The 68,925-nt window shown below is 49.1% G+C and overlaps 5 protein-coding genes and 3 non-coding genes across 12 annotated transcripts in view; 5 read left to right on the top strand and 3 right to left on the bottom strand.

Annotated features, from left to right (window-relative positions):
* Nucleotides 1-3,881, bottom strand: part of Hid1 (HID1 domain containing) — a 20,231-nt gene extending 16,350 nt beyond the window's left edge. Inside the window, exon 1 of one of the 2 annotated variants that reach the window (XM_028752837.1) lies at nt 3,676-3,881. In XM_028752837.1, coding sequence (XP_028608670.1) covers nt 3,676-3,741 — 66 coding nt within the window. In that variant the 5' untranslated portion in view covers nt 3,742-3,881. The remainder of the gene's footprint in view (nt 1-3,675) is intronic. The other variant, XM_028752836.1, reaches the window with a different exon arrangement.
* A 15,303-nt stretch (nt 3,882-19,184) lies between these two features.
* Nucleotides 19,185-32,319, top strand: Cdr2l (cerebellar degeneration related protein 2 like). The gene is made up of 5 exons (XM_028752874.1): nt 19,185-19,276; nt 26,872-26,984; nt 27,235-27,383; nt 28,865-29,029; nt 29,577-32,319. Exons 1-5 carry the CDS (start codon nt 19,198-19,200, stop codon nt 30,466-30,468), a joined length of 1,398 nt encoding a protein of 465 aa, XP_028608707.1. The 5' UTR covers nt 19,185-19,197; the 3' UTR covers nt 30,469-32,319.
* A 7,032-nt stretch (nt 32,320-39,351) lies between these two features.
* Mrpl58 (mitochondrial ribosomal protein L58) lies at nt 39,352-45,979 on the top strand. 4 transcript variants are annotated; one of them, XM_028752951.1, is made up of 6 exons: nt 39,352-39,467; nt 42,194-42,230; nt 44,537-44,596; nt 45,120-45,202; nt 45,291-45,460; nt 45,696-45,979. In XM_028752951.1, exons 1-6 carry the CDS (start codon nt 39,363-39,365, stop codon nt 45,778-45,780), a joined length of 540 nt encoding a protein of 179 aa, XP_028608784.1. In that variant the 5' UTR covers nt 39,352-39,362; the 3' UTR covers nt 45,781-45,979. The 4 variants fall into 4 exon arrangements, with proteins under 4 accessions (XP_028608784.1, XP_028608786.1, XP_028608783.1 ...); XM_028752953.1 differs by having other exon boundaries at nt 39,360-39,554; nt 45,291-45,459; nt 45,700-45,979; XM_028752950.1 differs by having other exon boundaries at nt 39,360-39,554.
* A 2,229-nt stretch (nt 45,980-48,208) lies between these two features.
* Trnar-ccu lies at nt 48,209-48,281 on the top strand. Its single transcript has one exon. It is a non-coding gene; the product is annotated as a tRNA-Arg (tRNA).
* Nucleotides 48,282-48,516: 235 nt separating this feature from the next.
* Trnar-ccu lies at nt 48,517-48,589 on the bottom strand. Its single transcript has one exon. It is a non-coding gene; the product is annotated as a tRNA-Arg (tRNA).
* Nucleotides 48,590-48,992: 403 nt separating this feature from the next.
* On the top strand, nt 48,993-49,065 carry Trnar-ucg. Its single transcript has one exon. It is a non-coding gene; the product is annotated as a tRNA-Arg (tRNA).
* A 1,579-nt stretch (nt 49,066-50,644) lies between these two features.
* Nucleotides 50,645-54,974, bottom strand: Atp5pd (ATP synthase peripheral stalk subunit d). Its single transcript, XM_028752890.1, has 6 exons — nt 54,904-54,974; nt 53,567-53,697; nt 53,019-53,115; nt 51,973-52,044; nt 50,965-51,027; nt 50,645-50,831 (listed from the first exon to the last, which is right to left on the bottom strand). The coding sequence occupies exons 2-6, from the start codon at nt 53,686-53,688 to the stop codon at nt 50,700-50,702; spliced, it is 486 nt and encodes a 161-aa protein (XP_028608723.1). The 5' UTR covers nt 53,689-53,697; nt 54,904-54,974; the 3' UTR covers nt 50,645-50,699.
* A 203-nt stretch (nt 54,975-55,177) lies between these two features.
* On the top strand, nt 55,178-66,401 carry Kctd2 (potassium channel tetramerization domain containing 2). The gene is made up of 6 exons (XM_028752814.1): nt 55,178-55,552; nt 57,237-57,345; nt 59,592-59,683; nt 62,447-62,542; nt 64,409-64,534; nt 65,431-66,401. Exons 1-6 carry the CDS (start codon nt 55,214-55,216, stop codon nt 65,458-65,460), a joined length of 792 nt encoding a protein of 263 aa, XP_028608647.1. The 5' UTR covers nt 55,178-55,213; the 3' UTR covers nt 65,461-66,401.
* The last annotated feature ends 2,524 nt before the right edge of the window (nt 66,402-68,925 follow it).

Raw genomic sequence — 68,925 nt, 5'->3', positions numbered from 1 at the left:
CCTGCTTGAGTCCCTGACCCCCAAGTTGCTTTGGTCATGGTGTTTCATTAGCTGCACAGACATGCTCCCATGCTCCCGCCTGGGAACCTCCAGCCTCAACTTCTACACCCCACATTCTTGACTGAGGTCTAGAGCCACTCTCCTCAGCCCAGCAGCCCAGCAGCCCAGCAGCCCAGCAGCCCAGCATTGCCCCTGCACTCAAAGTTGAGGCAGATGAAGCTGAGGTGCTGAAGCTGACTCCTGACAAGGCAGAGTGCCAGGGGGCTACCCAAACTCAAGGCTGGGGCTGCAGGCTTCACTAAAGTGCCCACCCTCCACTCCATTCTGGGGAGCCCCAGGGTAACTTTTGGCTGCACCCTCACTCCCAGAACTGGTAGAGCAAGTTAGCCGAAGGTAAACAAAGGCCAAAGGAGAGGCCCTGGAGCTGGGGTTTGCTGGACCTCAGCTTCACCGGCCATCTGATACACACTGGAGTGGAGGAAGGGATCAAGAGACCCCAGTTCTGGTGGCCTGGAGCCAGAGTGCAGTGGGAAAGGACATCTCAGAGGAAAGGCCTGTGGAGCTCCCCTCATTGGGAGCACCTCTGGAAATCTGCTACCTGTAATACTCAGCTCACCTCCCAGGTACTCAGCATCCCTTAAAGGGGCAGAAGCAAAGGGGCTGAATACAAATGGAGCTGACCACTGACCCAGTTTGTTAGACAAGTATCACCTCAGGACTGAAATCCAAGTGAGACTTAAGAGGGACCTTCACCTAGGTCTAACCTAGAAGCAGAGGAGGAAAATCCCTTCATAAACAAGCATTTATCTTTCTACCTACCCCCACCTTTTTCATGTAGCCAGGGCTAGTCTGCACTCTCTCTCATTATGGAGACTGAATATAGGACCTCAAGATTGCTAGCCTCAGCTCGCACTTCCTCTCCTGATCCCACTGGGCCTTAGGCATTTGCGTTGACTGAGGGAGCAGCTGTAGCTTTAATTTTTTTTTATTTTATTTTTTATTTATGTGTATGTTTCTCTCTCTGTGTGTACACATATATGAGGGTGCCCCTAGAGGCTAGAAGGTGTTAGATCCCCCAGAGCTGGTGTCACAGGTAGTTGTGAGCCACCCAATGTGGGTGCCGTGAACCAAACTCTTCAGCCAAAAGAGTAGCGGGACCTCTTAACCACTGACACATCCCTCCAGCCCCAAGCCTGGCTTTAACAGTCTCCTTGTAGGGTGGGAGTGGTAAGGGGTAAAACCAGCATTCAGCTAGCCCAACAAGAATGATATGTCCTGACAGGTGATCCAAGTATTATTCTAGGCACACATGTGCATGCATGGGAACACACACCTCTCAGCTCTCACCCTAGCCTGCAGCAGAGCATCCTCAAATAAGCAGGATCTGGGGGAGAGTCTCTGGGGCCCCAGCCAAGTGAGGAAAGCGTCGAGAGTGGCCTCAGAGTTAGGGTTAAGCCCTGCCCAGAGCTGGTCAATAGGGCAGGAAGAAAACAGGATGCAGGGCAGGAAGGCAGGGAAGGCTGACCCGTAAGAGCTCAGGCCCAGGCTACGAGAAGGTGGTCCGCTTGTAACTACTGCCCAGGGAACAGCCTCTGAGGGCTTAGACATGAGGTCATCCTGTGGTCATCACATCTGCAGCCCCTTGGGGACACGGAGTTCTAAGGTCCAGGAAGACCTTTTCAGACCAGGTTCTTGAACCTTAGCTGCTCCAAGCTGATCACTACAGAATCCAAGGCTGTAGCCCCACCTACCTGTGAGAGTCCCATGCTTATAAGAAAGCCCACAGGCTAGTGAGATGGCTCAGCAGTAAAGGCACCTGGTAAAAATGCTTGGCAAACATAATTGCTGCTTGCTGCCAAGCCTACTGAACCTAAGTTCCATCCCTAGGGTCCACATGGTAGAAAAGGAAAACTGACTTCCACAGTTGTCCTCTGACCGCCACACATGTACCGTGGTACACATGTGAACACACACATACACACACATCAAAAATAATAATAATATAAATTGAAAAGAAGGAGGAGGCAGATGGGAAAGGAGGAAGAGGAGGGATAGGAGAAGGGGGAGGAGGGAGAGGAAGATGGGGAGAGGAGGAAGGGGAGTAGCCCACACTAGATCTCCAGTCTACTCTAGGCCCTAACCCGAGCAACTGCTTTTCTTCAGCTGAGAACAGACTATCTCAACCAGGTACAAACTTACTTACGTATTCAGGGGGGAAGGTCCCTAAGCAGGTCACTGCCCACCTTTCTAGATCTGGTTGGGTTCATTCTGCTCCCAAAGAATCTGCTGAGCCCACTGAACCATCTTTCAACAAGCCAGCCCCTTCCCAGGCAGGCAAACATGGGAGACTCCCCACTCCCTCCACCAGCCTACACTGTGCAAAATACCACACACACCACCCTTTTCTACTACCCATAGACTGAGAGTCCCACTTCTGAGGTTCTGGAACAAGCCATGGAAAGCAAAGAGAAGCAGTTCTGGTTTTCACCAAGTGCCTCTCAGATAGAAATGGGCTCTCTAGAAGTCCTGGCATTCCTTTCCTCAGCCTCTGACCTTTCCGAGGTGGGTAACAGGGTGTGGGAGTAGTGGTCTGCCTTTGAGGCTGTGACTGGCTGGTTGTGGGAAGACAGCTCTCCTGATCCCACTCACACTGGCCAAGAACAATATAGAGCTCTGAGAACAGCAGGATGGGGGTGGGGTTCCAGATGGCAGTAGGTCCAGAACCCTTTGACAGGGCCTCGGAGAGGCATGGCTGGGCATCTCCTTAACCATAGTAGCTTGGATCCAGCAATAAGGATTGAAAGGAGGACAGGGAAGGAACCTTGCTGGATCAAGAGGTGTGTGTTGGAGATAGGAGGTGGCTTCTGTGACACTTGTAGACTCGGGAGGAAATGTGAGAGTGTGGACTGGACTGTAGTCACCCATGGCTTCCTCTCCAACAGACCAATGATAATCTCCTCATCCCCGAGCCCCTGAATCCCCATTCCGGGTGCCAAAAAACACAGCCAATCAGCTCCACCGGACCTGGAGAAGCCCCTGGATCATCACAAGCTGGAAAGTGGCTTCCCTAGGCCTGTGGACAGCTCCTCTTACCCAGCTGCCGCTGCCTGCCACTCTGTGAGCTCCCAGGAAGACCTGGGCCTTCCCTGCCCTCAGGCATCAACTAGGGCCCAGAGACGCCACCGTTGCCACCGCGCACCAGCTGTTTTCCCCGACCCAGGCAGGCGCCGGCCCGGCTTTGTTTGCATTGAGTCAGCCGGGGCTGTGTGTCCGGGACCGTGGGCATTGAGGGGCCGGGAGAAGAGCGGGGCGATGGATGGGTAGGTGGGAGCGGGAAGAGGCTGGCTAAGCGAGGCTGCAGGCACTGGGGGGCGGGACAGGGGGCGGATAACGTTGTCGCCGCCGGCTCCAGGAGTAGGCACACGTCAGCCTAAGGTGGCAGCAGCAGTGCCCGGGAGAGTGTTCCCAGGGGAGAGTAGGCATAGGGTGGGCTCCCAGGGGCAAGGATGGAGCCCTAGTTACAAAGGAAAGGTCCCGTTCCGGTGCTGGTCTCAGCATCCCCCTCTGGACTAGCCGGTCACCCCACCCTCGGGCGAGCAATGTTCACCCAGCCCCCGGCCCTGCCCTGCCCCCCAGGCAGGCAGGTGGATGAAGACGCTGGGTCCCCAGGCGCACCTGAGTCTTGGTGGTCAGCTGGATCACCGCCTTCCGGAAGTTTAGCTTGGAGTCTGCGGACCCCATGTCGATGGAGCCCGCTCCGGCCCGACCCCGGATTCCGACTCTGCCGCGGGCTCCGGCTGTGGCTCCAGCTCCAGCTCGGCAGCCCCGGCTGCTCTCAGGGGAGAGGAGCTGCGAACCCCGCCCGCCGCCGGCGTCGGCCCCACCCCCTGTGTGGCCCCGCCTTTAGATCCGCCCCTACGAGGCCCCGCCTCTGCACCTGCCGATCAGGCCTCCAAGAAGAGGTCCTTAGTGGAACACAATTCCTGGTCTTCTTTCTGCAACCGAGTGTTGCCCCCGCTCCATCTCCCGCTCCTGCCACCCAGTCCGCAAGACTGAAACCCTCCTGGTATCTCACCTTGTGCGTCCACCTTCATTCTTCATTCCTGCTCCGACCCGCAGTTTCTCCTCCAGTCCTCTCTATCTGATGTTCATGCTTTCCTATTATTGCTGCTATCTGAGCTTGTTTGTTTGCTTGCTTGCTTGCTTTTTCTTTCCTTTTTCCCCTCCCTCCTTCCTTCCTTCCTTCATTCCTTCCTTCCTTCCTTCCTTCCTGTTTGTTTGCATCTCTTTCTGACCTATCACATCCATGTGTCTACCCTTGCAGTTATTCTAACCCTTAAAAGGTTTGGCCCTTGTGTGTGTGGAAGGATGGGTTGACCCAGTGTCCCTGTTCCAGGAAGGCAGCTCAACAGTGAAAAAATCCCTCGGGTCTTGACCTCTACCTAGCTCGCTGCCTTCCCTGAGAACTCTGAAGTACAGAGGACCTGGTATACACATCACAGAGCCTGGTTTCAGAAGAAAGGAGTTACCCACGGTATAGCCTAGTACAGTGTGTTTGCTTTATGAGGGGTTTATCGTAGGCTGGCCTCGAACTCACTGTTACTGGTTATGAAATTTTTTAATCCATTTCCAAAGTGCTGAGGTCACAGGTTGTGTGATCACCCTTGATATTATGAGGTGCTGCCGATCAAACCAAGGGCTTCTTCTGTGTTCGGGAAGCACTCTAATTATTAAATTGAGAATACTAGCTAGCTGGCTACATAATAAAATAGCTGGCATACACCTGAGATCTCAGCACTCAGAAGGTGAAGGCAGGAGGGACAGCCCACTGTCATCCTTGGTGAATAGTGAGTTTGAGGACAGCATTGGCAAAATCCAATATGATCTGGTATCTATTTATGAATATATATACATATATATATATATATATATCTTACATAACTATATATATTATATAACTATATATATATAACAAGCCAGGATGTGTATATATATATATATATATATATATATATATGTATATGTATATGTATATGTATGTATATATATTACATAGCAAGACAGGACACACACACAGACATATATATGTGTGTGTGTGTGTATATATATGTATATATATATACATATATATACATATATATACATATATATATATATATATATATATATTACATAGCACTGCCAGGGCTATGTCCCGCACCACACACACAATCATGTTACTGTGTCTAGAAGTTTCTGAGAATCCTGGATAGTTCAAAACAAGGGAATCCTGGAGTTGTAAAATAAGGAGTATACTCCATCAAGGCAGCTGGAACAGGTGCAGAGGTAGAGAGAGAGGGCATGGAGTCACCACCGCACAGAACAAGCCACAGCATTGGGTAGTTCTAGCTTTTCTCCAAGAGTATGGTGTCCCTACAAAATTCTGGGTGTGCCCCAGGGCTTTTCTTATCACTCTGAGATAATGAATGGTTTCTTTATTCAGTTAAAAAAAAAAACATACCACCTAGCCAGGTATGCTAACACAGGCCTTTAGACCCAGCACACAAGAGGGAGAGGAAGGTGGGTCTCAAAGCCAGCCTGTTCTACATAGCTGGTTCCAGGTCATCAGAGCTACACAGCGAGATCCTGTCTCAAGCAAACTAATAACACCTGAGACTCTTCCACAAGATGTTCTGTGGACCAGCACTTGGCACCAATGCCACTGACCTGTGGGCTTCTCAAGAGACTCCCAATCATGCTATCAAATTCCAATCTTCAGCTTGTCCTGAGATAATAGAAATTAATCTGCCTCTAGCTTAGTTGGTTAGTGGGATCAGGTACCAACTGAATGTAAAGTATTCTTGTTTCTTTGCTTATTTGGAGGCAGGATCTTGTGTAGCTCAGGCTGGCCTGGAACTCTTTATGTACCTGAGACCAGCCTTGAATTTCTGACCTTCCCGCTTCCACCTCCTGAGTGTTTAGATTACACTTGTGGGCTGCCCTTCCTGGCTATAATATACTGTATTATCATTTATGGACATTCTGGAAACAGTGGAGCCGTGGGAACAGAAAACAAGCCAGCAGTTGCTCTGAGCTAGAAGTGGGAAGGGTAGACTAAGAAAGATAAGGAGGAAACTTAGTGGGGCAATGAAAACCTTCTGTTTGCTTGTTCTCATAACTGCGTGCCTCAAGAGAGTGAGCTTTATGTATGTAAACTGCACCTCAATAAACTGGACTTTTAAAATGAAGGAGGAGGAACATGGAATGCAGCAGGCTGCCTGCTTAGCACACAGGAGATCCTGTGTTCCATTCCCAGTCCTACAAAAATAACAAAAAATAAAGGCTGTAGCGGCAAAGAAACTAATCCAACACTCCAGTCTCTTGAAGACTGTATACATATAAACATTTTCATAGTTAACATTTTAAGAAAACATTCTGTGAGAATATCATCAGTAAATACAATAGAACCTTTGAACACGTAGAGGAAATTACACTTTTCTTAACAATGTGACAATTGTCTTGAAGGTTCTTGGCTATGAGAAAGCATGTCATGTCCTTGTCTTGTGGCCAGAATAAAAGACTCACTGGTCTATAGCTCCTGTGGCCCTCTCTGGAGTCCTTTCTCTATGGTCAACCATCATAAATCCAACAGACATTGACTCAGACCTAGTAAGTGCTGGGCATCATTGAAGGGGCCTCAGGCCTCCTCGATACATGTTTCCACTGCCGATAAAACAAGACATTGAGAGCTATGACACTGGAAGTCAACATCTGCTCAGGGTCCTAGTAGAACTAGTTAAGAAAGAAGGAGACAGAGGAGGAGAGTCTAGGCTGAAGCCTGGAAGGTGACTGAGAATGTTAGTACGGGCTGGAAACAGATGGAGGGAGGGTTATTGGAGAGAGACTACTCACAGGAAAATGGGATCAGAATGGGTTACTGAGACCCCCTAAGGGGCAAAAGCAGGAATGGCTGCCCATGCCCAGGGAAAGGGCGCCCATCATAGGAGAATTCCCACAAAAGCTGTCGTCTCCCCACAGAAAAGGAGAGCTGGGATGGGCACCACACCTCACTTCTGCCTTGCCTCCAATTTCCTGCCAATCGGGTGAACACACAGAAAACAGAAGATTGACAAAAGCCTCTGACTGAGCTCAGGAAAGCTCCGCCATCGGATATGAAGGAAAGGAAGGAAATCTACACAGACAAGTGGAAATTTTTCAGCTTCCAGCTATTAGGGAGAGCAAGCAGCAGGAAGGCCTGGACCATAAAGAGCCTCATGTCCAGAGACCTGATTGAAGGGAAAATAAGAGACTTCAATGGGAGATAACATTTGAGGTAGCCCAGGAGCCGATTCTAGAGGGCTACGTACAACCTAATAAGCTCTAATTGAATTGCACGACCAATAAAAAGGCCTTTGAAGTAGAGAAATGATGTCACCAGATGACATTAGGTCTTAGTGAATTGTCCTGGCTAAAACAGGAGAGACAGAGACCTGAATGCTGGGAGCAGGCAGGGAGGTGGTGAGCAGAGAAGGGCTGAACCAAGGCTGTGGCAAGAAGGGGCTAACAGGGACAGGACTGAGGAAAACATTTGGAATCCTGGAAACTGGGTGTCAATCAGATGGAGGTTTTAGGGAGCATTTCACAGAACAACTTCCTCACCAAATGGCATAAAACAATGACCATTTCGCTGTCTCTTAATTTTCTGGGTAAGTGATTAATTGGAATGCAGCCGAGATGGCTGGTTTCTACTTCATGCCTCCTGGGCCTCAGCTGGGAAGACTGGAAAGGCTGGGGAAGTGTTATCTCTGAACAGCTGAGGGGGATGGAGCCAACTGGGAACTTCTTCATTCACACATGAGAAGCCCTGAGACTAGGCTCAGCTGGGTCTGAAGATAAAATTCTGACTCCTGGAGGCTGAAGAGATGCTTCAGTGGCTTAGAGTGCTTGCTGCTCTTCCAGAGGACCTGAGTTCAGTTCTAACTACCCATGTCCAGCAGCGCACACACAGAGCCTGTAACTCCAGCTCCAAGGGGATCCAACATCCTTTTCAGGCCTATGTACACAGCATATACTCACACACAGACAAATGTATTCAGAAGTCAGGCCTGTCATCTGTTCTCCAAGAGGAAAAAAAAAAAAAGCTAAGTTGGGGATGATCTTGAACACCTAATCCTGCCTCCATCTCCCCAGTGCTAAGACTTGTGGCACCACGCCCAACTTTTGATGCCACATTTAAAAAATACCACCTTAGCCGGGTGGTGGTGGCACACACCTTTAATCCCAGCACTTGGGAGGCAGAGGCAGGTGGATTTCTGAGTTTGAGAGTTCGAGTCTAGCCTGGTCTACAGAGTGAGTTCCAGGACAGCCAGGACTACACAGAGAAACCCTGTCTCGAAAAACCAAAAAATAAATAAATAAATAAATAAATAAATAAATAAATAAATAAAATAAAATAAAATAAAATAAAAATACCACCTTGCTATCAGTGTGGTGGCATACACCTTTAATCCTAGCACTCAGGAGGCAGAGCCAGGTGGATGTCTGTGATTGGTATAGAGCCAGCCTTTCTACATAGAACACTCCAGTCCAACCAGGGCTACAAAGTGAGACTGTGTCTTTAAATACACACACACACACACACAATCTCCACAGCCTGAGCAAACAGTCCAAGCCTTTCCCCTGTTCTCTCAGCTTCTGGTTCCCCAACCCCACACCCCTCTTCCTGCACAGGTCTCTATGAAGGTCACTCCCAGTGCCTTTCACATCCCCCAGTCCTCTGTTCTGCTGCCTGCCCCTTTCCTCCTCCTTTGGTATCTCGTTCTAAAAGTCATTTTTTTTCTGAGAGATTGACCATCCTCCACACTCTATTTCAGCCCCTTAGTGTTTTCCTTAAAACTTAAAACTCTAATCACTATTTTAGTTTTGTTTTACTTTAAAAAAAATTTTTTTATCTATACACATGTTTGCACACCAGTGCCTGCAGGGGCCAGATGGGTGCTGGGAATGGAACCTGGGTCTTCTTGAAGAGTAGCCAGCACTCTGAGCCAGCTCTCAGCCTTCATTTCTCATTTTTCTTTGTTTATTATTTTTAAAACATAGTCTTCTGTAGCCCAGACTGACCTCAGACTCACTATGTAACCAAAGCTGGACTTGAATTCCTGGTCCTCGTGCCTCAGCTTCCCGGTTGCTTGGAGGGCTGCATTACAAGGCCTGGATATGGATTAGAAACGGATGTTTTGGCACTATTTTATTTTGTCTATGATTTATTTTCTTTTTGTTGTTGTTTTGTTTTTCTAGACAGGGTTTCTCTGTATAGACCTGGCTGCCTTGGCACTCGCTCTGTAGACCAGGCTAGCCACCCAAGAGCTGGGATTATAGGCATGTGCCACCACCACCCTACTAAGATTTACTTTCTTTTAGTCATGTATAAATGTATGTATGTATACTTGTATGTATGTATGCGTGTGTGTGTGTGTGTGTGTGTGTGTGTGTGCTTGTGTGGTAGTGTGTGCATTTGTAAATACAGTACCTGTGAAGTACAGAAGAGGGCGTAAGATTCCTAGGAGTTACAGGCTGTTGTGAGCTGACCAACAAGAGATCTAGAAACTAGACTCCATTCTGGAAAGGAACTCAGGTCCTCTGTAAGAGAAGTCTTCCTGACTCTGAACCACAGAGGCATGCACTGTCACTTTCAATAGTTATTTTGCATTTTTCATTTTATGACTGTCTCTACTTTTCTACTTCTGTCTCTCATTTAAGCTGTGCGTGAGCACGGATGGCATCTGTCTTTTTCCCTGCATCCCCTGCTCTTGGTGCACAGACAGATAGAGGAAAGCCTTGCCTGATTTCATGAAGTCTTGAGTAATTTGCATTTCACTTGAGGCCGTGGGAATAATGCATTTTGACCAAGTGTTTTAAAATCACCATGCTGTAAGCCACAGGGCCCAGGGGCTTCTCTACAGGTTCCTTTAGAAGTTCAAGGCCTGACACTTCACACACCCTCAAACATCTCCAGCCAGGAGGCAAGGTTTCTGTGAAGACCTCCCCAGCCAGCTGCCTCAGGAGTCTTACAGTGAGAGGGTAGTGAGGGGCCAGGACCAGCTTTAAAAGAGCATCAATTAACCAGACACGTCTTTCCAGCCCTTGGGCAGTGAATGAATGAAGGAAGATTAGGAAGTCAACCTTATCTTCAACTACACTGTGAGTGGGAAGATAACCTGAGCTACAAAGCAAAACAAAACCAAGCAAAAAGCATACTGAAAAAGGTGTGGGAAGTGGCTCTGTTGCTACAGTGTTGCGTTCACAAAGCCTCGGGGTTCAGTGTCTCCCGTGCATCAGGAATAATGGCATATACCTGTAACTTCAACACTTGGGAAGTAGAGACTCCAGGATCAACAAGATCAGGGTCATCCTTGACTACAGTTTGAGGCAAGCCTGGGACATACAAGAGCCTAACTACAGAAAAGATTAGTGGAGTCAGGCAAAGTAGTCCACACCCTCACTCCCAATGAAGTGTCAGGCTGGCCAGGGCTACATATGCGACCTTCTAATCGAAACGGAACAAAATACAGATGGATGACTGATGCAAGTCTTGTACATCATTGTAAGATGCTAATACCAAGCACCCTGTTCAGGTTGTCCCGTGCCCCTGTCCTGGTTCCGAACACTTGGCTTCATACTAACTCTGAATTCTCATTAACCCCTGAGTAAGGATGCATACTGTCCACATTAGCACCCTAAAAGTCACCCCACTCATGAGAAGCTTGGAGGGTTTGCACTGAAGGGATCTCAGGCAGACACATGGAAGCACTTCCCGACCTGAGAATATAAAATCCCCCTTTCAGAGAAGACAGTTGTCTGGGACAAACTCCGATGGTGTATGAGGGAGGAAGGAGGGGCGCCAGATGACTTCACTCATTCACATGTATTCCAGTGCTTTACTCTACCAGGCGCTGACCTCATACTGGTAGAAAGGACAGATAGAGATCATTCGGTGTCATTTGTCCCTTTTTTTAGAATGATCAGGGAATGGAGACAAGGAGGGAGCATCGCCTGCAGGAGGAGTGAGAACCCAGAAGAAAGATCCCTAGTGTCACCTCTTTCACTTCAATGAAAGTAAGATACAGGGCATCTGCTGGCACAGGAGGGCACAGAGAGGCTAGTGACACGCCCTCATCCTTTTCCAGAGAAGCTGGTGTGACTATGAGCGGCAGGACTGCCAACGTCAGCGCTGCCAGCGCGCGCACCGTCATTTCCGGCCAGCTGTGCTGGTCTGGATGCGGAGGTGGAGGACAGAGACTGAGGGCTGGGCAGTGGCGAATGTGCGACTCCAAGCTGTCAGATGAGCTTCCAGAGCCTCACCCCAGTAGGAGCTGGTCTGACAGCCAGGGAGTTCCATTCTCGCCGGGCTCCGAGTCAGTCCGGGTTGGTGTTGGTGGCGCGTTCCGCTGTCAGGATCTGGGCTTGCATCTTCGGGATCTGAGCTTGCCTCCTCAGGTCTCTAAGCATCGAGGATGGGTACAGAGAAGTACATCTTGCTATTAGGAGTCAACACAGACCTCTAAGAAATTCTGTTGGCTCAAGCTTTGGAAGGCATCCAGGCTACCCAGGGCTCTGGCCTTGGTGCTGCACTTTGTTGCCCTGAGGCACGGGTTTTCTGACCCAAATATGAGACAAAAGGCTCAGGGAGTTATCGAGATCAGGAAATTTATTTGTCCTCCGACCCCCAGTCTGGACACTGGTATACACCTGGTTTTGACTATGTGACAGGGCCAGGCTTGAAGTTGATCCTGAGAGGTAGACCTATCTCTTCATAGATTAGATTAGAGTTGGAAGTGTCACCACCCCCGCCTCTGAGCCAGAACAGGCAACAGACATATCATAGGCTTGGCACACGTCCTGTATTCCTATTCCCACCAGCCAGCTCACATCCTGTGCTCATATCCTCTGTGTTCTGCAGACAGACCCAAGAGGCTCCCTCACCCTGGCCAGGTCAGTGGTCCAGCTTCAGCCTTACCCTCACAGCAGCCACCTGATGTGCACTGAGATTCCTTCTATCTGCATGTTTGAAAAAAAAAAAAAAAACAGAGGCCAGCATAACCCCGGTCTCCATAGGCTGGCACGCACCATGCCCATCCCTGCCTCTGGGAGCCATGTGGAGGACTTGGTCAGTCTGGGCAAGGCTAAAGCCTGAGAGATGGGGAGGAGCTGGGTGGCTCTCAAACACAGAGGCATTTAAGTCACCACTGGAAGCAACTTTAGTGCCAAGGTATGGGGTGAAGTTTCACATTTGGAGTCTGCCTTTAACTGCCTGAGCAAGGGGCTGGAGAAATGGCTCGGTGATTAAGAAGTGTTTGCTGCTCTTTTGGAGCACTGGAATTTGGTTCCCAGCACCCACGTCAGGCAGCTCATATCTGCCTTTAACACCAGCTCCAGAGGATTCGATACCCTGCTCTGGCCTCTGAAGACACCCCCCACTAATATACATAAATAAAATAAATCTGGGGAGGAAGGGAAAATAAATAAAATAAAACAAATATTTTTTTCTCTTTTCTCCAGCAAGGGAGATAATCCTATAGCATCCTTACTGCCCAGGCTGGGGAAACTGAGGCAGCCATTCTCAGACTTGGTCCTCAGTCCTTGCTTACCTCTGGGACTTCCAGAGTGTCCCGGACAGCTCGTGGGTACCTTCCCACAGAGCTACAGGATGAAGACATGATAGGTGGGGATAGACCGAATATGTGAACACTCAGTGGGCTTGGGGACCTGACCAGACAGATCCCTTTGGAACCCTATCTCTCCATCTGTGTGTCCCTCAGACTCAGTTCTGAGTGTCGTCACCGCTGCCCAGCTACTAGAGCTAAGCCTGTGTGAACATCACTCTGATACACCAGGAGCTTCGTGTGCCTGTCCTGTCAATTATGCGCCACCCCTATCACCATCCTCTCTCTCCACTTCCCTTCCCACAGCCCCGCCCATCCCATCGTTACCGTCGTCGTCATGCTAGGCTGTTGGCAACAGTCCCTGTGGTTGTCTTGCTTTCCAAATTATCAAGCTCCTATTTTACAAACGAAAATAAAAGGCGTCTGATGGGCTCATTTAGGGAGTGGTGTCTACAGTTCTGACTCTCAGCTCACTCCCTACTCACTCCGATCCAGCAATGCCGCACTTCCCACAGATGCTCTCCGCACTTCCCACAGATCCCTTTGTCCTGAGAGCTTTTGAGCTTGCTGTCTCTTACACCTGGAGCATTCTCCTAAAGATTATACTATGGCTGCCTCTTTATCCTTTAAATATCATCTTAGACATCACTTTCTGAGCGAGGCACCTCTGCAGGCTGGATCTAAGTAGCCCAAACTCTCAACACGCCATCAACTTCCTTTTTAGCACACTTAGCTCGAAGCTACACACAAGAGCAGAAATCGACATTCAGTCATTTTCCTCCTCCTCCTCCTCCTCCTCCTTTTTCTCCTCCTCCTCCTTCCCCCTTCTTTCTCCTCCTCCTCCTCCTTCTCCTCCCCTTCCTCCTCTTCCTCCTCCTCCTTCTTCTCCTCCTCTGTCACTCAGAATGACCTCATGTAATGCCTGCCGAGGTCAGAAGAATGTGTTGAATTCCCTGGGCCTGTGGTTATTGAAAGTTGTGAGCCGTTATTCAGGTGGGTGCTGGGGATCAAACCTGTGTCCTCGGGAAGAGCAGCCTATGCTCTTCACTGCTGAGTCACCTCCCCAGCCCCAGTGTTGAACTTTGGATAACTAGACTAATATAGTATTGTGACAGGCAAAACCATGACCCACGAAGATGTTGACAACGCCACCCCCAGGTTCTTTGAAGGGTTTGCCTTGCACAGCAGAAGGGATTCTGCTGATATAATTAAGTGAAAGATCTCAAGACGAGAAGGTTATTGGATTGTTCAGGAGAACCAAATACCATTACAAAGGTCCAAATAAGGACCAGCAAGGTGGCTCAACCTGTAAAGGAGGTCTGGAGACCTGAGTTCAATATCTGGAAGACACATAAAGACGGAAGGTGAGAATCAGTTCCACAAAGTTGTCTTCTGAATTCCACACATTCACCGGCACACGGGCCCACATGTGTACATCATGCAAGCACAAAAGTAATATTAATAAAATTCTAAAAGCCAAGGTCCAAATAAGAGGGAGGTGGTAGAAGAGACTGGAGCAAGGCAATGTGACAAAGACACAGCACTCTTGTTCCTGTCTCTGAGGGAGGAGCCACCAGCGAAGGCATATGGGTGGCCTTTAGAAACTAGACAAAGCAAGGAAGCTAATTAAAGGACACAGTTCTGCCAGCATCCCTCCACATCAGACTTACAAACCACAACTGTAGGTATTCAGCTGAGTGTGGTGGCCCATGCCTTTAATCCAAGCAGAGGTAGGCAGATCCCCGAGTTCAAGGCTCGCCTGATCTATAGAGCAAGTTCTAAGATCTCTGTGTAGCCAGCTAGGGCTATACAGAGAGACCTTGTTTTGAAAACCAAACCAAAATGTATATGTTCAAGCCACTTTATTTGAGACAGTCTATTACCGAAGAAATGAATACAGATATCTGTTCTTTGTATCTGGCATCTCTTGCCCAGAGTTTCTTAATTTGTACTGTTATAGATACACTCTGTTACACAAATATTCCATACTGTACTCTTTTTTTTTTAAGATTTATTTATTGTATGTGAGTACACTGTTGCTCTTTTCAGACACACCAGAAGAGGGCATCGGATCTTATTATAGATGGTTGTGAGCCACCATGTGGTTGCTGGGAATTGAACTCAGGACCTCTGGAAGAGCAGCCAGTGCTCTTAACCACTGAGCCATCTCTCCAGCCCCATACTGTACTTTTTATTAAGATTTCATTTTAATTGTGTGTATTGTGATGGGTGCGTGGGGATGCATCTGAGTACAGGTGCCCAAAAAGTCCAGAAGAGGGCATCAGATTCTCTGGAGCTGGAGTTACAGGCTGTTATGAGCACACATGGGTGCTGGGAACTGAAGAGCAGTGTGCCCTTAACTGCTTAACTGCAGAGCCAGCTCTCCACCTCTGTCTATGTACTGTTGTTTCTGTATCCGTGTGGGTGTGTAGCATAGCACTCGTGTAGAAGTCAGAGGACACCTTGCAGTAGTTGCTTCTCCCTTTCTGCTATGTATGTCCCAGGCAACAAATCCAGGTCATGAGGCTAGCTGTGCTAACACACGCCTTTAACCCTAGCACTTGGGAGGCAGAAACAAAAGGATCTCTGTACGTTTGAGGCCAGCCTGGTCTACACAGCAAGTTCCAGCACAGCCAGGACTACACAGGGCTATCTGGAAACAACAAACAAAACCAACAAGGAAAAAAAAACCCAGTCATTAGCTCAGGTCATCAGGCTTGGCAGCAAGCACCTTTCTCTACTGAGCCATCTTACTGACCCTACCAAGCAACTTTCTAAGGTGGTTTGCCTCGATGCCATTCCCTCCAGGAGCAGGGAACATTCCAGATGGCCAATATTCTTAACAATGCTATTTACTTTCTGTCTTTTCAATTTAAAACAAAATGTTGCAGCCATTCTGCTGAGCATGCGTGTCAGTCTGCTTTCTGTCACTAAGCACACAACCAAGTGTCCCAAAGACCCTTGTGACAAAAGCTGGGTCACCAGTCCATGGTGCCAGTGGGAACTAGTAGAACCTTTAGGGCTGCCATGAGGTGACTAGGGTCCTCTGCTAAGTGCTCTCACACTTAGACTACAGACGCAAGGGTGAGAAATGACGAACTGAACCTTGAGCCAAACATACCTTTCTTCCTTATAAGTTGTTTTAACTTCAGTACTTTTTGTCATAGTGATGGAAAGCTAGCCCATGATTTGTAAAAAGTATATTGTATCCCACAGTTTTGGAGGATTTTAGCCCAGGATCCGTTTTAAGGACTATGACAAATCAGCTCATCATAATAGAAACAGAACCATCCATTTCATCACCAGACAGCACAGAAAGGGAGCTGAGGCCGGGGCTCCACAATCAGGTTATACCCTCAGTGACATAAAGACCCCCCCATAACACACATGCATATACATATACATACACACACATGCATATACATACACACATGCATATACATATACACATACATACACATACAAACATACACACACATGCACATGCACATACACACACATGCACACACTTGCATATACACACATACACACATGCATGCATATACACATACACACATGCTTGTACACACATACACACATGCATTCATACATATACACATGTGTATATACACATGCACACACACATACACACATGCATAAACACACATGCATATACACACATACACACATGCATATACACACATACACACATACACACATGCACACATATACACACATACATGTATACACACATATACACACATGCACACATATGCTCACATACACACATGTATACATATACACACGAACATACATACACATGTATACACACATGCACACATACACACATACACACATATACATACATGTATTCACACAGTATGGGCTATCTCTCAAATGTGTCTATACCTCTCAACACCACCAAACTGGGAAGGAAGCATTTAACACATGAACTTCGAGAGACAATTAAGGTCCCAAGTATGGTAATGGGGGGACCTCATTGTGGATTTAATTTGCATTTCCCAAGGACTAAATAAACTCTGTACCTTAGTCACATGTTAACTGGACCATTTGGATTTTTTTTTCTGGAAATCGTCCAGTCAAGTCTTTTACACATTTTTCTCCTGGCCACATGCCCTTTTCCTTTGGCTTTTCCCTCAAGTTTTGCCATGTTCTGGCAAGAGGCCCTTTTCTGGATATATCACAGCATATACTGAGTGCCTCAAGAATGTTCACACATGATGAGTCTCAACAAAAACAAATTACAAAGGATTAGGAAAACTCCTTTAAGGGGAAAAAATGCTTGGGTGGATTAAATCATGGCTTTTATGAGTGTTCCTGGATATCAGATTTGGGTGTTAAGCGGTAAGAAACAGACCTTAAAGAGAAAGAGGAGAATACAAGTGACACATGCTCAAATTCTATTCCTTCCAGCCTGTTTCTAGACATACAGGTTTTAAACATTCAGGATCTTTTTTTTAATGCGATATTTCTCTATTTATTTTATATTTATGTGTATGAGTGTCTGCCTGGTGCCAAGGAGGTCAGAAGAGGAGAACTGATCTCCTGGAACAGAGTTACAGTTGTTTCTGAACCACCAGATAGATCTGAGGAATGGATTCCCGGGTCTTCTGGAAGAGCAATAGCTGCTCTAAACTGTTGAGAGATTTCCAGCCCAAGACTCAGGTTCTTTTTTTTTTTTGTAAGAGAATTATTTATTATATGTGAGTACACTGTAACTGTCTTCAGACACACCAGAAGATCAGATCCCATTACAGATGATTGTGAGCCACCATGTGGTTGCTGGGGATTGAACTCAGGACCTCTTGAAAGAGCAGGCAGCACTCTTAACCACTGAGCCGTCTCTCCAGCCTAAGACTCAAGTTCTTAAAGGTGTATGTGTGTGTGTGTGTGTGTGTGTTCACTTATGTGTGTTCATGCATCTGTAGAGGGCAAAGGACAACCTCCAAGTGTTATTTTTCAGGAGCTGTGCACACTGTTTTTTTTGAAACAGGCCTTTCACTGGCCTAAAGCTTCCTAAGTAGGCTAGGTTGACTGGCCACCATTGAGCTATCTACCTCGGCTCCCCAGCCCCCAGAGCTGGGATTACAAGAACAAGTCACAAGCCACTCTGCTTTAAAAAAAAAAAAAAAAAAAAAGCCGGGCAGTGGTGCCGCACGCCTTTAATCCCAGCACTTGGGAGGCAGAGGCAGGTGAATTTCTGAGTTCGAGGCCAGCCTGGTCTACAGAGTGAGCTCCAGGAGAGCCAGGACTACATAGAGAAACTCTGTCTGGAAAAACCAAAAAAAAAAATAAAATAAAATAACATAAGAAAGAAAGGAAGGAAGGAAGGAAGGAAGGAAGGAAAAAAGAAAGAAACAAAAAGAAAAAAGAAAACCTGGTACGCACTTTTAATGTGTCGAGCCACCTCCTCAATCCCCTTAATGTAATGTTTAGCTTTGCTTAGTTTAATTAACAGAAAAACTCCCATACTGTAGCTTAATCTGACCTGGAACAAGGAGTATAAAACGGTCTGGCCTGGAACTCATGACAATCCTCCTGCTTCAGCTTCCCAACTCCTGTTATTAGACGAGGGAACCACTATGCCTCCCTCTTTCTAATAATTTGTGTGTGTGTTTTCCACGTGTGAGAGTTGATGTGATTACAAGTACCCACAGAGGCCAGAGGTGTCAGATTTTCCCTGGAGCTGGCGTTACAGGCTGTTATGAGCTGCTTGAAGTGGGTGCCGGGAACCGAACTCAAATCCTCCGCAAGAACTCTTGACTTCGAGTGTTCCATCAGCCAAACATCCATTCAAGGTTCTTAAAGATGTAATTAAATGCCATTTTAAAGAACGTTTATGGAAAATATCAGTGGGTCAGCACGTTCTCCGCGGGTGAGGACCACTGCGGACATCAGAGAGACCCTTGCTCTCAGTAGAGCCAGAAGGACAGACAAGCAAACAAAATAATTCCAGATGAACGAAAATAAAAGTCGGACGTGGAGGAAAAGCAGGACAGAGCGTTGATCCAGCAATTCCCGGACCAGGACACCAGGAAGGTCCTCGCCTTCGGACCCGCCCCTTATTTGCATACATCTTATGATTGGTCTCCGGCGGCAGGCCCCACCCCTCAAAGCTGGCGGCCTGGGAAGCTGTAAGCGGGCCGGGCGGAGATGCAGCGGCGGCTCCGGGTGTCGCGGCGCGGGCCGGGCGGTGTGCGGGCCGGAGGCGGGCAAGGGGTACCCGCCGCTGCACCCGCACTCTGCTGACGCCCCAGCCCTGCAGGCGGTCCCGGGTGGTCCCAGCTGTCGTCCCACTTTGCAGTCCCCACCCCTCCGCCCTTTGTGCCGCCGCCACCCGGTGTCCCCAGTTCGGCGGGACCTGGGGAGCGCGGGAGCCAGAGGCCCCGCTGGGCGCACGGCCGGTAGCGGATGGCGATCACGGGCGGCGGGAGCAGGGGCGCTGCAGCCCGAGCCCGCGACGTCGGAAGCCCGGGCCGCCTCCGCCGCATTGTCCCGGGCTGTGAGCCCAGGCCCTGAGCTGCCGCAGCGCCCGCCCACCGCCACCCGCGGGGCCATGCGGAGAGCCGCGGGGATGGAGGACTACTCCGCAGAGGAGGAGGAGTCCTGGTACGACCATCAGGACCTGGAGCAGGGTGAGCGCGGCGGGGAGGGAAACAGCGTGTGCCCCGAGACCCTTGACCACTACTCCATTGTTGGGTAGTGTCACCTAGAAAAGGGCTGGGCTGGACCTGGTGCGCCCAGCAAAGCATGATGCGTCTTGAGAATGGGGACGTGGACCGAGAAGGGCGCTGCCCTGGAAGATTCGGACGGAGGAGGGAGACTTGCAAAAGTGTCCAGTTGACAGGGCATCCATCGCCCTTCTCATTTTAGTAGCAGCGACTACTCTCGTGCCCCGGTAGGGTATTGTTAGGGGGCCCGAGTACAAGGTGGAATGGAAGTCTTGGGGCCCACAGGGGATTCCTGGTACTTTTGCTAAGAATGCGCTGTTTGTTGAGATAAGTCATCTCTCTCCAGATCAACAGCACCTGTCTGGGCCAGAATTTCTGAGCTCTAAGACTTCCAGAAAGTTTCCCCAACTCGCTTCCCTCTGCCCAGAAAGGGGGTGGTGCATGCTCATGCCTGTGAAGAAGGCTCCAATCTGCCTTCCCGAGAGAGTCGTTCCCTGGTCCTTCCCTGAATGAGGCTTCCACTCAAGTGGCTCAGGATATGGAGGGGTCCTTTAGCAATTTCAGACTTCTTGCCAAATGACATCCCTGGGGAAAGAGGGAGCCGCTTCTGTGGTGGCTCTCATCTGAGGACCTAGAGATTGACTAGAAGGGGTTTAGAAGCTGGTGATGAGGTGGCTAAAATGGCATCACTGAGAGAGGTGGAGTCTTGACAAGAAGGTCTGAGAGGGTCAGGGTCAAGGCCAAGGCCTGCTGGAGTAGCAGGGCCGCATCCTCTTCTCTGCCAGTTCTTACTGAAACCCTGTGGGTGAGGGTCACCTGCAAGCTCTGAGGTATTAAAACACAAGCCTGGCACAGTGTGTGTGCCATGAAGGCCTGGTCTCCATCCTCAGGGCCCAGAGCCCTGGGTTTGCATACACTTGGATCCTGGAGCCTTTGTCTCCTGACCCACTTCCCAATGTAGCCAAGCCTCACCTGCAGATGAGGGGCTGTCCCTGTACTTGTCAGTGAATCAGAACCTTGAGAGAGCTCTGTAGGGTGGAGGGCGTTGGGCTAGCTAGATGTTGCTACGCAATGAGCTGCCCCATGCTCCCCCGGCTTCTCTTCTCTGCCCTGGTCACCACCCCTAAAACTTTTCTACTCTGTAAACACCTACTGGCCCCATGTGAGCAGCAGACATCATCCTGAGATCTGAGCAGTTACAGCCCGACCCTCTGGGTACACAAGGGCTGATGGGGGAGGCCCACTTGTATGCTCTAAGTGTAAGTGATTATGGGATGGCTTCCTGGGAGAGGCTAGCGCAGAAGGAAAGATGAAAAGCTGATTTCTGGCAAAGATAGCCTCTAGGGGAGGCAGATGCTAATACCATGGCGGTCTCATTTAGTTCCCGCACCCCTAATGAAGGCTTGGCACCATGCCCAGCCCAGATGTGGGAGGAAGAAGCCTTGCAGTAGGGGTGGGAGATGTGTGGCTTCTGCCAAGGGACGGAAGCTGCCTGCCATTCCAGCAGGACGGAACAGCTCCGAACACCCCCTGCTTCTCGGGTCCTGCTGATCAGGCCTGTAGCTCTAGTCATAGACAGAGCCCAGGAACCTGAGGGACACCCAGTAATGAACCACTCTACGAAGAAAGAGGGCCTTCCTGCCAGAGGCTGTGCCAGAGTCTAGGGATGTCATCTCTGCCCTCCTGATCCTGAATTCCAGCGGAGGAGACAGAAGTGGAAAGTTAAAGCAACCACTGTGTGACAGCGTAGTTGCCTCAGCAAAGGGCTGAGCTGGAGAAAGGAAGGCATGCTGAAAGAAGGGATGTTTGTAACCAAGGCCTGGGGCCAAATGAAGGACAGGGAAGTAGGGGGACAAAGGAAGTCTAGCCACTCAGCTCTGAATGCAGGCCAGGAGAGCTGGGTGATGGAGTGGAGAGGCTGCTAAAAGACAGTCGTGTCAGAGGGCCCATTTGTGTTCCTCTTTGTACAGGGTCCCCTAATTCTGTCCTTCCCATCTGCCCAGACCCAAGGACAGAGTGATTTCTTCATCCACACATGAAGTATCCGTCCTGCCTCTTTTCCCTTACTCTGGGCTAAGCCCCAACTTCACTCCTCAAAGAGATTGTCCCCAGAGATTGTGTTTGGCTTTAGTGTGGCTCTGTCCCAGAGGCAGGAGGTGGGCAGGACAGGTGGGGTCTTAGGTTTGCTAGGTTCCCTCCACCCACTAACTTGAGCACCTATAAAAATAGAAAAAGTCATGAATTAACTATAAGCACCGGCTCTTTCTTTGCGCCCCCCACCACCACCTCTGTCCAGGCTGAGGGATGGCTGCTGAGTCACAGATTTTAAGAGCTGACCTCCCTTCCTGCCTAGCCTGACCTTGAGTCCTCTCCACCCCTGGGAATGCTGACTGGTAAGGAAAGGGATGTCCTTCCTCCACCCTGCTCCTCCGCCCTGCTCATCCACCAAAGGCCTTTCTGAGTTCTTGACGCTGTGCCCTGTGGGGCAAGACTCCCAGATCCACCAGCTCGTGTCTTCCACCTCAACTCATCTTGGTCTGTTCCTTGTCCCTTTCCTGTTCTCTGTCAAGAGTCTGTCCTGCTTTACCATGATGCCCCAGCCAAACGGGTGATTTCGGGGTGAGGGGCTTCTTTTGTTTTCCCTGGGGCATTATCTTCTAATAATCACAAAAGTCCCCTGAGGGAAGACCCCGGAGAGCCCCTAGGGCCAGGGGGCGTGGCAGCGCAGACTCAGTACCTTTCCTGGCTTGGTTCAGCGCTGCCGGCTAATCAGACCGGTAACAGTCTTGTTATTGTTGCTCTGTGCCTGAGTCCTGCTCAGCTAGCTTCCAAGTTTCCCAGCATCCAGGCCACCCGCTCCTGAGTCCAGAATTGCCACTATCCTTCCGGAAGCTCCCTTCCCTAGTGCTTGGTTCTTCTCAGTCCTTTGCTCTACACAGTCTAGACTCCACCCATCCTCCCTCCAGGACGCTCTGACCAGCTTAGCTTGCAATATGATCCAGTTTCCCTGTGATTTCTCCCGCCTCCACCCCAAGCAGTGTCCGTTCTGACTTCCTTTCTTCTTCATCGCTGGATCACTAGGTGACCAAGTCACATTCGCTGTCTTCGCAAGGCAGTCTTCGATGTCCTTCTGTTCATAGTGTGGTATACCCCCACACTGGGATCCCAGCCTATGGGCAGTAAGAATTCATACATCTCAACTCGTCTGGAAGGAGGAACATGGTGTTGAAATTGCCCTTGACTTTTCCTCATTCCTCTGGCTTTGAATTCTGGTTGGGCTGCAGGGTCTTGTCACAGGCCACCCAGGTATATGGTATATTGTTACTTCCTAGACCACCTAACAGTTCCAAGTGTTGAGTTTTATAAAAGGATAGAGACTCCAAGGATATGTTTGGTGGAGACGCGGTATGGTGTGGCGGAAGGGGGTGCCTCGGCTGGCCCATGCTGCGGCGTATCTTCCCCCTGAGGTACCAGCCACAGACAGTATAGCATAGAATAGTTTATTCAGGGCATGGGGAAGGGAGTTGAGGGGTTAGTAGAGGCAGAGAAAGGCGGTGCAGGGGGGTGGTGGTGGGGGGATAGAGGCCGGCCATGATGAGCTTGTGAGGAAAGAAGGGAGTGGGGAGTGGGGCCAGAGAAGGTAAGGAGCAGGAGCAAGAAGAGAGAGAGGAGAGAGGGGGGCGGCAAGCAGCCCCTTTTATAGTGAGTCAGGCATACCTGGCTGTTGCCAGGTAACTGTGGGGCGGAGCCTAGACGAAATGCCAACACCGAGGCCTGAAACCTTTAGGAAAGGGCTGAGCTGAACATCGCTATCCTGTTACAGATCGAGAAGACTGTGAGGGTCCCTCGAAGCTACCCTCCCCCCACCCCCGTTAATCCCAAGCACGTAATACATCACAAGACTGTCATTCAATAATTGAAACATTGGGCTTCAAACATTGCACAGCTTTGTAGATGCCTCCAGACTTTGGCCCAACGTATAGAAACTCATAAGGCAAATGTCCTCAACTGCCTTACTAGGTTTATACTAGGTGACTGGACCTTTTGGCATCTTCATGGGGCAAGTTACCCCAGGCTATGGAGTTTGTATCTGATTTAGATGTGTTTCCTTCAGGAAAACTGTTTTTGTTCTAGGCTTTGTCATTACAGTCTAGTTAGAGGGACCTGCTTCCCAGTGACATCAGGACACAAGGCCCACATCTCTGATTAATTTAGCTCTAGAGGCCCCATTCTCTCTATTTTGAAATATTACTCCTATTCTGAGCTTGTCTCTATCCTGTACTTGGGAGGCAGAGGCAATGGGTTAGAGTGTTTAAAGGCATTTTTGCTTATATATTAAGGAAAACCTGGACCACATGAGACCGTACCTCAAAACAACAACAAAAGTCACTGGGGATGTGACTCAGTTGGTAGAGCGTCCACCTAGCATGCAGGAAGCACTGGGTTTGATCCCCCAATGTAAAAGCAGATGCTGCAGCACGTCCCCACCTTGCCAACATTTAGGAGGTACTGGCAGAAGGATGAGAGTTCAAGGCCATCCTCAGCTACATTGCAAGTTTGAGGCCAATCTGAGCTACAAGATCTTCTATCCTTAAAGAAAGAAAAAAAAATTTACCATCATTGTAGAAGCAACTCTAGGCTTGTTCCTGATAAGACTTAGCCTTTTGTCTGGGTGCAGTAACTGATCAGGGCACTCTGGCTTTCGCAGGGAAACCTACAAGATGCTCTGTCCTCTCTACCCATCCAGTATCCCTGCTCCATAAGGGTCCAAGAGGGAGGCCTCACCGAGCTTGTCTGCTGCACAGCAGAGATGTAGCTGAAACAACCATGTATCTAAGACTTGCTGGGGGCAGGGGGACCAGAAAGCCCATCTGTCTTTGAGGGAAGGCAGAACTATCATTATGTATAAAAATAGCACTGTGTCTTATTGGCCCCAGAAGAGTTGCTCTTACAAATCTTGGTCCAGATTTACACCATCAGCCTAGAATGAAGGCTGGTGTAACAAACAGCCTCATAACGTTAAATAATAATAATAAGTCAGAGCTTTCCTGCTTTGGGCGGAATGGATCGCATAGGCCCACTGTTTGCCCCACAAATCGCTTTCTAGGAAAGTGTTTTCACAAAAGGTAGTGATTTGCACTAAGGGTTTAATACAGTGAAGGTAATCATAGTTTGGCTTTTATTTTTCAGTCACTGATCCCCGACCCTCACACATACTAGACAATCACATTACTGTTTCCATCACTTAACTACGACCCCAGCCTTCTTCTACGGTTTGCTGTTAGTGACTTTAAACAAAGATTATAAAATTTTGCGTATGAGTGTGTCGCCCACATGTATGTATGCGTCCCATGTGAGTGCCTAGTACCTACAGAAGTAAGAAGAGGGCATTGGATCCCCTGGGACTAGGGTTACCAACAGTTGTGAGCTGCCATGTGGGTGCTGGGAACCGAGCCCAGATCCTCTGTAATGACAGAAAGTACTCTTAATTACTGAGCCATCTCTCTAGTACCATTCATAGTGTTAAGTTTTTTTGGTGTTGCTTTGGTTGGTTGGGAGTTTTTGTTTTGTTTTGTTTTGTTTTTTTTGAGACAGGGTTTCACTGCGTAGCCCTGGCTGTCCTGGAACTCACCCTGTAGACCAGGTTGGCCTTGAACTCAAGAGATCCGCTTACTTCTGCTCCCTGAGTGCTGGTATTGAAGGCATGGGCCACTACAGCCCAGTTTTTAAGACCCTGTAATCCTGACTAGGCATGGAACTTGGTGCAATCCTGCCTCAGCCTCCCAGCTGCTGGGATTACACATGTGAGCTCCAGGCCCAAATCCTTACCTGCCTTTTGTTTTTTGTTTGTTTGTTTGTTTTTGTTTTGTTTTGTTTTGTTTTTGAGACAGTACCTCTGGATTGCCTGAACTGGCCTCAAACTTCTGGTCCTCTTGCCTCGGCCTCCTGAGTGGCCCAGGTCTTTGGCCTGTGGCACAGTTTCATTGTTGTTTATTGTTGGTTTATTTGTTTTTAAGCAGGGTCTCACGTAACTCAGGCTGGCCTTGAACAAACCCAAATATATATCAAAGGAACAAACTCCTGATCCTTCTGCCTGTACCTCAGTACTGGATTACAGGTGTGCACTCCCACATATGATTCATGCTGGACACTGAACGTCAGGTTTCCTGCCTGCTACACCAGTGCCTGAGTTCAGACCAGTCCTGGTTTGTTGGGGTTTGTTGTTGTTGCTGTTGTTGTTTTGGGTTTTTATTTTGTTTTTGTTTTGTTTTTCATTTGTTTGTTTTTTGAGAGACTCTTCATGGAGCCTAGGCTGGCTTCAAACTCCTGATCCTCCTGCCTCAGTTTCCTGAGTTCTGGGGTAATAGGCATGCATACCACACTTGGCCCATCATTTCAATTTTTTTTTTTTTTTTAGTTTTTTTCTGAGACAGGGTTTCTCTGTATAGTCCTGGCTGTCCTGAACCATCATTTCAATTTTAATAGAGAAAATATTCAAAGACACTCTAAACACCCAACGGTAAAGGTTATTTAGACAAAGGTGTTTAGAGCGTGAATACAATAGCATTTTCCACATCCACTAATAGTGTGGCATATCTAGGTCTTCCACAGAAAGCTACCGTGATACACCACTAGAGAAGTGTACAGACAAAATACAGCTCTGTATACACAAGTGGATTTGTATTACAGTGTGGTGTGTGTGTGTGTGTGTGTGTGTGTGTGTGGTGTACATGTATATGTGTGTATGGGCACACATGTGGAGGTCAGAAGGCATCTTGAGTTGATTCTGTTCTTCCTCAATGAGGGTCCAGGTTCAGCAGTAATTGTCTTTCCCCACTGAGCCATCTCACTGGTCCAGTTTTTTTTTTTAGTTTTTTTTGTGTGTGTGTGTGTGTGTGTGTGTGTGATGTGTGTGCAGGTGTCCCATGAAAGCTAGAAGAGGGTGTCTGATCTGAAACTAGAGTTACAGATGATTGGGAACCTTGCCTGCTGGAAACGAAACTCCTCCGGTTCTCCGCAGGAACAGTAAAGAGCCAGCTCTCCAGATCCTCATGTTTTTTTCTCTTTGAGACAGTGCATAGCCCTGGCTGTCTTCAGACTCACAGAGGCCCACCTGCTTCTGCCTCCCACGTTCTGGGATTAGAGCCTTTGCATGGCCACACCCGGCTCAATTAAGTTTTGAGTGTTGGATTTCCACCTTTCTGCACCTTTTTTTTTTTTTTTTTAACATCAATCAGAAATACCAAGCTGATTTGTAGCACACGTCTACAATCTCAGCATTCAGGAAGCCGAAGCAAAAGGATCGTGAGTTCCAGGGTAGCCTGAGCTTCACAGTAAGGTCCAAACAAAACCAAACCAGAGACGTGAAGGAAGAGAAGAGAACAACAGGCTAAGCCCCTGCCTTCTACCTCCTGCCTACTGGGGCTGCTGAGAACAACCTTCATCAGGGTGCCGCTGAAGTCACCTGGATCCCAGTCAGATGAATGCTAGGGCTTGTGTAGTAACGAGGGAGCGCTAATGTCCTCACTCTGTGCTCTCTGCCCCACCCACACCCCCAGACTTGCACCTAGCAGCGGAGCTCGGGAAGACCCTGCTGGAGAGGAACAAAGAGCTGGAGGAGTCCCTGCAGCAGATGTACTCCACCAACGAGGAGCAGGTGCAGGAGATCGAGGTGAGGGACCTCCGGCCGTCTCCCACCTCTCAAGAGCCTCTGGCCTTGGCCTGTGTGTGCCTTTGTACAGCTTGCAACTTACCGTCACAGTTCACCACCTGCCCGCCCAACGCAGGCAGCCCTCTGCACTGTGGTCTTCAGCTCCTAAACCTCTCAGAGCCAACTGGCCTAGGAGTGGTAGAGGGACAGACAGCGATATCTGTCCCTGCCTCATTGTAAAGGCTGTTTCCACCCTTACCTTCTCCCCCAGTACTTGACCAAGCAGCTGGACACGCTGAGGCTCGTGAACGAGCAACACGCCAAAGTGTACGAGCAGCTGGACCTGACGGCCCGAGACCTGGAGCTGACCAACCAGAGGCTGGTGTTGGAGAGTAAGGCTGCCCAGCAGAAGATCCATGGGTGAGGGCTGGGATGGTGAGGGAGAGGCCCAGGGTGTGTCACATGACTGGGTGGGGGGAACCTCATTCCTAGAAGACAAGACTTAAGAGACTGGGGTGGCAATGAGGCCAGCCTTGTCAAATGTGTGTACTTAAACATGTGTCTACTTAAACATGTGTCCCACAACAACCACTCTTCTGTCCCGTCTGTCCTTCCTTCTTTCCCTCCCCCCCCCACCTTTTTTTTTCCCAAGACAGAGTTTCTATGTAGACCAGCCTGACTTCGAACTCACCGAGGTTAGCCTGCCTCTGCCCCCCAAATACTGGGATTAAAGGCATGCGCCACCACCATCCAGTCCTCTCATTTTAAGATTATTTCTATTTTATATGTGTGGGTGTTTTGCCTGCGTGTATGTCTGTGCCAGGAGAAGGAGTAGGATCCTCTAGCACATCAGTGACAAATGGCTGTGAGCCACTGTGTGGGCACTGGGAACCAAACCCAGGTCCTCGGCAAGAACAAGAAGTGCTCCTAACCACTGAGCCATCTCTCCAGCCCCCACAACCAAAGGTGAAACATGGCCCATACTCCTCCCACCTACGGTTATTTGCCACTTATGCACCAGACTCGGTTTGAGGCCTGACCTGCCCTCTGTGACCTCACAGATGTGTCCCTGCAGTGCACTGTGTTAGTGACAGAGCCGTGTGTGTAAGGACCTGGGGTGCAGCTGGGAACAGGGTGGCTGAAGCTTGCTGCACAGGCTTGAGAACCTGGGCTCAAGCACCTTGGTAACATGTAGGGCACAAGGACGCTGTGCATTTAGAATCCCAAACTGGGGAGGTGGCAACGGGTGGGTCCCGCCCTAGCTGAATCAGCCATCCCTGGGTTCTGGTGGAAGCCATCTCAAAAAGGCCAACGCAGATAGCTTGTTGAGGTGTGATGCTCAAAGCTGTCCTCTGGGCATGAACTCACACACATGTGACACAGGTACACAGACACAAAAGGATCAGAGCTGGCTGTACAGGAGAAGGGCAGGTCCCTGGAGAGGGCAGAACCTTCTCTGACTTTAACACCAGACAGCAAGCTCGAGGATGTCTGTCTGTCCTTAGGTTGTCTGTCTGTCCCTAACTCTACATCCTCTGTCTATGAGGACCCCGAGCTACAGTGAGGAGGCATCCGTGTTTCCTGAAGACTCTCCACCTTTGGGGCTGGGGATGGGGTAGGGGGATGAGAGAGAGAGATGGCTAAGCGGTTAAGAGTGCTTGTTGATCTGGGCCCAGAGTTTGGTTCCCAGCACCCACAGTGAATGGCTCACAATCACCAGTTCCAGGGTCTCCAACTCCACCTAAACATACACACACACACCTAAAAATCAATCTTAACATCTTACCAGTTTGGTTGTGAGCCTAGCATTTAGTGGCTGAATCATCTCTCCGGCCCTAACAATTTTTAAAAAAAAAAAAAAATCAAAAATGTCTCCCATGCGTGTCTTCATCCTATTCCAGGTTGACAGAGACCATCGAGCGTCTGCAGTCCCAGGTGGAGGAGCTACAGGCTCAGGTGGAGCAACTTCGAGGCCTGGAGCAACTTCGGGTTCGCCGGGAAAAGCGGGAACGCAGGAGAACCATCCATACCTTTCCCTGTCTAAAGGAGCTGTGTACCAGCCCCCGGTAGGCAAGGACCCTGGAGTGTTGTCTTAGAGTCCCAAGGGAGCTGGCTGAGGGATGAAGGGGGAGGTGCACGGTGGACAGTGGCTGGGAAGGACAGCGGCTGGTCCAAACCATCAGGATGCTTGCTAAGGACAGCCGTAGGCGTTACTAACACAAGCCATTTGCATGCATTTTGCCTACTAATGAGATGAGAAAAGATTTCTAACCTAGGAGTTAGGCACTGTAGTTGTACAGGCACTTGCCAAGAATGTGTGTTATGCGGGAATGGATCCCCATTCTAGTTTGGAGAAAGAATTGAAGATCAAGGTGAGGCTGGAGATGTAGGTCAATGAGAAGCCTGCTTGTCTGACACTCCGCTGTGTCTCCCAGTGCGGAAGAATCCTGGGTCAATCTGTATAGGTCATCGTCCTCAGACACACAGCCAGGAGCGAGAGTTAGAGGGGTTGGGGGGGGGGTGACTGAGAGAGCCCAGTGTTTGACACTTTGGTCCAGAGCCTTGGCCATGACCAGCTACTGCTACCTGCTCCCCTCCCATTCCCCCCAGCAGATGTGAGGATGCCTTCCGCCTACACAGTTCCTCCCTGGAGCTGGGTCCTCGGCCGCTAGAGCAGGAAAACGAACGACTGCAGACCTTGGTTGGGGTGCTCCGTTCCCAGGTGAGCCAGGAACGCCAGCGCAAGGAGCGAGCAGAACGTGAGTACACCGTGGTGCTCCAGGAGTACACGGAGCTGGAGCGACAGCTGTGTGAGATGGAGGGCTGCCGCCTGCGCGTGCAGGAGCTGGAGGCCGAGTTACTGGAGCTGCAGCAGATGAAGCAGGCCAAGACCTACCTGCTGGCCCGGGATGAGCACCTGGCCGAGGCTTTGCTGGCGCCCCTCACTCAGGCCCCTGAGGCTGATGACCCACAGCCAGGCAGCGGAGATGACTCCAACGTCCAGGATGGTGTCTCCTCGCCCGCAGCTTCCCCCAGCCACGCGGTGCGCAAGAGCTGCAGTGACACAGCACTCAATGCCATCGTGGCCAAAGACCCAGCCAGCCGCCATGCTGGCAACCTTACTTTGCATGCCAACAGTGTGCGCAGGCGCGGTATGTCTATCCTGAGGGAGGTGGATGAGCAGTACCACGCGCTGCTGGAGAAATACGAGGAGCTGCTGAGCAAATGCCGGCAGCATGGTGCCGGGGTGCGCCATGCTGGGGTGCAGACCTCACGGCCCATCTCCCGGGACAGCTCATGGAGGGACCTTCTGGGGGGCGAGGAGAACCAGGGAGAGGGCAAGGCGGGTGAGAAGAGCCTAAGCCAGCACGTGGAGGCTGTTGATAAGCGGCTGGAGCAGAGCCAGCCCGAGTACAAGGCACTCTTCAAAGAGATCTTTGCCAGGATCCAGAAGACCAAGGCCGACATCAACGCCACCAAAGTCAAGACACACAGCAGCAAGTGACCTCTCTCTAGGTCTGTACCCTCCCTCTGTCTCCCCACCAGAGGGGCCTCTCATGCCTGTCTGGCACCCTCTTGGCAAGCGAGAAAGCCCTTTACGCAGCAAGATATCATAGCTGGTGGGTGGAACACGGGCGAGGAGACCTTTCTGATCTGGGGACACAGCCTATTTCCTGCTGGTGGCTCGGCTCTCCTGTTCTGCCTCCCTTGGCCACTTTGCTTCAGCTTGAAGGCACAGCTCAGTTTAAAAGCCAAACACACTCCCCGCTACTGACCCCGGGGGCTTTTCAGCTCCCTCTGCCCTCAGCTTCTGGACACACACACCCAGGCCTCACCCTCAGATTGCCCCCCGGTCTTCTGCAAGCCTTTCTGGCTTTGCCCTCCAAAGTTGTTTTTCTGAGAGATTTGCAATGCAAGGCCTCCTGAAGCCTTGCCACAACTGGAAACACTTGAAAGGGAACCTCAGAGCCAGCCGTTGCTGGTGTCTGGGGTCTCCTAGACCATCCACTGCTTCTTGCCAGTCATGGCTGACATTCCCTCAGCACCAGCTGTACCACTCCTAGCGTTCTGAGCAGGGCGCAGATAGCTCCCACTTTGCAGAGCAGGAAGCTTTAGCCAGGCTCCAATGTGCCCCCTCCAGCCCTGGCAAAGGTCTTCAGCTCACCACAGATCTGTAGCCCATCTGAATAGAGGAAGAGGGAGCCCCTCAACAGCCATACACAGGTAGTGTCCCTTTCCTTTCAGAGCCAAGTTCCATTCCTGGAATTACCTTCTGGGCATGAAGCCTTCCAGGAGCTGGGACGATAGGGAGTTCCCCCGAGCCTGTGAACCACCTTTGCTTCCCTTCCTTTCTCTGCGCCTGCCCCCATCTCAGGGACCATGATGTCTCATCCACTCCTCTCTTCCTCAGGCTACCCCCGGGACAGTTCACATCAGTAGCCTTCAGAATGTCCTGTGTCACCAACCCAGGTCCAAGTGTTCATTCCTGTCCTTCACCAGGGACTGTAGGATCCTTACTGGTTTTGTTCTGTTTTTTTTGTTTTGGTTTGTTTTTTGAGACAGGGTTTCTCTGTGTAGCCCTGGCTGTCCTGGAACTCGCTCTGTGGACCAGGCTGACCTCCAATTCAGAGATCCTCCTGCCTCTGCCTCCCAAGTGCTGGGATTAAAGGCGTGTGCCACCACTGCCGGGCCCTCATGTTGTGTTCTTAAGTTGAGGAAGACATTTCTCCTTTTCCACCTTTCTACAGAATGCCTGCTCTTTAGTTCCCACCTCTATGGGGGGGGGTAGCTTTTTAGGCCCCACCTGAGTCAGGGGTTCAATATTTTAGTCTGAAACTTCAGAAACTCAAGCATCATCTAAGATATGCCCAGGGCCCCTGCTTGCCCTCAGCAGTCCATCAGGGCTTCTGGTTCCTTCCGCCACCCTTCCCAAGATTCTAGAAATCCAAGGAGCCATACAATCCGGCGGGAGGCTGTGACTCTGGCCTCGGTGCTGGGAGCCCAGTGGGAACCATCATGCCTTATCTCCTCAGGGGTAAAGGGGCTTTCTTACTGAGCATGGCTGACATCCCTGGAGAGGCTCTGCTGTTCCCGGTGGCACTGTGATGCCAGCTGGCAGCTGGATCCTTCTGTTCACCCGACTTGGAACCTTTGGTCCTTTGGGGCTGGGCACCTCCAGACCCTCTGTGTGTCCCTGTCATCTGGGGATGGGGAGGAATTCAGGCCTGTTCACTTCCCCAGTTCTGTAGCAGCTGGTCAGCGTCACCCTTGAAGTATACGTGAGAGAAATATATTTACAAATGCTTTATTCTCTTCTTTAATAAAAAATGCACCAGTATTCTGAAAGCACAAAGTGGCCCAGGGTCCATAGTTTCATCTCCGCATCTCATGGGCCTGTTGCCTCCTGCCGTGCGGCACTGTGGATGAGGGGTGTAACATTTGAGGTCACTCTGCTTTCTCAGGACCTATGATTAGACAGCCTGCAATCAGCCCCTGGAAAAGTCTGTGTCTGTGAAGAGCCAGCTATGCCCAGCACACTTTTGAACAAAGCACAAAGTGTCTGTATTGCCCTAGAGTTTAGTTTCTGGCTTGGGGAGATTTCCCCCAAAGTGACTATAAATAAAAGCTAGTAATCTAACAATGCGGGCAGGATGCTGAAGCTGTATCAGGCAGGGCATTCATGATCAACAGTTCGTGGGGGAGTGTGGTTTGTGGAGACAGGATCTCATGGAGGTCAAGCTAGACTCAACCTCACTATGTGGTGAGTGCTGAGAGTGGCCTGGAACTTCTGACTCTACTGCCTTTACTTCCCAAGTGCTAGGATTACAGGAATTTGCCACCATATCCGGTTCCTCTGGTATTGGGGATTGAAGCCAAGGTTTTGTGCTTGTTAGACAAACACTGTCACTGAGCCACACCCCCAGCCTCTCCTCCTCCTCCTCCTCCTCCTCCTCTTCCTCCTCCTTCTTTTTTCTTCTTCTTCAAGACATAGTTTCAGGGCTGAAGAGACGACTCAGCAGTAAGAAGTACTTTTTGTTCTTGCAGAGTACCTGGGCCTGGTTGCCAGCATCCAGGTAAAGGATCTCAATGATCGGTAACTCCAGTTTCAGGGGATCCAATGTCTTCGTCTGGCTTCTGCAGGCACCAGGCATGCACATGGTACACATATATACATGCAGGCAAAACACTCATACACATTTAAAAACAATCAAACAAGCAAAAAACCCAGATAGGGTATCAGTGTGTACACCAGGCTGGCCTGGAACTCAGAGATCCACCGGCCTTTGCTTCCCAAATGCTGGGATTTAAGGAGTGCACCACTATGCCCTGCCCCACCCCCTTTTATCTTAATCTGTGTAGATCGTAGATACAATAGATGAGAAGATAGGTTTTAAAAAGTCATAGAGGGACCCACGAAATGGCTCAACATGTAAAACAAGCTCCTCCTCTGACTTCTGCACTGGCACTAGGGCATGTAAAATAAATGTATAAAATAAATGTAATTTTTTTTTTAAGTCACAGTGGCCTGCGGTAAGATGACTCTCCATGTAGAAGTTCTTGCCACAGTCCTGATAACATGAGTTTGATCCCCAGAATCCGTGTAAAGTTGGAGAGAAGCCCACTCCACAAAGCTGTCCTCTGACCTCCACATGTTCACGGATTACAGGCACGTGCCTCACACCAGGCCTTCACTTCTTACTGCATTTAGGGTAGCCATGCCTTTCTGAAGGCTTCAGGGACCTAGAACTCTTGGTCCCCACCCTCATCCCTGATCCCGACACACCTAAGGTCCCCTTACCTCAGTCTTGGGTCTCGGTGTCATCACACAGAATAGGAGATGCCTGTGACGACTCTTGTTCAGTGTTCCTTTATTGTTATTGAGATTTTTGTCACATGGAGGCAGAGGTGGGCAGATCTCTGTGAGTTCGAGGCCAGCTTGGTCTACAAAGTGAGTTCCAGGATAGCCAGGAAATCTTGTGTCAAACAATCCAGGGGGCGGGATTTGATATATAAGTGCGCTAGGCCTTGATACTTAGGCCCGCCGGCCTTGCTGTTGAGATTTCTAAGCCTTTACGGTGCTGAGAGTTTAGGTGTGCAGTTTACCACACTTGGCTCTGCCTTACTTTTTCCATACACTCCTTTTCAACTCCAAACAAACCTATTTAGACAGTTTTCACCTATGATTTTTTTTTATTGTGAAAAAATATGTATGTAGAACTAGCCAGCTCAGTTTTGCTCGGCAACATCCAAAGTCCCATGATGAACAGCCAGTTGGACATATACCCTCCTTCAGTGCACCTGGAAGGTGTTACCTTGCTCAACACCAACCACACACAGCTTCTTCTATGTCTGTACAAGCTGGCACTCAACCCTGACTTCCATGAGGACCACTCCATGGCACTTCTGTCTTCTTCATGGCTGACTCCATAGGCAGGGAGGCTGATGATGGTTCGTGATCAACTTAGTTTCACCAGAGGACATTCTCCCAGGATGACTGGACTGCTGGAAGATGGGCAATGGATGGGCCACATGTGGCTGTGGCAGCCATTCAACATGAACGTCTTAAGAGCTCAAAACCTATGCTCTGGCTTTAGCTTGGGAGGCTGGGGCAGGGGGCAGGAGGCAGGGGAGATTTCTTCCTTGCTTCGGTGCTATTACAGAGAAGAGGCCCTGATACCTCTGTGTGTGTGTGGTGTGTCTGTGTGTGTGTGTGTGTCTGTGTGTGTCTGTGTGTGTTTTAACATATATGGGTACTTTTCCTTTGCATATGTCTGAGTACCGTGTGGATGCTTGATGCTGGAGAAGGCATCAGATCCATGGGGACTAGAGTTACAGTTTTAAGCCCCTAGTGGGATTCTGGGAATTGAACCCTGCTCTCCTACAAATGCATCCAATGCTCTTAATTGCTAAGCCATCTATCCAGCCCCAGCCACCATTTTTTATTTTTATTTATTAATGTGAAGGGGTTTCCCGATACCATGGCTTAGATATAGAGGCCATAGGATAGCCTTCAGGAGTTGACTCTGTCTTTCCACCTTGTGGGTTCCAAGGATCAAACAGGTTATCGGGCTTGGCAGTGAGTGCCTCTACTTGCTCAGCCATCTTTCAGACCCTGGGCTTCTTAAAGGTTTTCCTGGGTTGCAACATCAAGGTTGAGTAAGTGATAAGCAGAGGGAAAGAGACTGGGGGCCACAAAGAAAGAGAAATCAGACCAGCCCCTGGGAAGCGGCCCACTGAGACCATAAGACACTTATAGGAAGAATGAGGGGGTCGTTTACCTCCTGATATTCTCAAAACTTACATTCCATGCACAGTATGCTCACAACTGCCATCCATTCCCAGGGACCTGTTTCCTCCCAACGGTGTGGAGTGGACGATACACACCACTGTGAACTTGTCATCTGGGAGGCCTGTCATCAAGACTCCACTTAGCCTCCATGGAACTCTGGAAGGGAAGAGGGTGCAATGTGCAGAACACAGAGCTGGGCCCCAAATGGGTGATTACACCAACTAACAGCCTGCATGGTTCCATGTGACACATGCGTGAGAAGGTCAGAGGACAACACACAGACACACAACACATAGACACACACACAGTCACAAACACACATACACACAGAAACACATATATACATATACAGACACACACATACACACAGAAACACACACAAACAGAAACACACAGACACACAGACATACATACAGATACACACACACAGAAACACACACACAGACACACATACAGACATACAGACACACACACAGACACACACACATACAGACATACAGACACATACAGAAACACACACACAGAAACACACACACAGACATACATACAGATACACACATACACACACAGAAACACACATACACACATACAGACACATACACATAGAAACACACACAGAGACACACAAACATACATACAGACACACACACACAAAAACACACACACAGAAACACACACAAACACACAGACATACATACATACACACACACAAAAAAACACACACACAGAAACACACACACAGAGACATACATACAGACACACATGTACACACAAACACACACACACAAACACACAGACATACATACAGACACACACGTACACACAAACACACACACAGACACACACTCACGCACACACACAGAGGCTGTTTCTAGGAGACTAGGCAGGAAACTGGAGGTAGAGAAGGAAGCACTTTCCAAGGAAGCTTTGCTCATTCATTGAAGCCACAGAGCATGTGCTGTGCTGCTCATCCCTCCAGAGAAGAAAAAGGCTCTAGAGAGCTTGTCAGAATGGATTTCCTACCCTAGGGCTGCAGAGAAAAGCTATCAGATCTTCTTCCAGGGGCCTGTGTGCAGTGTCTCTGAGTCGTGGCTGGCTTTTGTGTGTGTTGACTTGCTGGCTCTGTGGCAAGTGGTCCCAGTCTGTTTAATCCCCCAGGACTTCATGAGACAAATACAAAAGCTCTCATTAACTGAACAGCATTCTGAAGCTTGGCGGTCAGATGAGTCATTCAAGGTCACCCAGAAGTATTCCATCTCAGGCTGGGGACTGTAGCTGATGGCAGAGTATTTCTCTAGCATGTGCAAGCCCTCGTGGTCCATGCCCAGCATCACACACACACACACACACACACACACACACACACACACGGTATTAGAAGTCTTTCAACTGAGGCCTGATACCCCTACACCTCACTGAACGTCCCTTATGCCTACAACGTGGAGTTTTAACAGGTCATCTGACTTAGGGCACACACAAAGAAAATCCTGTGGGTCCCTTCAGATGGCAGTCATATGCCAACTCACAAGCTATAGAACAGGGCTGGGTCTACAACTCCCTCTGCCTGCAGGACTGGCCTTTGATTCTTAATCCTTTCTTTTTTCCTATTTTGAGTGAATAGCCCCTTCCTGAAACATCATCTCGGGCCATCCAACCTTTGGTGGACCAATGAGAGGAAGAAAGGGTGCTGTTCTCAACCTTCAGTGCCAACCTTTTCATTGTTATTGTTTAACATGAGGTCTTAAGTAACCTAGGCTGGCATGAAACTCACTGTGTAATGCAAGCTGGCCTCAAACTCATGGTGGTCCTCCTGCCTCAGCCTCCCATTACAAGCATGCTCTACCACACCCCACTTAGTGCTCACCTATCCTGTTTTTCTTCCCAGCATCCTCCTTTCCCCAGTACTGAATGGTTCTTGGCAGCAGCCAGTGAGAAGAGCAGGCCAGCTGCTCTCCTCCCCGCCCCAGGGCAACTTGTCTCTTTCCCTCCCCCACACCCCCTACTCCCACCTCTTGCAGAATCCAGGCCACCAGATGGCCTGAACAGGCTGTGTTTATTTGGAGCCATGAAAATGTGCAGCTTCCTTTTCTTATGACTGGGTCGGGCACAGGTTGGAGTCCACCTCGGAGCAAAGCTGCCATGGGACCACTCTGATTTTATTATTCATAATCCACAACCAGAGTGGATGCCTGGGCTTGCTCTCCTGAGCAGCACATTCCAGTCACTATGGAAACGTCTCTGCTCCCTCTGAGGTTCTGGGACTAAGTCAGTCAGGGAAGGACCCAGGAGACTCCTTCCAACCAGAGCCCTAAAGGAAGATGTCAGCTGAGTTCATAGAACGCCTGGGGGCAGGTTTATCTCTCCAATAATGCAGAGACCGTAAAGGCTTGCTTCAGTGACAGTCTCCTGTTTCAATAAGCCAGTGTCCCTGGGGAATACTTAAATTGTCCCAGGGGTGTATTTTTTTCCTAGGTGATGATACTTTCTCAAAATAAATAAATAAATCAAGCTCTTCATTACGAGTTAATCACAACCACAAGCATTACTAACAATTATTAACATTTATTGACATCTGTTTTCATCTACACACAACCTCAGCTAAGGAACTTAGGCAAGGATTAGTCACCTCTGAACATCGCTTGTCTTTCTTGGAGTCTTAGCATTAGAATGTCAGCAATTCTGGATTTCTTGCCTTAACACCACTCTGAAACAGTTCTGCTTAACCTGCAATCTTCTGAGTTCCAGGACAGTCAAGACTACACAGAGATACCCTGTCACGAAAAAAACAATCCAAAGAACAATAAAAAGGTGAACCACCATGGAGTTTCCTTGATCCACATGTGTGGTATGTCTGTGACGTGACACACTCTGCATGTTTGGGATACAACAGAGACCTTACATTCTAGCTGGAAGACAGGCGATATGTTAGAACATTAGACTGGGCCTTGCGTCATGGTACTATTCTGAAGCCCTGTGAGGTGGAGGCAGGAGGGTCAGAAGTTCAAGGCTAGCCTGAGCTAAATAGGAAACTCTGTCTCAAAACACAAACAAAAGACAGACCTGGTTGAGTAAGGTTTTAATACCAATGCAGGCAACCTGCTGTGCATAGTGAGTTCCAGGCCAGCTAGGGGTACCTAATTGAGACCTGCCTAAATAAATACCACAAAACCAACCATTAAACTCAAAACCATACAAAGATTGGTTGATTGTCTATCTGTCTGTCTGTCTGTCTATCCACCCATCTATCTAAAGCAAGCTAAGGATGTGGCTGAGAAAGGGATAGAAGAAGGCAGGGAAAATCCAAGCCAAGTAGGCAGGATCGTCTTGCTGTGTCTAGTTAGGTTGTTGAAAGGTCCAGGTGAAAACAGACTCAAAAAGAGAAAAGGGTGTTTCTGGGATGCAGGATCCAGTATTTGTTTGTTTATATATTTATGCATCTATATACTTATTGTTATTTGTGTGTGTGTGTGTGTGTACATACACACGCATATAAATACATACACATTTTAAAAATGGTTTTCCAAGACAAGGTTTCTCTGTATAATAATAGCTGACCTGGACTCGCTTTGAAGACCAGGCCGGCCTCCATCCGCCTGCCTCTGCCTCCCAAGTGCTGGGATTATGCCCGGCCATGTATTTATTATTTTTATGACAGGGGCTCACTATGTAACTGGGTTAGGCTCACACCTGCCTTAGCCTTGAGTACAGTGCTGGGACTGCTGGTGAACATCACTCAGCTAGACCCATACAGGAATCTTTTAAAGAAGAATCTCAGCCGGGCGGTGGTGGCGCACGCCTTTAATCCCAGCACTTGGGAGACAGAGGCAGGCGGATTTCGAGTTCCAGGACACCCAGAACTACACAGAGAAACCCTGTCTCGAAAAACCAAAAAAAAGAAAAAAGAAAAAGAAGAATCTCCCTTAGGTGGTCTCTATCTGCTGGCCAACCTCTACGTGATGTCAGCTGGGTGCCTCCACCAACAACAACCGTCACGGCCACGGCCAAGGGGGCCATCCCGGAGCGAGAGAAACCCGGCGGAACTCAAGTCGCGAGCTCACCAAAGGCTGGCGGACCGCGAGGAGATTGCGCACCGGAAGCGGTCTTGGGAGATGAATATGGCGGCCGCCTGGGGCCTACGCTGGGGCCTGAGCCGAACTGGAACCTTGTTGCTCCCGCCGCCCGCGCGCTGTGCTCGCCGGGCTCTGCACAGACAGGTAGACAGCACCAACTTCCAGAGCATCTACAGCCTGGACAAGCTGTACCCCGAGTCCAAGGGCGTGGATACCGCCTGGAAGGTCCCGGTGAGCCCAGATAGGCGGGATGGAAAGGGCGGTTCCTCTCGCTGCTAGGTGACGCGAGGAAGCCAGGTGGGGTCGAAGGTTTTGGTTGCCCCGGGAGGAACTGGTCGTTCTAGCAACCGGGGTGCTGGGACTGTAGGGTGTGATAGCAACCCTCGTGGCTCGGGTCGTGCAGGCCCTGGGAGAGGAGCCCGCCATATACGCGTCTTTCAAGATCACTAGCGTTAACCACGTTTGCTTCCCGGTCCTCAGGCTCACATTCTATGGGACGATGTGCATTCTATGGGATGGACCTTAAAAGTGGACGGTAAAAGCTGAGGTCCGCAAGTTGGAACGTTACCCAGTCTTTTGCCTCTAGTAACGTTAGGAAGCCTGAGACAAGGCTTGTGTGGTCCTTAAGGATCCATGTTTAGCCTGCTTCATGTAGTCGCACTGCATGGGGCCTGAGCAGGAAAGAGGGATCTATTGAGCAGCACCTATAAGATTGAAAGAGCATCAAGTATTTTCATTCATCCATTCGCACCTCATTCAGACTTTTCTTGAGAGCATGTTGCTGGCACAGTGCTAATTTGGATCAGGGAGTAGTAAAACAGAATTCCTGAGGCTGTGGAGCTCATATACTGCAGGGGGACAGACAAAAATAAATGAATAAACCCAAGTAACACTGAACGTGATGCTTTAGAGATAATAAGACTCAGAAGGAAGAGGTGAAGCTAGAGATACAGTTGTAGGTTTGTTGTTTTGTTTTGACAAAAGATCTCATGTAACCTAGGCTAGCCTCGAACTTGCTACATAGCTGTGGGTGGCTATGAATTCCTGATCCTTCCACCTTCATCTCCCAAGTGTAAAGGTTACTGGCATGTGTCACTATACTGGCCTATTGCGAGGAAGGCTGTTTTATAGCCCAGGCTGATCTCTAATTTGCAGTGATCCTCCTGCCTCTCAAGTACTGAGATTGCAGGCATAGACCAACAAACCCGACTTAGAGTTAAAGTTTTAAGTAGAGTGATCTTGGAAAGCCTCGAAGAAGTAGGGTACAGTGGCCTGCATTTGTAACCCCAGCACCTGAGGTAGAGGCAGGAAAATAGGTTCAGGGCCAGCCTTTGTATGAGACCTTGTCACATACGAAGACCTGGAACAAGAAAGATGTGAGAATACTGGGGAGATGAATATCCCAAGCAGAGCAGGTACAACCACTTCAGAGCAGTAGCATACTGGACAAGGGTGGCTGAGTAGGGCAGTCTGCTGAAGGGAAACAAAAGAGGAGAGAAGTGGGTGGAGCCAGGAATGGATCGATACAACTTAGTTTTACGAGATTGATGATTACACAGTGTTACAGACAGCAGCCTGGAGAATGGCAATGGCTAGAAGGTGAGTTAGGAGATTGCGGTAATATCGGGAAGACAGCATGAGGAGGCTGGAAGCAGTAGGAGTCTTGAGGATGATTAGATCCTAGGCATCTTTTGAAGAAAGTCTATAGGATTTGCTACTAGACTGGAAATAAAGTGAGAACAAGCAGGGTCTGTGGGACTGGAGTTGAGCAAAGAGGTTTACTGGAGCCCAAAAGTAGGGAGTCACCAATATAGACGGCATTTCCATCAGCTTAGAAGGATGAAATATTTGGGGGCGGGAAGAGAAGAAAGACTTCAGTGGCACATGAGAGTTTCAACCATCACCAAAGTGCTAGTCAAGGAATATTCAGAAGAGGCATGAAGAGGCAAGAGGGAACCTGAGGAGGGTGGGTGACTTAGCAAAGTGAAGTCTTCAGAGAGACCAGCATGAGCAGAACGAGGTTTCCACCCCTACCCCTGTTCTAGAGACCAAACGATGAAGGCATGGAGAGGTGTAGATGGACACACTTTGGCTTGGAGGCTGGAGGAGCGCCTGGGGCTGGAGGTATTGGACTTTGTGGTCCTGAGGATTTAAGGTTGGAGGGTGTTGTTGCTGAATGAGGAGGCGGCCTGACACCAGCCCTCCAGGCGGGTGAACCAGGACCTGTTCAAGGCAGACTGCCACTGCTGCCAGCTTCCCATGGGCACCAGAAGGAACAGGGCGGCCCACTAGGATTGTTGTACCAGGGTGGCAGAGAGTATTGGTGTTTAGCGTCCCTCGTGTATGTGTTCTTTGTCCTGTCTCATCCATCCCTTTCCCCATGAGTCTGGCCACTGAGAGCACCCAGCAATAGCTTAAGGCAGAGCAGGGACAGCTGGAGGCATGAGCTCCATCTTCTGAGAGGAGTCCTTCAGAGGTAGCGCCTGAGTCGGGATGGGTTTGACAGCAAGATTTGGAGTCCTGAAAACAGTAATGCATAGCTTCTTAAAAGTGTTTATTGAATTTAGTATGCATGTGTGTGCATGTGCGTGTGTATATAAGTGTATGTGAGTGTATGAATGGTTGAGTGTGTGTGTGTGTGTGTGTGTGTGTAAGTGTGTGAGTCAGAGGATAACTCACAGGAGTTGCTTCTTCGTTTCTACCACGAGGATCCCAGGGAACCCACAGGTGAACTGTCAGGCCTGACTTTGAGGAAGTGCTTTTACCCACTGAGCCATCTCTTCAGCCCCAAATCTGTAACATTTGACTTGTAGCTTTATATTATTATCCAAGTGACTTCATTCCTTGACAGTATGTATATCATATTACAGGAGGATGCAAAACAAGCCAGCAGTGACATCCCTCTAGGTAAGTAATTTTATTGAAAATCAGACATTTTAGGCTAGGTATCTAACTCAGTGGTAGTACTTGCCTAGCATGAGAGAGACCCTGGGGTTAGCCCCAAGCAACACACACACACACTCACACTCACACACACACTCACACACAGAGCCATTCACCAAATTTCTTACGTGTTCCTTCCAGATCTCTCCAGACCCTTGAAAGACAGAGAGACAAGCTGTGGGTGTAGAAGGACACTCTGCTGCATAGCTTAGATAGCGAATAAACAGTGGTGTGGCCACAGACGTGGACCACACTGCTTACCACACATATGATGTGGAACTGTCTTCATGATGTAATGCTTGAATGATGTGGGAAGAAGGAAGGTTCAAGAGTGTGGACCAGCCACCCTGTGTGCTCCTCAGACTATTGAGTCTGTATCTCTCTATTCCATAGTCCTGTTGCTATCTAGATATGTTTCCAGAAAGGCATATAAAACCTGTCTATAGGGCTGGACATGGTTGAACATTAAGATCTAAAAACAACAAAACATTGTTGGACAGAGGTCTTCAGAGAACAAAAGAAAGACTAGCTGCATGTGGTCAGCAAAGCTGAAACCCCACACACTCAGGAGATGAGGCAGCAGGATAGCTGTAAGTTTGAAGCCATGCTTTATGGTGAGTTCCATGCCATCTGAAGTTTGTTTTGAAATCCTATCTAAAAAGAAAAAAAGAAAGAAAAGGAAACTGGGCAACCAGGTGACAGGCGTTAGAGGCTCCCCCATTGAATAAGTTTAGAATTCTCTGTCAAAGCTTGGTGTGGTGGTATGTGTCTCTAATTCCATCACTTTAAAAATGAAGGCAGGAGGATCAGGAGTTCAAGACCAGCCTTGGCTCGATAGCAAGTTCAAGAACAGCTTGAGCTCTATGAGACCCTGTCTTAGGACAAACAGACTACAAGTTCTGTACTTGCCGAACAGGGACAGGGCTTCACAGGTGTGGTCTAGAAAGCATTGAACTCCAACAGCCTGGGGTCTTTGTGAGACATGGTCTCACTATGTTACTCAGGCTATCTTGGAATTCACTATATAGCCCAGGATAGGCAAAGATGTATCTCTCCATGGTCCTTGTTTATGGTGACACCGAAACAGAGACTTCCAACACATAGGATACCCAGTGGCCACAGAGCCAAGGTGCTGTTGCATAGAGGCAGATTTGTAGCCTGCAGCTGTCTGGGGTGCCTGTGGCAGGTGGATCTCTGAATTCAAGGCCAGCCTGGTCTACAAAGTGAGCTCCTGGACAGGCAGGGCTACGTAGAAAAATCCTGGCCTGGGTCTACAAAGTGAGCTCCAGGACAGGCAGGGCTACATAGAAAAATCCTATCTCAAAAACCCAAACAAGCCGGGCAGTGGTGGCGCACGCCTTTAATCCCAGCACCTGGGAGGCAGAGGCAGGTGTATTTCTGAGTTTGAGGCCAGCCTGGTCTACACAGTGAGTTCCAGGACAGCCCGGGCTATTAAGAGAAACCCTGTCTCGAAAAACAAAACAAAACAACAACAACAAAAAAAAACAAACAAGAGAGCAGGAAAGATGGCTCAGCGGTTAAGAGCATTGGCTGTTCTTCCAGAGGTCTTGATTTTAATTCCCAGCAACTCAGGGCTCACAACCATCTGTGGTGGGATCTGACACCCTCTTCTGGTGTGTCTGAGGACGGTTTACTCTTATACAAAACAAACAAACAAGAAACAAGCTGTAGATTTATAGTTAGTGGCCACACTGCCTACCTTCAGGGTGAAGGTCCAATTCAACAAATAATTTCAACCCAGACTATGAGCTAGGCCCTGAGAACACACAGCCAGAAACAATACGCGCTAGCCCTGACTTACTGTGTCATCTAAGTCAGCCTCCACAGTTCCGCTCCCTCAGCTCCAAGCGGCAGCTCTAGGAACACTTCCTCCACCTCTGCTTATCCTCCAGCTTCTAGCACTTCTGATTCCATAGCCACCATGCGGTGAACTGTGTGAAACTAAGTCTGTCCCCAAGCCTGAGCCTCTTCAGAGCAAGAGAATCTGTTAGAATATGCTAGACTTGGGCCATAATTGTGCTTCTCCCACTCTGGGAGGCCTTGGGACAGTCAGTCGTCCTGATTTTAGCTTTGACATCTGTGAATACTGTCTAGTTTTACTGATCTGTAGCTCCTGTGTGTGTGTGTGTGTGTGTGTGTGTGTGTGTGTGTGTGTGTGTGTGAACAGTCACGTTGACTAACTTAGCCCTTAGCAGTCTACACGTTCGGCTATGGGGGAATCCTCTTGTGTGTATTCTTTCATTTCACAGATCGGTTAAGCATATCTTACTGCCGGAGCAGCGGTCCTGGGGGGCAGAACGTTAACAAAGGTACTGGCACCTTGTCACTTTAAGGGAACTCAGCAACTCTGTGTCCACATTCCTGTGGAATAAAGGGGTTTTTCTGCTCAGCCCATACACCTCCAGCTTAGAATAATCCTTTCTATTCTTCTGAATGTGCGATTGTCTGCTTCTCAGCTGCGGATTGCTAAGACTAGGACTGGCTTTTGAGGGTGAACAAAGAGAATTCACAGCATGGGAGGACAGCCTGCTTGGTCCATGGGGAACAGGTTCCTTTGGCTCCTGAGAAACCCATCCCCTGCTCTTTTCAGAGTCCAGTAAAATGTGAGGAAGAGCCCAGGAAACTCAAGTACTAGAAGTATTTGCAAACTAGAAATTTATACTGAAGAGCCTCATTAGCCTTGCAGGCTTGTTCCATGGCCAGTTTTGACATAGGCTAGAATGTTCCTGGTTAGATGGTTGGCTGTCCGTGGCTTCAGGACTATTGCTGAGGCCTGGGCACTGTGGCATCCTAAGAGTCTCAGGATCAATGCTCTTCCCTCCCCATCCACAGTGAATTCCAAGGCTGAAGTAAGGTTTCACTTGGCCAGTGCAGACTGGATTGCAGAGCCTGTGCGCCAGAAGATTGCCCTCACGGTACCTACCCCTTTCTGTCCCTGTGGATCCCTGGGGGAGGCATAGGCTTGTGGGCCTTTCGGGTGTTCCTCATTTCCCTTCTTGGCAGCATAAAAATAAGATCAACAAGGCAGGAGAGCTGGTACTTACCTCTGAGAGCAGCCGATATCAGTTCCGTAATCTGGCAGAATGCCTACAGAAAATTCGAGACATGATTGCCATGGCCAGCCAGGTGCCCAAGGAGCCATCCAAAGAAGATGCCCGGCTTCAGAGACTCAGGTACAGAAACACCCTGGCAGCAGCAGGTTCGTAGGGACCAGGGCTGGGCAGGTGAGAGGGCTGGGAGTCCAGAAGCTTCCAGCAGGGGCAGTGGGGAAGCTGCTAAGCGGAGCAGGGTGCAGGCCCAGGTACACCTCTGGCTCCTGCTGACTGGACTGCTCTGCTCCCCTCAGCTTCCAGCTTTGAAAAGCACTGATTGCACATCTGGGCCTCATTTGCTGTCCTTTGTTTTCAGGGTTGAAAAGATGAATCGGGAAAGGCTACGACAGAAAAGACTAAACTCTGCCATAAAGACAAGCAGGAGGATGACTATGGACTGAAGTCACCCCACCCTGCTGGCAAAGACCATAGTGTCAGTGCAGCTCAGCAGGGAGCTGACACACCACGGGAGACTTTTTTTGATTAATTGGAGCCCTGCTAGAACGTTCCTTTGGCGGGAAGGCTGCAGGTCTTCCAGGGCAGCTCCTTCCATTATCCACCTAGTGAATTACTGGCTGCAATAAACTTGTAAGCACAGGAGCCTTTTTTCAGTGAGAGCTTTGCACAGGACACTTACCTCTCCGTCTAAACCCACCTTAGAGTTGAGCACATACAGCAACAGAGGATTGTGGGTCGGTCCACAAGGAGCACAGTTACGAGGGCCGAGATTGGTGAGCAGGCATTTGAGCTGGACCTTCAGAAAGAGAACACTGGGCTGGGAGGACGCTGGGTGGCAGGAGGTCACTGGGAAACCAGAATGCCTAATGATAGATCTTGCAGGAGACTTGAGTGGTGTACCGGGCAGGTAGGCACGTAGGAGCCTCAGAATCCATCGAACTGCATCTCCAAGCCAGGAGTTTAGGGGTTAGTTACTTATGTGTACACTGGGTGGATATTGGTGTGTCACATGCACAGGCAGAGGTTAGGGAGCATCTAGCAGAGTCGCTGCTTCCACCCTGGGATGGAACTCAAGTCTCAGGCTAAAGGGCAAAGATTTTCCCCTGCCCAGCCGTTTCACTCTCTAGATATTTATTATCAGGTGAGGTATGCATGTCTGGTGGTCAGAAACAACTTGTGGGAGTTCTCTTCCTCCGCCACGTAGGTTCCAAGGAGCAATCAGGCCTGGCCACAAGCCCCTTATCTGCTGAGCCATATCACCAGCCCCAGAAGGTTGTTTATTATACTTGCCCCCCAACTCCCAAATGTATTTATTTTTAAAACCAAAAGTGAAGGCCAGAGAAAGGACCTTGCTGCCCAGACTGTCACAAGTTCAATCCCTGGTACCTCCGTGGTAGGAGAGAACTGACTCATGGGAGTTGGTTTCTTACCTCCACAAGCTCCGTGAAACATATATGTGCACACACAAATATAACTTAATTTTTTGTTGTCGTTGTTTTTTTCCAGTCAGGGTTTCTCTGTGTAGCCCTGGCTGTCCTGGAACTCACTCTGTAGACCAGGCTGGTCTCGAACTCAGAAATCCGCCTACCTCTGCATCCCAAGTGCTGGGATTAAAGGCGTGCGGCACCACCGCCCAGCTAACTTAAATTTTCTTAATAAGCTTTGCCCTGGTCAAATTTCCCAGAGACAAACGAGAATTTGGATTCCACATTAGCTTGAAAATTGAGCATCATTTGTGTCAGGCAGGAGTCAGTCATCTATAGGAGGTGAAACATTGTGTTGGATTGCATGGAAATTTGATATATTTGGTTTGTCGTCATCATATTCTGCTCCAGGGTTCTGGCGTGCAAGAGAATCCGTGCCTAAAATTTAATACCTCCAACGTGATATGAGCTGTCACTGGACTTGGGTGGGAAGTTTATATAACAATTTCATTATTAATCTTGTTAGCAGTTCCCCAGGACATCGCTGATCCCAGCAGCTCCTCCTTCACAGCTTCCTACAATTGTCCAATCTCTACATTGCTCCAAATGCTTTCAAACTTCCGCTTTAGCTCCAAGCATGTTCCCCCTCCCCCACTCCCCTGTTGCAGAGGTCAGTGAAGTCAGCATTGAGAAACAGAGCAGGGAATTGTTAGGATTAACCACAGGGACCAATTATTCCACACGGATAAGTCATTCATTAAACAAATGCTTCCTGTGCTCAGTTACATAGTTAAAAACCATAGGTACCTTCTTTCAAGCCTCAGCCCTTTCCCAGAACCTCTACACCTACCACGAAGCCATTGCTAGGCTATACCTCCCAGAGTGCTCAGCGCTTCCGTTCCCTCTGTTTTTTTTTTTTTTTTAAGTGCGTTTTAACTTTACAATGCTAAGCTAGCGGTCTCGTCTGTCGTTTTCCTCTCTTCCTGCCCCTTTGACGCCCGCCCATCCATGTATTGCACGTTTATTTGCAAAGGATATAGTAGTGCCTGAATGGATCTATCGTTACTGGAAGGATCGGGAAGATTTTCAGTGCTCATGTTTCAATACTGACAATATTATGACTGATATTTGTCGTCCTTTCTTGTTTCACTCTCAGTTCTTTAAAGATGTACAAAGGGACAAAATAGCGCTGGGGGGGAGGGGGAGGGGTAGAAAATTGACGCCCCAAAACTTTCACGCAATCCACGTCCAGATGAGCAGGCGACCTCAAGGCAACCCCTAGGCTCTATCTACCCTGTTCCCGCTGTACACTAGATAGCCTGGGCGTTTTAGTACAGGTCCCAGCTTCTCCTCGGGTCAACAACAAAAATACACCTTTAAGTCGGAGCAGGCAGAGGTATAGTCGTGAACCCATTAGAATGGAAAAGGCGAGAGCCACGTGCTGTGGGCCCCAGTGGCCTAATGGATAAGGCACTGGCCTCCTAAGCCAGGGATTGTGGGTTCGAGTCCCACCTGGGGTAAAAAGGTCTGTTTTGTTTTTGATCTCACCTAAGACGAATGGAGGCCATACTAACCTTCAAGACGCGCATGCTCGGCATGGGGGCGGCATTGGAAGAACTAGGGTACAAAACCACAGCGCAGCCTTGTGGGCCTTGTGGAGTGCACAGCTTACAGAGCGAGCTAAATGATCACCAACAGCCTGACCCAGCAGGAGGAAGTACACGCATGATTCTGTCTCCAAAATTAAGGGAGCACCACCCCAGGTGGGACTCGAACCCACAATCCCTGGCTTAGGAGGCCAGTGCCTTATCCATTAGGCCACTGGGGCGCGATAAAAAGTCATGTTCACGTGGTCCGTGATAGCGCGACGCGCTGACGTGACCAACACTATCCCGGAACAGTGACTGAGCGCCTCCGCTCTGGCCTGGGGACTTGTCACGAATATCTCGCCGATCCGGAGAAAAGCCGGACGATGATACCGTGGTGCTGCGACATCGTGGACGACGACATCGAGGAGTGCTGCGAGACGGAAGAGGGTCGCGATCCAACCCGCGGGCTCAGGGGCTGACCAGAGAGGATTCAAACTGACCGAAGTTGGATGAGCTCCCTGCCAAGCCAGCTCCTAAACGCCGCCGCTCGGAAGTTACAGATGCCACAGACATTACCCGTTGTCGGAGCAGCGCCTGCATTTCATCAAACAATACGTTCCGGTGAAGCTACTAAGTTAGGTAGACCGCGTGGCCTAATGGATAAGGCGTCTGACTTCGGATCAGAAGATTGAGGGTTCGAGTCCCTTCGTGGTCGAAATATTTTCATCCCGATGGATCTCCTCTCAATTGAAACTTACCTTTCGAATAGCCTTAAATTGTCCCCTGGCCTTAATAGGAAATTGAAACACCCAGGTAGACTCTTACTGTCTACAATTGGCACTGAAGACCTTCAGTTGTGATGTCAGTAATTTCCTTTTAAGAGGTGAATTATAAAGGACTGCGTCCCAGAAGTTCTAGTGGCCTAATGTCTAAGGCCCTGGAAAGGGATTTGGAGTTCAGAGTCCCATCGGATGGCAAATGTTTCCTGTTGTTTCTTTTAGATATACTTTTGTGATAGCCACTCACCTTAGCCTCCTGAGTGCTGGGATTGTAGGCATGTGTCATCATGTCTGGTTTGCAACTTAAATCATATATTTATGTGTCTATTTAACTCTTGAGTGAACCAATCCACCAGGGAAAAATGCCCCACTTCATCCTCTCCAGCTGCTGAGCTGTTCCAGCAAGAGAATATACCCTTGGATGCCACCTGAGCAGTGCAGAGTACCTCTCACCCCGGCACTCCGTGCTGCCATACACAGCCCTCACAACCCTTACAGTGATGGAGGGGAAGGGTGGAGAAAAGGTTGGGGGGTAAGCCACATTGCCAAGGTGTGAGGGTGTCACCAGGGATGGGGCAAAAGCATGGCCTCCGGAGGTTGGCAAAGGTCTGTTCTTTTAACTCAATAGTTGTTTCCTTCATAAAGATGCGTCAATGTCCTCGGTTTCCTGCTTCAGTCTATGTTCCTTTAGCAAGATTTGTTTGCAGAAAGGGCAGGCCTCAAATCCACAGAAAATCCACCTGCCTCTGCCTCCCTAGTGCTGGGGTTAGAGGCCACCCTAACACTTGGCTGTTTTGTTGCTTCTTTTCTTGGAAGTGCAACAGCAAGTTTCTAGAATTTTCTGAGGCAAGAACATTTAAGACTGATAAAACAATACAATGTTTCCTAAAGTGGATTTACGCCAACATAGAAGGGAGCAGAGGTCTGTTCCCTGGAGTTCACAGATGCTCACACGTAGCTATGCCTTTAATGTCCACAACAGCAGAGTACCAATTAGCCCTAAGCCACGGCATCGGCACCCCACTGAGGAGCTATGGCTTCTTCACCCAGCCCCTACCCACAGACTGGGGACACCAGATTGATACTCAGCCAGCCCCTGCTGCTCCTTCTGGTCTGAGTATGCAAACCCTTAAGCTACAGCAGGTGACATAGGGATGCTTAGATACTTAGAAGCTTCCCAGGCCATGTCATTCTCATTACAATCCTGATGCTTGTGACAACAGGAGATTCCCAAGACTCAGCATTGTGTACTGGTCACAGGTGATAGGTGAGTTAGGGGTCTCTCTCCAGCACTGTAACTGTTTCTGTTTGTGTGTATGATGTAGGAGCCAGGACACACATAGAGAGCAGAGGACAATATCCTCCCCATAGTATGGTCACAGCCTCTGCTGTTCAAGCTCCAGCACCCTGAAGTCTCAGTAAATGGGCTCCTATTGTCAGCCCCTTAGAGGAAGGTTCACATAATACTTCTGGTGGGGCCACCTCAGAAGTGTTTATCTACTTAGAGACAATAGCCAGCACTATGTAAATATTTTATTTCATGTCAGCTGGGGCTGCCTCCTGGGCTGCTTCATAGGTTCTCGATGGGCTGATGGGGCCAGTACGGGTACTTCTTCTTGTCTAGCTTGGTTTCTGGGAAGATCTCATTCAAGTCATCAATGGTCATCTGGTCAAAGGGAATTATGTTCTTCAGTTTCTCCAGCTACAAAGTGCAGAAACATGTTAGCTATAGGGAATGGGCAAGGCCACTGAGCCCACTGAAACAAGAATCCAAGGAAGGTCACTGCCATGTGGCGACAGAGACAACAAGTCACAGAAAGAGGGCTCATCCTCACCTGCTTCTCATACTCCTGAATCCTGACCTGGGATCCAGACATGAACTCAGCACAGCTCTTCACCTTTAAGAGAATGAAGAAACTGTCCTGAAACCACACTGTGTCCTGACCCCTGAGCACCGGAGGGGGGCTGTGGGGTGTGTGCTCAGGTCTGCTTCTTTCCTGCATGGCTGGCCCAGTCCTGAGTGCTTTTGTTAGGACAAGCGACACCTTTCAACATCCACAAAGCAGTCAGGCAGGAAACCAGCTTAGGATAGATCACTGAATAGTTGAGGTAAGTCATGTGCCCCCACCCTCCGGCCCTCAACCCCCCGCCAGGTTCCAATTTGGCATGAGGTATTTTTAGACAAATAGGTATTTGAGTAGTGAATGGTTATCTTCTAAAATTGACATCCTGTTCTTAACAGGCCTGTTGGGTGTAAGGCGACACTGAGTCACACAAATTTACAGAGCTTCCATTAAAACATGTATTCACTGGCCACACGGTCACCACAGTCAAAAACTGTGACATATTTATCAGGTCACCCTCACCTCTCCCCAAGAAGCCTCTCAGGCCTCTATCACTAAAAATTAACTGAATTTCCTAGAGATTTATAAGGACAGGGCCTCACTGTGTAGCTCTGGCTGCCCTCTAACTCAGAGATAGGACACTAAAGTGCACACCGCCAGGCCTGGGCTTGCTGGCTTCTCTTATTCAGTATTATTTTTAGGTTCATGTATGTGGCTGCATTTATTAGCATTCCAGTCCTCTTGGTCCTCATACTCTCATCTTCAGTTTAATTCACTATCTACCCTTGCTACTCAGAATTAAGGAAACGTGGGGATCTGACCACAGCAGCGCTGGCCTATAATCCCCACAATCAGGAGGTTGAAGCCGGAGGAGCACCGGGAGGCTGAGGTCAACCAAGGTTACACAGTGAGACCTTACAATAAAACAAAAACTAAGCAAATTTTGAAGGGGAAAAAAACCTAAACTAAACAACCACAAAAATGGCCGTCACTACTTACGTCCTCCTTCTCCTCCTGGTCCACCAGGGCTGTGTATTTATCCTCAGGCACGGGGATCTTCAGGGCAGTATACTATAAACAAGGACAGAGACGGTGCTCTTGTAGCCCAAGAGCCTAAAAGCCTGAAAGCAGGGGCTTTCAGCTTCCTACAGGCCACACAGAAACCTCCTGTGATCTCTGGTGTCGAGGTGGGAAGGCCTCCTCAGCCCACCATTAATCACCCCAGGACCCTCCCACATCTCCTGATCACAACAAGCGTCCCTTAGTTTCCCCATCTCAAAAGGGCTTGATAATAGCCCCTTAGCATCTTGGGTCTCAGAAATTCTGAGCTGACTGGCAGGAATCATATTTGTATTATGAGGTAGAAACTATCGATAAGAAAACTACTTAACTACTTAGCACTACACCCCTGGCGTTGTATGCTAAGCCACACAGAGCAGGTCTTCTAGAAGCATCTTCAAATAACAAGCAAATGAACTATGGATACTGAGACATTATATATTATTGTACTTAATGTGCAGGTATCAAAAGAACACAGGTCACTGATGGGGCTGGAGAGATGGCTCAGCAGTTTCATGCACTGGCTACTCTTCCAGGGGACCCAGGTTCAATTCCCAGCACCTATAAAGCAGCTCACAACACCCTGTAACTCTTTAACTCTGGGGCATCTGGTCCCCTCATCAAGCCTCTTCTGGTACCATCCATGGTCGTGGTGCACAGATACACATGCAGGAAGAACATCCATAGACATGAAATTCATCTTTTTAATAGAAGAGGTTGGAGAAGGGCCAGGAGCATGAAAGAAGGGAACTGTTAAGTTTATAAAAAAGGAGGCAGGTAAGAGACTAAAAGCAAACTCCAGAGGAGAGCTAGCCCTGCCAGTCCTACAGCTCCTGGGAGCAAGGCTACCTGTACTGCTGAGTGACTAAACCTGATTCTCTACAGGCGCTCACTAAATCCACTCCAGGACCTTTGACCAAACCCACTGCCCCCCACCTAGCAGCCACTTAGAAAACAGAGCTTTACTTAGCTATCTGAAGACTCACCTTCCTTTCAAAATCATCCACCAAGCCAGCCTTGGCCACGTTGGCCCTGTAGTAAGCCCAGTCAATCGCTGGTGGTTTCTCAGACAGACTAGCCAACCTGCTCATATGGAAAAGCAAGTCAGGACTTTTTTTCCTGGGCTGGAATGAGCAACAGACACTACTCACACAGCAATCTCCTCATTCCTTACACACTGGAGTGTCAAGCACGCTCTTCTCTGAAGGCCCACCACAAAAAATGCTAACCATGCTTTCATTTGCAAAACACATCCGTTTCTTTACTCTTGTCAGATTATTAGAAATGCCTAGCTAGGGCTGGCAAGATGGCTAAGCGGGTAAAGGTGCTTGCTGCTAAACCTGAGGACCTGTGTTAAATACCCAGGACTCACATAGTTGAAGGCAGAGAGCCAACCCCTCAAGTTTTCTTTTGATACAGCACACACAGCAGCAAGGGTGAACTCAAAAAACACTAGGCAGATGTGATAAATGTCACAACACTGCTTCTAGGTTCAGTGACAAGGATGGAGGTCTCTTTCTCACAACATACTGACCTGGTGTGGAGGGTCTCATTACAGGTCTTTAGGGCATTTCCAATTGCTCTCTGGTTTGAGGGCATGATCTCCACAAAAGATACCCAATCAATGGTTTTTAGAGCAAGTTTACGCCCAGCCATCTTGGGATACTAGAAAACAAAACCGGTCAGATTAAACAGTGCCTCTGGAGAGAACCTCTGAAGGAGACCATTCCAGAGAAATCCGAGTCGTTAAGAGACAGACCAGCATGAGCATTTGATGGGTATAAGCAACAGATAAAAGAATTAGGATTTAAACTGGAAAGGGGGGCTGGGGATGTAGCTGGTTGTTAGAATGCTTGCCAGGCATGGACAAGGCCCTGGGTCCCCTCTCCAGCACCAGAAACACTGAGGTAGAGGTAGGGAATCTAAAGTTCAAGGCCTCGTGAGACATCTGAGAACCTGCCTCAATACAACAACTGATAAAACTGTGTAACAGATATAAATGTTTTCTCCTACTAGGCTGCCCTTCCTCTATCCCAACCTACTTCTACTTTTGACTCTACATCTGTCCTTACAAACATTGCTTAAAGGAAGTCATAAGCTGCTCAAAAGTTAAATAAATGTGTTTTGGCCACTGACTCTCCACCATACTCAAGTTTTGATACAGCAAATCTGGAAAGTCTTCAAAAAGCACAGACAAAATTTCCACATCTGCAAAGTGAGGGAAAGAGCTGTTAAAAATTCCAAGTGAAACTGAAGGCATCAATTTGCCCTGGCTTTACAGACACTTCAGGGGCTCTCAAACTAAGCATGCCAGAGGATGAAGTGGCCTTTAAGCATGGGAGGATGTAAGAGACAGACTTTTGGTTATCTGGTTAATCTCTATCGCTGGTGTTTTCTCAGACAAATTAGCCATCCAGCTCTTATGGAAACAAGTCACGAGCACAGGGAATGATGACCAAGAGTTATTCGCTCAATCCGTAAACCTCACGAGGAATCCAAGAGTCCTCCGTTAGAAGGGAAGGACGTAGCGTTGAAGCCTGCTGGGTGTCTTGTCCTCTCTGAAAGCTACCACCATGGCTATGTGATGTTTCCTCAACCCCTAAACTCCACTTCTGAGATCGCCACACAGCATGAAACAATAGTCTGTGGCAACATCTAAATCAATGGTGATTGGCCAAGTCATTGCCAGGTCCCCGGCTCGCTCCGTGGGGAGGCGAGCAGGGCAAAGCAGTGACCTCGGGCGCTCTGCCAGAGGGGCAGCTCGAAGGCCCGACGTCCTCCGCGCAGCTGGAACAAGTGTCGAAGCGAGGTCTAGAATACAATACAAAAAAGTCCGTGGGGACCCGACCCAATACCTCTAACTCCACTCACCTTCACCGACCCCCGGCGGAGCGCTGTCTCCCGCAGCAAGGAACGGAAGTCCGTTAACGGAAGTTCTCTCTTTGGCCAATCCGAAAGCACAATAGGTGGGTCTTATTTCACATATTGACCAATGAGCATGGAGTTCAGCTCAGGAAGTCCCGCCCTGAAAGGCGGGCGCAGCGCCTGCGCCGTCGGGGTCTCCGCTAGTTGGGGGCGCTCCCGTCCCTTTCCCCTGCCCCACCCCCGCCGATGGGCTGGCCCGGCTCTCCCTGCCGAGGAATGGGCCGGCCCGGCGGCGCGCGGGCAGCGGCGGCCCAAGATGGCGGAACTGCAGCTGGACCCGGCGATGGCGGGGCTGGGAGGGGGTGGCGGGAGTGTGGTGGGCGATGGGGGCAGTTCGGGCCGCGGACCCCCCAGTCCTCGTCCTGCCTGCCCCACACCCCGCGGACACGGCCGCCAGCCCGTCGCCGTCGCGCAGCCCCCGGAGCCCGGGCCCGGACCTCCAGAGCGGACGGGGGGCGGCGGGGCGGCCCGCTGGGTCCGGCTCAACGTGGGCGGTACCTACTTCGTGACCACCAGACAGACCCTAGGCCGGGAGCCCAAGTCCTTCCTCTGCCGCCTGTGCTGCCAGGAGGACCCGGAGCTGGACTCGGACAAGGTGCGCCCCGCCCTCGGGCGCGCCCCCGGGCGTTGGGACCCATTCTAGGCTGGTGTTCCGATCTCTGGGATACGTTTCCCTCCAGTGAGTCCTGCAAACCCGGACTTCAGTCCACTTCCTCCCCCTAAGTTAGCACCGGCCACTTCAGAAATGATCTCCCATCCCCGTTCTCCCCCATCAGGCACACTCCGGCTTCCCTTCGCACCCCGCCCTTTTTCTCAGGTGCTCCTTCCTGGAGTTGTCTACCTGCACCCACGGGAGCCCCCTTCGTACTCCTCTCATTCTCTGCCCCTCCTGAGGATCCTCCCCCCAACCCCCTTCTCAGATCTGCATGAGTTTTTTCTTTGGCTCCCGTACGGTCCCCGGCTGCTGGTGCCAGATGCATTTAGAACTGGGTCAGGGTGAATGACCACATCTTTGTCACTTACTTTCGGAGGACTCAGTTCCTGTACCATCCCCGTGCAAAGTGGTATTAAACTTGGGGTTTAATGATAGCATCCACTACTGAAGGCTGGAGGAAGTGCTTGCGGTGGTGATACATCCTGTGGTAGTGATAAAATCCTGACCCCAGACCTTGTGTGCGGTAACAGTCATCGTTTCGCTACATTTTTGGAAGTAAATGCATTCACTGGAAAGATAGGCTGATCGGTTAGGGCCCAGAGAATGTGTAGGGTCAAACACATGGTTGAGCAAGACATGTCATTCATTTCCAGTTTGAACTGTAACTTTTGCAGGTTCACCTTTGACTCTCAAATGCATCATTGGCAGTAGCTTACACACTTTCCATAAAGCACTCCTGTGGTTAGCCGGCTTGCATAAACACTTAATCAGTTTCATTTCTGATACCAAATTGACGGGAACCTTACCCTTCCTAACTAAAGAGATTGCAGAACTCCTGTTTATAGGGAATTATTTTTATATACCCTAAATCTTCCTTATGGCCACACAAGCCAGTTTCTTGTTTCTTTTACTGTAAAGATGAATAGGATTAAAGTTGTCGTGAGCCAAGTCCTGGCAGTACCACGCTTCCTCTAGGCACGGAGTTAGGGTGTGTGAGATCGCAGCTGGCACTGCGGACTCCCACTGATGTTGGCCTTGGGCTCAGGAGAGCTGCCAATAGAATGGAGGTTTTCTCAGTATTAGGAATGTAGTCCATGGGCAGTGAAGGAGTCAGAATGCTTAACACAGCTATGGAATTTCCTTCATCCCCTGTAGCTGGTATCCTACAGAAGAATGTTAAAAGATTGTGGGTCTACCCAGTAAATAAAGGCCTCGCAGTGGGCATAACTGTGTGTCTAAGACATCTGGCCTGAAATGATCTTAAGGCCTCTGGCCTGGCCAGTAGTTTAAAATAAGCAGACTGTAGCAAAACTGGCTCAGTATGTATAAATAAATAAATAAATAGATGGTTTTTAGCTGACAGACTGTTGCCTGAGTGCCCTGGCACATTAGGGAAATGCTATTTAGAAAAAGTTGCTGAGGGGCTGGAGAGATGGCTCAGGTTGAGAGCACTGACTGACTGCTCTTCCAGAGGTCCTGAGTTCAAATCCCAGCAACCACAAGGGGCTCTGGTGCCCTCTTCTGGTGTGGCTGAAGTATTCATAAATAAAACTATCTAAAAAAGAAGAAGAAGAAGAAAATGTTGTGGAAAGGTTCACAGTGCTTGGCTGTGCTCGGTTGACAGGACGAGACTGGAGCTTATCTGATTGACAGAGACCCTACCTACTTTGGTCCTATCCTAAACTACCTCCGCCATGGGAAACTCATCCTTACCAAGGAGCTGGCAGAGGAAGGTAAGGGCACCTGGCTGCTTTCAAACTTGCAGTTGGTTAAAGTTACTTCAAAGACTTGAGGTTTTGTTTGGGAGCCTCACTGGGCTTGCCCAGTATAAGAGTTAGTGAAAGTAAACAGGTATGCAGGTAGCCTCGAGCTCCCGAGCTTGTCGGAGAGCCCGGGAGGAAGCTGCACGGGTTGTGTCAGCTGTAGTGCGAAGCCTGGGTGCTCCGCTTGCAGATTTTGCTTTAGGCTTTTAAACCTGCAGGACCGTCATTACATGTCGCATGTGTTTATTTGCTGGTGGTGAGTGCCTGTAGCCTGAAGCACCATATCTCTGTCAGTCGGGTATTTTCATTTTTCCATTTTCCTTTGGACTTGCTAAAATAATATTAATAAATGCCTGACCTCGTTTCTTAAGCCTCTGGTCTCATGCTTCTCTGTAAAGTCGTGCAGCTGACCCGATTCACTCTCCAGCTCACCGGCAGGCCTGTCGCTGGCTCCCTTGTCATCCCTCTTTGTAGGGCATTTGGAGCGTAAGTGGATCTAGGCCTCTATGTATAAGGCCTGCCTGGTCTCTGGAGGCATCTAGTGGAAATTTTGGGTCCTTTCCTAAATCCAGGCCTCCTGATCTAGAACCCTGTCCTCTGGATAGAGAAGTCTGTAATGGCTCCTCAGTAATGGAGTGGCTTGGAAACGGCTGCATTTAGTCAGAGAGGAGCTGTGCATTCTTGCCCTTCTCTGTCTCACACTCCTTTTCTTGCTTACTTTCTCTGAAGACAGTCTGCTATAAATGACCTTTTAAAACAAATCTCCCAGTGCAGTGGTGGCGCACGCCTTTAATCCCAGCACTCAGGAGGCATGAGGCAGGTGGATCTCTTGAGTTCAAGGCCAGCCTGTTCTACAGAGTTCGTTCCAGGACAGCCAGGGCTACACAGAGAAACCTTGTGTGGGAAAAAAAATCATTTCAGATGCATACATGAATAATAGGAGAAGGCATAATAAATCCCACACACTCATTATCCTAACTGGTAGCCTCTTACAATCTTTTTATGTCTTTAATAAAAACAAAAAAACCAATAAACTTTGTTGAACCAGCGAGGTGACTCAACAGGTAAGAGCTCTTGTTGCCACGCCTGCTGACCTGAGTTCAGTCCCGGCGTGTATGTGGAAGAGGGAAAGGGTCAATTGCAGCAGATTGTTCTCTGACCTCCAGGTTCATGTCCCTTTCACCCACGAATGCAAATAGATAAATATGGTTTTATTTGTTTTTCTGAGATAGAGTCTCATGGTGTGGTCCTGGCTCACCTTGAACTCACAGATTCATCTGCTGCTGGGATTAAAGGCATAAAACTACCACACCTGACAAAAATAAGCAATCAACAAAAATAATTTTGGGCATAGAGAAAAAGGCATAAATAATACAAGATTCCCTTTACCAAGACTCACCAGTTTCGGACATTTTTTTTTAGAAAAATCTTTTTTAATCACTGACTTTGTCTCCTTCTAGGCTTCTCTACCCCTATCTCTCCTCCCTCAGGCTCCTCAGAGGTTTTATTTCTGAACTGTTTGAGGTTAGATTGCAAATTTTCATTCCTTAAACAACAGGACCTTGGCATAATCCTCCTAACAGCTCAGGAAATTTGATACTGTTTATCTGCATTCCCTTCCAGTTTCTCAATCCTAACAGTGTTCATTGGAGCTTTTTTTTTTCCTAGCACAGGAGCAGACATCCCATAATGATTCCATCTAAAATCTTTAATTTTGTTTACCATGAGAGGAGTCACTGATCGCTCCCCCACCACACACGCCTTTGTTAGTAGCTGAGGATCAAACCTTGCTAGGCAAGATTTCTGCCACTGCCCAGCCCTGACCGAAATAATTATCCTATTGAATTCTTAAGTTTATATACATATACCTATCTGTCAACCTGCCCTTTTTAGGGAAAACAAGTAAATACTGCAGGGTTGGGAATTGTCCAGGGTGGCAGGTTCCAGGAACCAGGTGACATATGGACAGCTAATGAGCAGGTGCGAGGAGGAAGCCGGAGGGGCGAGACGGGAGAGGGAACACCCTGCGTTTGGTTCACTTTTGTGTGAACATTGTGGGCAAGCCCTGTAGAACAGAGTCAGTGTTCTTAGGTTTCCTAGGCTGACGGAGGGATGAGATTTGTGTTTGGAAAATGCAGTTCTTGGAAGACAAGCCTTGCCTTGCTGTTTCCCGATGGGCTCACACACCTCTGACCACAGCCTGGTCCTTCTTCTAGGTGTGCTGGAAGAAGCAGAGTTTTACAATATCGCATCTCTCGTGCGGCTGGTTAAGGAAAGGATACGGGACAATGAGAACAGAACTTCACAAGTAAGGTGTCTGGAACTGCTAAGGACAAAACCTGTCCAGGCAGCTGTCTGTCTGTGCTGTGACAAAGATGGATGCCTTCTCCTTGGGGCTGGAGAGCTAGACTGGTTCAGAGTGGGAATTGAGGAACGGAGTAAACAGAGCAGCCCCAGCCCTTCAGGAGAGTGTTACTCTTCAGCAGTGGCTGTGGGGAGACCCCAGGCCACTTCAGGGCCAATGTTTGTTCTCAAGCTTGTACCCCACCCAGGGCTTGTAACAGGAGAACTTTGTAACAGGAGAAGGTCTTTGCTCCCAAGAACTTTGGAGTCTAGCAAGAGAGGAAAAAGACTTTCTCTTCTTTGTGTAAGAAAGGCCATAGCCACCTGTCTGGCGGCACAGTGGTGGGTCTTTCCGTTAAAGAAAAAGCAATCAGTGCTGCTTAGCCACTCTTCTTAGGCATTTGCAAAGATGGGAGACTTACTCTGTCCGTGTTAGAGGCTTCTTGTTGCTGTCCACAGTAGATTCATGCTCGGTAGACAGGAAGCAGGACCCCGTGCTCTCTGCTGCTGGCCATCTTACAGACCCATGGCATCTTTACCTTGTAGACATTTAGTAAATAGAGTCTCACTTTATCCTCAGTTTCCCTCAATCTTAAATAAAAGAGTGCTTAGGAGAAGTTTTATGTTACCCTGAATTGTGTAATCTGAAGCCACCCGAATCATGGAGCCTGAGTGCTGTGTAGTCTTGAGCATTAGTTGATCCCTTGAGAGCATCCTAGCATTTCTGTTTGGTGGCAGCAGTTATCTGAGTTAGTCCTGCAGGCTCTGAGGCTTGAGCGCTGATGCCCTGTTGGAAGCTTTCTTGTTCCAGGAATGTCAGGACCTTTTATGTTGATTGATCTTCCATCTGTCCTTTTCATGAAGAGAATTCCGAGAAATGGGGTGATATTAATATTGAAAGGTGCCCTCTTCCCTGTCTGCATGCTTCTAAGATACAGTTGGCTATGTAGATCTCTAGATATTACCTCTTTGAAGTTGTACGTGGCAGGCATTGAGGCAGAGCCTGAGGTGTGGGGGCCTAAGCCCATGTTTGCGATGGTCTCTTATCTCTTTTGCTGTCTGACAGGTTCCTGAATACTTTTCTGTTCATATATATTTGTTTGTTTATTTATTTGGTAGTTAGTCTTGGTTCTTTTTGGAGCACAAGAGAGTTGATTCTGGAAGAGGAAACAGAGGGCCAACGGCAGCTTAGATCCTAGGGACTTTGCTTGCTCTGGCCAATATCACAGATCTTTTAGGATGCCCTGAATTTTGTAATATAAACCTGATTGTTTCCAAAATGTATAGGCAAATACATGGATAGAACCAAGGGGGCTGTGAGTGGATTTTTCTGTATTCACGAGGAAGGGCACCTTCTGTCTTCGAGCTGTGTTAGTAGTTGTTGCTCTTCAGTTTACAGTTTTGCCTTTTGGTAAGTCTGGGATGGAACCCAGGGCCTCACAGTCAAGACAGTGACCGTACTGCTGAGCCCCACCCAGCCCGGAGCCTCGTTTCTGTTTCTTAGTGTTTGACATGCAGCCTCTTTGTACAGCCCCAGCTGGCCTGGGCTCTCGGTCCTCCTGCTTTAGCTTTCTGAGTGCTCCACACCCACCACAGTTACTCAGAAAATCCTAGGCGGTTGGGAAGCCAGGCAGGAATGCAGACAGAAAAATAAATGTTTCTTTCTTGTTGTCTCACACCTCTGTAACAGGAATGCACTGTTAATCATTGGTAGCTTCCTGGTAACATCAGCAGGGAAGTGAATATCTGTACAGTGTGTGTGTTTTCCTCTTGATATGATGATATATTAGATAATATATTAATATGCAGTTCCCATTGCAGGCAGCATGTCGGAGTCCCAGCACATGGGAAACGGAGACAGGGCAGAATCAGGAGTTTGAGACCAGGTTGGGATAGAGAGTGGATTCCAGGACATGTTGGGGAAACTTGCCAGAGGTGATAGGGCATGCCATGCCGTTATCCCAGAGCTTGGGAAGCAGAGAAAGATGAATCTTAGTTCAAGGGCCAGTCTGTTCTACATAGTGAATTCCAGGACAGCTAGGACTACATAGTGAGACTCTGTCTCAGAAAGAAGACAGAGGCTGAGCAGCTGCCTCAGTGGGTAAGAGTGCCTGCTGGGCTGGATGAGGACCTGTGTCGAGTGGCCCACAGCCACCTGTAATGCTCCAGGGGGGTCCTACATCTTCATTGGGCTTCTGTGGACACCCACAAACACATGCCATACACATACACACACATACATACACATGCATACACATACATACACATGCATACACATGCATACACATGCATACACATGCATATACATGCATACACATGCATACACATGCATACACATACATACACATACATACACATACATACACATACATACACATACATACACATAAGTAAGACTAGATATTTCCAAAAGGTCCTTTCTGTAGCCATTTATATTGGAGTCTGGAGCACCAAAATTACATTGTGCATTTTAGCATCTAAGTCACACATAAAAAGTGACTTTCCTGTTGTCACACGAGCTGTCCCTCTGGGGTCCAGGTTCATTGCATGCTTTGGTTTGTGTCCTTGGCCTTGCTTTCTGTTTTTGTAGCTCACAAGCTTTCCTGGAGTCCATGGTGCTGATTGGAAAGTGAGGTAGTGGGTGGTCTGAGAACCCACCCCCAGACAGCTGCGAGCGGTGGGATGGTGGGGTCCCCATGCTGCTGTCCTAGTCTGCCTGTTGTTGCAGGGCCCCGTGAAGCACGTGTACCGGGTCCTGCAGTGCCAAGAGGAAGAGCTCACGCAGATGGTCTCCACCATGTCTGACGGCTGGAAATTCGAACAGGTATGTTGCTCAAAGAGAAGCAACCTCAGCACCTCATCCCAGGGAGCCACAACCAGCCAGTCAATAGCTCTGGAGTGAGGGTGGGGGTAAGGCAGTGTGAACCCCACTTTCACTTCAGAATTAGGGAAGAGCTCCTTGGTGTGCATTACTTACCCAGTGGACATGAGGGCTGTGAAGGGTTGGGCAGAGGGCCGTGCCTTCAGGATTCACATTCAGAGTTTGAGCTTGACAGTGCCAGTCATGAAAGACTCGAAGCACCTCCTTTTGCTTTTCTTTGCCTCAGAGATTTCCTGTCAGAAGTGTTCTGCGGACGCCATTCTGTTAGTCCTAAAGAAGGCCGACTTCAACAGGAGCTGTATGATTCTGTGTGTGCATCTCAGCTGTGCTAGGAGGGGTCAGACACACAAGTGTGCCAGGGTCATTTCCCAGCATTCTCTTCCCTTCCTGCCCCTTAGCTTTGTGCTTAGAATTGGGGTTATTTGCAAATAAAGCCCCTGAGAATCTGGATCTTACCACTCTCTCCCTCCAGATCAGTCCCATCCCGTGATCCTGTGGGTCCCTCTTTCCCACTCAGCTGTGGGTGACCAAACGCTGCACAGCATTTACAGCCATGGCTGGTTTCCTGGTGCAGAATCTTTTTTTTTTTTTTTTTTTTGGTTTTTCGAGACAGGGTTTCTCTGTGTAGCCCTGGCTGTCCTGGAACTCACTCTGTAGACCAGGCTGGCCTCGAACTCAGAAATCAGCCTGCCTCTGCCTCCCAAGTGCTGGGATTAAAGGCGTGCGCCACCACTACCCGGCCCCTGGTGCAGAATCTTAAGCAGAAGTTATTTTTATAAATTTTATGTAAAAAAAAAAAAAAAAAAGCGAAAGTAAAAATAGATACCTGACTTTTCTTTATGAAGGTGATAGTTTTGTTTTTTGATTTTTTTTTTTTAGATTTATTTATTTAATGTATGTGAGTACACTGTCGCTGTCTTCAGACACACCAGAAGAGGGCATCGGATCCCATTACAGATGGTTGTGAGTCACCATGTGGGTGCTGGGATTTGAACTCAGGACCTCTGGAAGAGCAGTCAGTGCTCTTAACCACTGAGCCATCGCTCCAGCCCAATAGATAGTTTTTAATGTTACTTTATTGTTATCACAGTCCTGGGGTTTGAACCTATGGCCTCATGCAGTCCAGGCGAGCTCTAATCCTGGAATGGGTCTTGCTAATGTCCTCAGGGAGAATGAAGTCTGTTCTTATTGCCTCCAAGGTGTAGATGAGGAAGGGGGTGTGGGGTCGCCCCAGTCTTGCAACAGGAGTGCCCCGGCTTGAGACTTTGAGTGCTTAATGAGGTTGGATTTGTTTCTCCAGGAGGGTTAGAATTCCGTGGCTGTGGCTTTGGGTGGCTACAGAGTGGTTCACTTCCAAGTCTCTGTGTTCAGTCTGGTGTCTAGAGGAAGTACTAGTGGGAGCAGGTGGAGCTGAGGAGTGCTCACGTGCTCGGCTCACCTCCATGGACGCAGGCAGTCACCACGTTAACTCCTGTTGCCTTTGGGATGGTGTCGGCTGCATGGGTGAGGGGACAGGGATGGAACTCAGACCTGTCTTCTCCGTGATTGGATTCCTCTCCCTGGATTGGGATCCATTTAATCCCCTGGACTTTGGTTGCCCCAAAGAATGTTTATTCTTTGAAAGATAAAGCTACAAAATCCAGTTAAAGGAGGGGAGGCTTCTGGTGCATGGAAGTGGTTTTGGTTGGGTTTGTTTGGGGTTTTTTTTTTTTTGGGTGGGGGGGGGGTTTTTGTGTTTGTTTTTGGCCCTTGCGTGTTTGTAGGCCCTGTCTGTATGGTTGCACAGTCGCCGTCCTTGTGTTTTGTCAGCTAATCGGCATTGGCTCCTCCTATAACTATGGAAATGAAGACCAGGCTGAATTCCTCTGCGTTGTCTCCAGAGAACTAAATAATTCTACCAATGGCATTGTCATAGAGCCAAGCGAAAAGGCCAAGGTAGGACACTGCTTCCCCAAGCTGTCCTCTGCCTCCTTTGTGCCCAGCCTCTCTCTGGCTTTGCCAAGCTGCTGCCAGGGTTTCCTCCGCGCCTTCTGCAGCTCCGAGCTTCCTCTCATGGTACTCTCTTAGATACTTGATTTAAGTCAGGATTTGTTGAGTCTGGGGAGATGGTGGGCATAGCCAAACGGGTGAGCTCTGGCTTCAGCAAGAAACCTCGACTCCAAAGGAACACACAATGAGGTGGAGAGTGACAGGGAGGCACAGTTTCTACCATGGCTGCCATCCCTGCATGGGCGCCCACACGCACACTTATACCGCACTCAGTAAGCTGATGGGAGCTGAGCCTGGACCAGGGCAGGTTTGTATCCTGTCAGGATGATGAAGGCTCTTTTTTGTGTCTAGACTCAGGTAGTGTCTGTCTTTCTCCTTGACAGTCCGTTTCTCCCTTCTCTTCCCACACAATGCCCTATAGACACACACTACACACTTGTGAAGAAACTGTGTGCTGACTGTGAACCACCTTCTTTAACTTGAAAAACTCTGGTCTAACAGTACAGAACCTTCTGGTCCATCTGTATTTGGCAAGAGAGTCTGTTGCACTCAGGTACCCAGTGAGGTAGAGGCTCCGGGTCCGACTTGCTAGATGGACTAACAACAGGTTTTTTGCTGTCCACGGGGCTCAGAGGAAGCAACTACAGGGGTTTTAAAATATTTTAAAATCATCCACTGTCACGAGCTGTACCGTGACTTAAATCCCTGCGGCCTGCCTAGTGCTGGAGACCCGGCCTTGCCCAAGTTGAGTACAGCTGTACCCCTGAGCTGCACACTAACCTGGTGGGCCTTGTCCCTCAGTACTCACTCAGCTGACTCTGTCTTTCCCCATCGACTTTCAGATTCTTCAGGAGAGAGGCTCTCGAATGTAAACAGAGAATCTCAAGTTTCAGAACCCTGAAGGCAGGAGAGCAATGGGCCAAGCAGCTGTGAAGGGAAATCCTGCACCTGTACAGTAACCGAGCTACTGCAAAGCAAAGCTGCGCCTGCTCCCGAGAAGTGGTGTCTGTCCAAACCAGAGGAGCCCACCTGCCTGGACGAAGACAGTGCGCCTCTGGCCGCACGGCCCCTTTTCAGAAACCTGCTTTTGTTTTCTAGCCAGTGTTAGAACAGACCTTCACAACTGCATCTGGGATGGGTCCCTGGCTGGAGCCTTGTGGGGAGCTGGGGGGAAAGGAGGAAGATCTAGCTCCCTGCAACAGTCTAGATGCTAAAAGCCGGAGCAGAGGAAGGAGGCTTGTCCTGAGCTGTGCCCTGGTCTCGGCCTGTGTATGCCACGATGGACGTAGCGGCTGTTCGGACCACTCTTCCCGACCTAGGCATTCTTTGACGTTGGCAGGGGAGTCCATGACTGTTGGACCGAAGTTTTGGGTACAGAATAAAGTCGCCAGAGGACCCACAATCCTATGATCAGAGCCTCAGAGGCAGGAGGATGAGGTGTCCTGTACTGTGGTTGGAGCGTGGTGGTTATTATCCCTCCTCCCGTGAGTGGCATCACTGGTGTCTCAGCCGGGCCCTCAGCCCATCCTCTCCCGGGAGGTTTGAGGCTGCAGCATCCTAAGCCGTGCTAGATGGACAGCGGTACTGAACAGTGGTGTAACTGCTTCTGCAGCCTTTTCTTACCTGGTTGACCCCGTCTTCCTCCCCCAGCTTCTTGAACTGGACCAAAGAGAAAGGACTTTGTGGACCCTCTGTAATGGCTTGGGGCGAGGAAGGCTGTTTCTGTGGACGCTGCCAAACATGTTATGTTGTCATAGCTAAAAGTGGTAGTGTTTTTGTGATTGTCTCTTGAACATGCACTGACTGACAGTGATACTTGTGTCTCCTTCATTTTTGTGACAGTCTAGCTCTGCAGCAGCAGCATCCCCAGCTCTGTGTGTGTGTGTGTGTGTGTGTGTGTGTGTGTGTGTGTGTGTGTGTGTTCACGCACATGGTGGCAGTCTGTGTACTTCCTGCATCTCCTGGGCAGGAGATGCTGGCAGGCAGGGATCTGTGCTTGTGTGAAGGGTGCTGCAAAGCCTGTTGAGACTGTCCACCCAAAACTCATAACTACACATCCTCCTCTCTTATGGAAGACAGAGGGACCAGGGTCTCATCTGTCTGTCCTAGTCAACTTTAAACTGGCATGTGATACAAAGCAGGTAAGGCTGTCTCTGGACTGACCCAGGCCAGGCATGCATGGTACCTTCAACACCAAGATTTCTCTGCGTTCTGTGGCTGTGGTGGCTATTGCTTTTCATTCAAGTACCTGCAAAGCAGGGGTAGGCAGATCTCTGTGAGTTCAGGAACAGCCTGGTCTACATAGAGACCCTGTCTCAAAAGGGCTGAGAAATGAAATTATGCATTCTGTAGCACAGCTGCTGCCCATGGCCTCTACCTTGGTGGCTTCTGGAAAGGCAGCATTGCACGTCAGCCGTCTGCAGGTGGCTGACCGTGCCCAGCTGACTCCCTGTTCTCCAAGAGTCGTCTCTGGATCCATAGCTTAGCGTAGAAGTGTACCTGTTCAGGCCCCGTGTGACAACTAGTGCTGTCACCTCAGGAGTTCAGCTGGCTGTACGGCTGTTTGACGATGTACCATATTAGATGGTCTGCCTTCAGAAGTGCCCACCCCCTTCTACCATCTCTTACAGAAAAAAAAAAGAAAAGGTGGGTATATTCAAGGAAAACCAGAGGAGGCGGGGCAAGCTGCTCTGCCCAGAGCTTAGAAAAGGGACCTTTGACCCCACCCATAAGTGATGTCAAGTTGGGAGCCGAAGCAGTAAATTAATTTGGAGCCTCTTTCTCACTCACCTTGAGAAGCCCCCTATCCCGCTGCTTTTCTGGGGCCATGCCAAGTGGTCTGGACAGACCCCATGCCTCCAGCTCCATGTTCAGCGAAGAGAGGGTTAGCACTAGGGGGCAGTGACATTAGGACATTAGTCACGTACCTGGTATTATCTTCACTGAACATTCCAGAAAGCCCCAGCTAGCTCTGTACAAAGAACACTACTGAGCCTCAAGCCTAGCCGCAGAGACAGGCATTAGCGGCCCTCTTGTCCTGGAGGGCGGGTCAGTGCTTCTCTAGCTTGGCCTGATGTAGATTTAACAGTCCTGTGCTCCGGGCAACAGAGGCGGCTCATAGTTTTCCTTGGACCACTTTGTTTCTGAAAACCGTGCTGGAGAATCCGGCTGATCACTGCAGATTGAGAGGTCTCTCACGTGGGGATGTCCCGTGACCTACATGTCCCTCTGATCTCAGGACCCCTCAAATGGGAAAGTCTTTCTGCATTTTTTTCTTTGTCCCAGGTCTTTTTCCTCTGGTCTTCTCTTTGGTGGTGATGAGCCCAGCTTCCTCTCAGGTGACTCCATCTCTCAGTTACTTCTTGGCTGTCAGCAAGGTGTAGGGAGGGAGCGATAAGAGACACTGAGGGAGTGGGGCCAAAGGGATACCCACACCTTCCTCTAAGGCCTTCATTCCATGCCTCTGGGACTGTGCCAGTCACTCTACCATGCCCTTTGTGACTCACTGCTCACATGTCTGAACGAAGTCTGAAGTGTTGTTTTTGTCAATAAAGATAAGCAACAACCACTGGGCCTTGGACTGTATGTGCTCTTGCTAGCTCCCAGTTCCCATGGTCATCTCATGACCTGGCTGCTTTCAGCAAATAGGCTTCCTGTGCCTGCTCTGGAGTCCACCTTAGAGTGATGTTAGAACTGCCAGAGGCCTCCGAGTTCGAGGCCAGCCTGGTCTACAGAGTGAGTTCCGGGACAGCCAGGCCTACACAGAGAAACCCTGTCTCGAGAAAAAAAAAAAAAAAAAAAAAAAAAAAAAAAAAAAAAAAAAAAAAAAGATTTGTTTATTTATATATGTGAGTACAAATGGTTGTGAGCCACCATGTGGTTGCTAGGAATTGAACTCAGAACCTCTGGAATAGCAGTCAGCGCTCCAGTGCTCTTAACCACTGAGCCATCTCTCCAGCCCCACCAGAGTTCCTCTTCTAACCTCTGGGCACCATCACACACACACACACATACACATACACACCCCAGATTTACATAAAAATAAAACTCTTAAAAACTAAACAAGTACTGAACACTTAACCTACCATCTGCCCTAACGCAACATTGTTAACTAACCTCTGTCTTTGCTTTATACAGATATTATTGGGGCATTTTTGCTGAAAGGAGTTGTTGTATTGTCTTACTTCAACCTTAAGTACTTCAGCCAGCATGTCTCACAAATGCAGGAGCAATATCACAGCTGAAAAAATAAAAATTCCACAATATTTGGACCTGGGGCTAGGGCTCCATCAGAAGACCACTGCCCAGCAAGCAGGAAGCCCTGGCTTTGCTCCCCA

Source organism: Grammomys surdaster, unplaced genomic scaffold (assembly GCF_004785775.1).
Source record: "Grammomys surdaster isolate TR1022 unplaced genomic scaffold, NIH_TR_1.0 125940, whole genome shotgun sequence".
NCBI lineage: Eukaryota > Metazoa > Chordata > Mammalia > Rodentia > Muridae > Grammomys > Grammomys surdaster.
This window is presented reverse-complemented; position numbering and strand designations above follow the sequence as displayed.

Coding starts and splice junctions, on each gene's coding strand:
- Atp5pd (XM_028752890.1), bottom strand. CDS start 53,688: ATGGCTGGGCGTAAACTTGCTCTAAAAACCATTGATTGGGTATCTTTT. Junction 52,045..53,018: donor TGGATGATTTTGAAAGGAAG/GTGAGTCTTCAG, acceptor CCTTGTTTATAG/TATACTGCCCTGAAGATCCC. Junction 50,832..50,964: donor TTCAGGAGTATGAGAAGCAG/GTGAGGATGAGC, acceptor TGCACTTTGTAG/CTGGAGAAACTGAAGAACAT.
- Cdr2l (XM_028752874.1), top strand. CDS start 19,198: ATGCGGAGAGCCGCGGGGATGGAGGACTACTCCGCAGAGGAGGAGGAG. Junction 26,985..27,234: donor AGCAGGTGCAGGAGATCGAG/GTGAGGGACCTC, acceptor CTTCTCCCCCAG/TACTTGACCAAGCAGCTGGA. Junction 27,384..28,864: donor GCCCAGCAGAAGATCCATGG/GTGAGGGCTGGG, acceptor ATCCTATTCCAG/GTTGACAGAGACCATCGAGC.
- Kctd2 (XM_028752814.1), top strand. CDS start 55,214: ATGGCGGAACTGCAGCTGGACCCGGCGATGGCGGGGCTGGGAGGGGGT. Junction 59,684..62,446: donor ATGAGAACAGAACTTCACAA/GTAAGGTGTCTG, acceptor CTGTTGTTGCAG/GGCCCCGTGAAGCACGTGTA. Junction 62,543..64,408: donor ACGGCTGGAAATTCGAACAG/GTATGTTGCTCA, acceptor GTGTTTTGTCAG/CTAATCGGCATTGGCTCCTC.
- Mrpl58 (XM_028752953.1), top strand. CDS start 39,363: ATGAATATGGCGGCCGCCTGGGGCCTACGCTGGGGCCTGAGCCGAACT. Junction 39,555..42,193: donor ATACCGCCTGGAAGGTCCCG/GTGAGCCCAGAT, acceptor ATCATATTACAG/GAGGATGCAAAACAAGCCAG. Junction 45,203..45,290: donor GCCAGAAGATTGCCCTCACG/GTACCTACCCCT, acceptor CCTTCTTGGCAG/CATAAAAATAAGATCAACAA.